The 72,089-nt window shown below is 47.9% G+C and overlaps 1 long non-coding RNA gene across 1 annotated transcript; it reads left to right on the top strand.

Moving 5' to 3' along the window:
* The first annotated feature begins 43,574 nt into the window (after positions 1-43,574).
* LOC141235441 (uncharacterized) lies at positions 43,575-53,854 on the top strand. Its single transcript, XR_012301232.1, has 3 exons — positions 43,575-43,829; positions 48,449-48,566; positions 53,269-53,854. It is a non-coding gene; the product is annotated as an uncharacterized lncRNA (long non-coding RNA).
* The last annotated feature ends 18,235 nt before the right edge of the window (positions 53,855-72,089 follow it).

The following is a 72,089-nucleotide window of genomic DNA, read 5'->3' on the forward strand; positions in this document are numbered from 1 at the left end:
GGATCCTCACCCTCACTGTCAGTGTCGGAGGCAAGAATAGCGTAAGCCTCCTCCGCTGAATAATGAGTTTGGGATGAGCAGGACATTGTTTGTTATGTATGTGGTGCGTGTGTGTCAATTCTTTGAGAGTGTGTGTGTGTCAGTACTTTATTTAGAGTGTGTGGAAAAAGGAAATACTGTATGTGGTGCAAACAGCGAGCACGAGTGTGGATTGGTGAACTATGCCACCGATCAATACTCGGCGGCTGCTGGATGTGCGCACAAATGTGTGGGGAGTGGGAAGAGGGGAATTGGGTTGGATGAGGGGAGATCAGATTACTTACCAAAGTCCTCTCTGTTCTTTCAGGACCGGGAGCCCGTAGCAGGAACCCGGCGCTGGTGACCGGGAGCCCGGCGCTGGTGACCGGGAGCCCGGAGCAGGAGACCGGGGGCCCGGAGCAGGAGACCGGGAGCCCGGAGCAGGAGACCGGGGGCCCGGAGCAGGAGACCGGGGGCCCGGAGCAGGAGACCGGGAGCCCGGAGCAGGAAGACGGGAGCCCGGAGCAGGAAGACGGGAGCCCGGAGCAGGAGACCGGGAGCAGGAGACCGGGGGCCCGGAGCAGGAGACCGGGGGCCCGGAGCAGGAGACCGGGGGCCCGGAGCAGGAGACCGGGAGCCCGGAGCAGGAAGACGGGAGCCCGGAGCAGGAGACCGGGAGCCCGGAGCAGGAAGACGGGAGCCCGGAGCAGGAGACCGGGAGCCCGGAGCAGGAAGACGGGAGCACGGAGCAGGAGACCAAGAGCACGGAGCAGGAGACTGGTACTGGAGCTGGAGATCAGAAGCAAAAGAATTAAAGAATTAACAGGGACACTGGGGTGAGGCGGATTGGGATGGGAAGGGGGTAAAAAGACAGGGGAGTGGGAAGAGGGGTAAAAAGACAGGAGAGTGGGAAGAGGGGGATTGGGGTGGATGAGGGGAGATCAGAGATGGACTTACCAAAGGGTCAGCAGGACTGGAACAGAAGACCCAGAGCAGGAGCCCGGGAGCCCGGAGCAGGAGACCAGGAACCCGGAGCAGGAGACCAGGAGCCCGGTGCAGGAGACCAGGAGCCCGGTGCAGGAGACCAGGAGCCCGGCGCTGTTGACCGGGAGCCCGAAGCTGGTGACCGGGAGCCCGGCGCAGGAGCCCGGGAGCAGTAGACCAGGAGCCCGGAGCAGGAGACCAGGAGCCCGGAGCAGGAGACCAGTACTGGAGCTGGAGATCAGAAGCAAAAGAATTAACAGGGACACTGGGGTGAGGCGGATTGGGGTGGGAAGGGAGGTAAAAAGACAGGGGAGTGGGAAGAGGGGTAAGAAAACAGGGGAGTGGGAAGAGGGGGATTGGGGTGGATGAGGGGAGATCAGAGATGGACTTACCAAAGGGTCAGCAGGACTGGAACAGAAGACCCAGAGCAGGAGACCAGGAGCCCGGTGCAGGAGACCAGGAGCCCGGTGCAGGAGACCAGGAGCCCGGTGCAGGAGACCGGTACTGGAGCTGGAGATCAGAAGCAAAAGAATTAACAGGGACACTGGGGTGAGGCGGATTGGGATGGGAAGGGGGGTAAAAAGACAGGGGAGTGGGAAGAGGGGTAAAAAGACAGGAGAGTGGGAAGAGGGGGATTGGGGTGGATGAGGGGAGATCAGAGATGGACTTACCAAAGGGTCAGCAGGACTGGAACAGAAGACCCAGAGCAGGAGACCAGGAGCCCGGTGCAGGAGACCAGGAGCCCGGTGCAGGAGACCAGGAGCCCGGTGCAGGAGACCGGTACTGGAGCTGGAGATCAGAAGCAAAAGAATTAACAGGGACACTGGGGTGGGAAGGGGGGTTAAAAGACAGGGGAGTGGGAAGAGGGGTAAAAAGACAGGGGAGTGGGAAGAGGGGGAAGAGGGGGATTGGGGTGGATGAGGGGAGATCAGAGATGGACTTACCAAAGGGTCAGCAGGACTGGAACAGAAGACCCAGAGCAGGAGACCGGGAGCCCGGCGCTGGTGACCAGGAGCCCGGCGCTGGTGACCAGGAGCCCGGCGCTGGTGACCGGGAGTGGAGCTGGAGACTCGGACCAGAGCTGGAGACCGCTGCAGGACACAGAAAAAAAAGGTAAGGGGGGGTAAAAAGAGGGGGGAGGGGGGATTGGGGTGGATGAGGGGAGAACAGACTTACCAAAGTCTTCTCTGCAGGATCAGCAGCAGGCTCTGGAGCAGGAACCACAGCAGGTCAGGAGCAGAAGATCCAGGAGCTGGAGCAGAAGATCCAGGACGCTGGAACAGAAGATCCAGGAGCAGCGGCAGCAGCAGCGACTGGAACAGTGAGAAGATGGTCTTGTGGTGTCACAGAATATTCTGTGGCACTACAAGGCCCAGCACAGACACATCAGATGTGATCGCTCTGTAGAAATCCTCACCAAATGTGAGGGTCTGCAGGGCGGTCACAGGGTGATGATGGGGTGGTGACAGGTGGAGGTAATCTGATTGGAGCAATCATTGATGACATTGATCGCTCCAATCAGAGTACCTGAATACAGGTGACCAGGCGGTCACAGGGAGGTGTCACCCCTCTGTGACCCCCTGTGGTGCATGTTGTGCCCCAGCCATTTGATTGGTGACACTGATTGCACCAATCAGACATGGCTGGAGCAGAGCACGCACCACAGGGGGTCACAGAGGGGTGACACCTCCCTGTGACCGCCTGGTCACCTGTATTCAGGTACTCTGATTGGAGCGATCGATGTCATCATCGATCGCTCCAATCACAGCAGTCTGGGGGATTGAATCACATTACAGGGGGTCATGGGGCGGTGACAGGCAGGTCACAAGCCGGTCACCGCCCCATGACCGCCCTGTCACCGCGCGGTCGCGCTACGATAGGTGCGATCGATGTGATCGGCGATCGCACCGATCATAGCAGTCCGGGGCCAGGGCTGGGGTGTCCTAGCAACAGTCTAGGATCGGTGCTCATAGGAGCACCGATCCTAGGCTGCAGATCACTGTTTCCGGCAATCACATTGCCGGAAACAGTGAGAAATGCTGTGATTGGCTGTTCAGATTTGAACAGCCAATCACAGCGATCGCTGGTGCGGGGGGGCGGCGACAGCCCCCGGGATGATGACGCCATCTACCAGGAGGTAAGATGGCACCGTAACTTTAATGCTGTCACCGCGACTTAACTCGCGGTGCCGCATTAAAGATATGACGTACTAATACGGGTCTGGCTCTTAAGTCCCAGGGCACAGACGCGTATTAGTACGTCAGATGTTATTAAGGGGTTAAAGTGGCCACTTGCAAGTTGTTCTCCTGTTTGAATCTCCTCTGAAGAGTGGCATAATGGGCTCCTCAAAACAACTGTCAAATGATCTGAAAACAAAGATTATTCAACATAGTTGTTCAGGGTAAGGATACAAAAAGCTGTCTCAGAGATTTAACCTGTCAGTTTCCACTGTGAGGAACATAGGAAGGAAATGGAAGAACACAGGGACAGTTCTTGTTAAGGCCAGAAGTGGCAGGCCAAGAAAAACATCAGAAAGGCAGAGAAGAAGAATGGTGAGATCAGTCAAGGACAATCCTCAGACCACCTCCAGAGAGCTGCAGCATCAACTTGCTGGAGAGGGTGTCACTGTGCATCGGTCAACTATACAACACACTTTGCACAAGGAGAAGCTGTATGGGAGAGTGATGCGAAAGAAGCCGTTTCTGCAAGCACGCCACAAACAGAGTCGGCTGAGGTATGCAAAAGCACATTTGGAGAAGCCAATTTCTTTTTGGAAGAAGGTCCTGTGGACTGATGAACCCAAGATTGAGTTGTTTGGTCATACAAAAAGGCGTTATGCATGGCGGCAAAAAACACAGCATTCCAAGAAAAACACTTGCTACCCACATTAAAGTTTGGTGGAGGCTCCATCATGCTTTGGAGCTGAGTGGCCAATGCCGGCACCGGGAATCTTGTTAAAGTTGAGGGACGCATGGATTCCACTCAGTATCAGCAGATTCTTGACAATAATGTTCAAGAATCAGTGATAAAGTTGAAGTTACGCAGGGGATGGATCTTTCAGCAAGACAATGATCCAAAACACCGCTTCAAATCTACTCAGGCATTCATGCAGAGGAACAATTACAATGTTCGGGAATGGCCATCCCAGTCCCCAGACCTGAATATCATTGAACATCTGTGGGATCATTTGAAGAGGGCTGTCCATGCTCGGCGACCATCAAACTTAACTGAACTGGAATTGTTTTGTAAAGAGGAATGGTCAAAAATACCTTCATCCAGGATCCAGGAACTCATTAAAAGCTACAGGAAGCGACTAGAGGCTGTTATTTTTGCAAAAGGAGGATCTACTAAATATTAATATCACTTTTCTGGTGAGGTGCCCATGCTTATGCACCTGTCAAATTTTGTTTGAATGCAGATTGCACATTTTCTGTTAGTACAATAAACCTCATTTCAAGGCAGAAACATTACTGTGTCCAACAGTTATAACATATATCAAACTGAAATAGCTGTTGCAAAAACACCAATTTTTCGAAAACATTAAGCTTAAGATTAATAGGGGTGCCCAAACTTTTTCATATAACTATGTACGAGCTCAAAAAAAAAAAACAATATGAGAACTCAACATAACAACGGCCCGAAACGGGCAACAGGGTGGGAGCTGTGTCCCCCAATTAGAGGCTAAGAGAAAGAGATTTTAGGGTGAGCACACAAAAATCTCCTTTACTCTGTCGCCTCATTGGGGGACACAGGACCATGGGACGTCCCAAAGCATTCCCTGGGTGGAAAGCAATGGACAAATATTGTGTAGACAGGCCCCTATAATTGGGGCACCGCCGCCTGCAGGATACACCTACCCAGGCTCGCATCTGCCGAGGATTGGGTATGAACCCTGTAGTGTTTGGTAAACGTGTGTAGGCTAGTCCAGGTGGCTGCCTTACACAATTGTTGTGCCAAAGCCTGGTGCCGAATGGCCCAGGAGGTCCAACCGCACGTGTAGAGTGTGCCGTAATACCTGCTGGAAGAGGAGAATTTGAGGCGGAAGGCCTCTTGTATGGTGGATTTGATCCACCTGGCAAGGGTAGCGTTGGAAGCTGGCAGACCCTTGCGACCGTCTTCCAGAAGAAGGAAAAAAGAATAAGATTTCAGTAAGGACGCAGTCCTAAACACATAGATACGCAATGCCCTGACAAGGTCAAGCGTATGCAGAGCATTCTCCACTCTATCAACCGGGACCGGACAGTGGGATGGCAGTGAAATTTCCTCATTGAGGTGGAGGTTGGACACAACCTTCGGAAGGAAGGATGGGACCGTATGGAGAACTACCTTGTCCTGGTAAAAAGCCAGGAAGGGCCATCTGCAGGTGAGTGCTGTTAGTTCAGACACCCTGCGTAGCGAGGTGATTGCCACCGGGAAAACCACTTTCTGGGATAGAAGCAGAGTGGGACTTCCCTAAGGGGTTCAAAGGGTTTTTCATGCAATGCTGTCAGCACCAGGTTGAGGTCCCACGCTTCTAGTGGTTGTCTGTAGGGGGGAACCAATCGTGAAACCCCCTGAAGAAATGTTCTTACTTGTGGCTTGTTAGCAATGCACCTTTGAAAAAGCACTGAGAGAGCTGATACCTGGCTCTTAAGGGAGGCCAGGGACAGTCTGGCCTCCAGACCCGATTGTAGAAACCCAAGTACCCTGGGGAGGGAATAAGGGAATGGGGTCTGGCCACGAGATTCACACCAGGTAAAGAAGGCTTTCCAGGTACGGTAATAAATCTTAGCAGAGGTTGGCTTCCGTGCCCTGATCATGGTTCCAATGACGTCCGGCGAGAACCCTGACTGGGTTAGAACCCAGGTCTCAATGGCCACGCCGTCAATTTGAGGGCCCCTAAGTTCTGGTGGTAGAACGGGCCTTATGACAGAAGATCCGGGCGGTCGGGGAGATGCCAGGGGACGTCTGCTGTGAGCTGTACGATGTCGGCATACCATGTACGTCTGGGCCAGTCCGGTGCGATTAGGATGGTTGGAACTCCCTCTTGCTTGATCTTCCTCACGACTCTGGATATCAGGGGGAGAGGTGGAAAAATGTACAGGAGCTGGAACTGGGTCCAGTCCTGAACCAGGGCATCCGCTCCTAGCGCCCACGGGTCGTGTGTTCTGGCCATGAAGTTGGAGACCTTGGCATTGAAGTGGGATGCCATTAGGTCCACGTCCGGAGTCCCCCAGCGATGGCAGATCTGTCGAAAAACTTCGGGATGGAGAGACCACTCTCCCGAGTCCATTCCTTGCCGGCTGAGGAAGTCTGCTTCCCAGTTGTTCACCCCCGGAATGTGGACCGCAGAGAGAATCGAACCTGTGTCTTCCGCCCAGTGGAGAATGTGTGTCACTTCTCGCATCGACTGGGCACTGCGGGTCCCCCTTTGGTGATTCACATATGCCACAGCCGTGGCATTGTCCGACTGTACTCTAATGTGAGAGGCTGCCAGTAAGAAATGGAAGGCTCTCAACGCCAGAAGGATGGCACGAATTTCCAAGATGTTGATGGGCATGGTCGCTTCCGCTGGGGACCACTTGCCCTGTGCTCTGTGGTGTAGGTGCACCGCACCCCAACCCGTCAGGCTCGCGTCGGTGGTCAGAACCTTCCATTGACCCGTGAGAAAGGATTTCCCCTTTGTTAGTGAGGTTGGCTTGAGCCACCAGTGCAGGGACCTCCTGGTTGACGACGTCAGCTGGAACTCCCTGTCGAGAGAAAAAGGGTTCCTGTCCCATGACTTGAGGATGGCTAGTTGGAGAGGCTGGGGAAATGGGACCGCTTCTATTGCCGCCACCATCCTGCCAAGGACTCTCATGGCAAACCGGAGAGATCGAGGGGGTTTGCTGAGGAGAGTGCGAACTTCTAGACGGAGAGGCAGTGCCTTGTCCTTGGGAAGGAGCACTAGACCCCTGAAGGTGTTGAGTAGCATTCCCAGGAAGGTCAGAGACTGACTCGGGGTTGGTGATGACTTTTGTAGGTTGACTAACCAGCCCAGGCGACTCAGAGTGTCGATTGTGATTGAGACGCTGAGCTCGCAGTCCTTGAAGGTGGGAGCCTTGATAAGGAGATCGTCCAGGTATGGAACGACTACTATGCCTCTGGAGTGTAGGACGTCCATGGTGGCTGCCATGACTTTGGTAAACACTCTGGGAGCCGTGGCGAGTCTGAACGGGAGAGCCACGAACTGGTAGTGGTCCTGGTCGATTGCGAACCTGAGAAATCTCTGATGGGGAGGTGCAATTGGTATATGCAGGTATGCGTCTTGTATGTCTATGGAGGCGAGAAATTCTCCCTTTTCCATGGACGCAATGATTGACCGAAGGGACTCCATGCGTTAGTGACGTACCCGTACATATTTGTTGAGCTGTTTTAGGTCCAGTATGGGCCGTATGCCTCCTCCTTTCTTGGGGACTACGAATAAATTGGAGTAGAACCCTCGGCCGCGGGGACCGGTAATATGACTCATGCTTGAAGAAGCGAGAAGACCGCTTGGCGGAAGGCACGAGCCTTGGCTGGCGGTTTTGGGGGAACAGAAAGAAAGAGTCTGTTTGGTGGGTTGGAAGTGAACTCTATTTTGCATCCCGAAGACACTAGTTCCCTGACCCACCTGTCTTCTGTAATAGGCAGCCAGACTTGATGAAAAAGCAAAAGTCGGTCACCTATAGGTGGGGTGTCTTCCGGAGTCCATGAGTCATGATGAGGAGGAAGTCTGAGATTTTCCTCCTTTGGACTTTGACTAGCCTGCTTTTGACTGCCAGGTCTTGTCCGACTTTTGAGTCGACCGTGAGTTGTCCCTGTGTGGGGAGTGGTTGCTATTTTGTGCTGGCCTCGAGACGGACCAGCACGAAGAGTTCCGAAAGGATCGGAATCGAGTTTGGTTACTCTTCTTGTAAGTGCGTTTGGGTTGCAGTTGGGGGAGAGAGGTACTCTTACCCCCGGTGGCGTTGGATATCATCGTGTCCAACTATTCACCAAAAAGTCGACCACTGAGGTACGGGAGGTGCGTGAGGGACCTCTTAGAGGCTGCATCTGCTTTCCATTCCCGCAGCCAGAGGATACACCGAATATTGATGGCGTTTGATGCTATCCCCGCTGCACCCCTTGCAGAATCCAGAGCTGCATGAAGCGTGCAATCTGCTACAACTGCTATTTGAACAGCTTGGTCCAACAGCTCAGGAGCAGATACTTGGAGGCCAGCTTGTAAAGGAGTGACTGTGCTGCTAGCCTAGAGACTGGGGGATCCACTTCGGGTGGATCTGTCCATTCCTTGGTGGCCTCCTGTGAGAAGGGGTACCGCGCCTCCAGATATTTGCGATTAGTAAACTTCTACTCAGGCTGTGAGAACTGCTTTTTAAGGATCGACTTAAACTCTGGGTGGTCAAAGAAGACCTTAGGCGGCTTCAGAACTCCTTCAAAAGGAAATCTTGTGTTGTGGTGCCTCCGGGGGCGGATCAGAAATGTCCAGCACCCGATGGATGGACGAGGTTACGTCCTCAACTAGCGCTGTATTGCTAGGGGGAATTGGGATCAGGGACCCTTCAGTTTCCTTGTCTGAGTCGGAATTACAGATGCCTTCCGAATCCTGTGTATCGCTAAGGCATCTCCTGATGGGTGAACCGGGGTGGAGGTCTGGTCGGGGATCGCTGTGGAAAACTGCATTGTCTGTCCCTGGTAGGGGACGGTCTAGATGACCTGGAACTATGGTGTCTCTCTCTAGAAGGGGATGACCGTGTGCTATAGGATGACGCAGATGAACGTGACCTGTGGGTCCGCTTGCGTCGTGACCTAGAGGTGGATGTGCCCGGGTCGTCATGTCCCTGAGTCGAGCCTTCCCTTTGCTGGGTAGCGTTCATAGCCGAGGCATGACTCTGCAGAGCCTGAAGCAATGTGGAGGTTAGGTTATCTATAGACTGCGTCATAGATTGCGACATCTGAGTGACCCATTCCGGCATGGAATTAGACACCGAAGCATTGACAGGGGCTTCTTGGGGCTCTGGCACAGTAGTCTGGATGCAGTCCTGGCAGCACGGGTACGTGCTGCCACTGGGGAGAGTATTGCTGCAGGCTGTACAGAGTGCATAATAGCAGTCCTGCCTGGTTCTCTTGGACCTTGAGCCAGGCATAGTGCACTGGGGTGGCTATGCAGAGGGCCCTACAGGGTTGGCTATGCAGAGGAGCCTATAAGGAATAATGGATTCACAGCCGAGGAAGAACTCAAGCTGTGATCTTATCCCACCAGTGTGTCCGTAGTTCCAGCGCCGAAGATCCACAGTCCTGTGCCCCCCGGAGACTGGCTGGTCTTCCCTTATCCTGCAGCAGATAATGGCCGCCGGAGTAAAGTTAAGAAAGAAGTGGGGTTGAGAGCTGAAAAGGGCGGCAGAACTGTGTGAAATCGCGCCCTTTCAGTCTCGATCTGCCCCCTCTATGACACTGTAGAGTGTCAAATTTGTCATCCGGGGGGGCGGGCCGGGGAGAGGAGGTGGTGGCTTCGGCTAGGCCGAAGCCGCGGCCTAAATTAGATGCCTGATGCCCAAAGGGACTCCAGACTGGCGCGGAAGTCCAGGAGGGGGACGGATCTGAACCGGACCCCCCCGGATTTAAAGGCAGGATAGCGGTGGGGTATGAGCGGAAGGGGGGGCCCTGTGAAGAGTCCCCCTGAGGCACCATAGAGCTGGTGCTGCCGCAGAAACAGGGCGCAGGGAGGCCTGTGCCTCTGTTGTGTCATGCCTGCCTGCACACCCCCTGGCCCCAACAGGAGCCCGCAGCAGGACTGGGGTCCCTGGATTGAGCTGTAGTGTGCTGGCTGCTGGGAGCTGCTGCCTGTACAGGCCCTACCTGAGGCGTTTCAACCTAATACCCCCAGGGTGGGGATTAGGGAGGTGCTGCTGTCACCGTCAGGGGGCTATATCCTCGCCTCGACCTCAACCCAGAAACCAAAAGGAATTGGGGAAGGAGGGGGGTCTCGACTTCGAACCAGCACCCGAGGGGCTGGGGAAGGAGCGACATGGGGAATAGCCATCTCGACTTCAACCGTGCACCTCGTAATAAGAGGCCGAGGAAGGAGCCATGCCGGGAGTCTCGCAGTAGACCCACTTTTCTTCATCTGTAATCCCGTCGGAGAAAACGGAGTAAAAGTTTTAGGTGTGCCTCCTATGCGACACTAAGCAAAAACTGGAGAAGGCTGATGCCGTCCAGGGGTGTATACTGCAGAGGAGGAGCCACGGTTAATCTTTTTCAGATTATGCATAGTGTTCCCTTAGTGGACAGCAGCATAACACCCAAGGTCCTGTGTCCCCCAAAGAGGCGACAGAGTAAAAGGCATGCGGATTTACATGCGCTTTTTTAAGTGTTTTTGTACATCAATGAATGCTTTTTGGAGCTAAATAAAGGTGGTGGGACATTACTTAAGCTCTTGGATTACCATAAGAACTTGGGTGTTTATACTGGTTCATTTAAATGATTAAAGAATGGGTCTGTTGTATTTCAGATAAAGTGTTTACACTGTGTCTATGCTTTTTTAAATTAAAGTTTGGTCATGAAAAGGTCTAATTGACACCTTGACATCACTAAACAAAAGAGCTGGGTGTCAGCTAGTCCCATTCAATCAATCTTCATTAGCATTTCTATTCATGTAATTTATGCGACTTGTGTGAGATGCTAATTTTAGCCTGGGAAGGTGCCATTAGGCAAACATGGTCCCTGGCCATTAAATAACATCTCACAGCTGGTTTGTTAGCCGCTACATTCCCCGATCAGCACCCAGCAGCGCTTTGGACACAACGTATTTATGTTGCATCCAAAACGTGATGTTCTAACGCCGCACTTTTGTTGTCGGTACATGTGAATCCACCACATATAATGACACTTCAGGTCGGTCAAAATCTGCAGCAGAGACTAGCGTGTGAGTTTGGGTTCGTGGCCACGATCAGGAGCCGCTGCAGGTTTGATGCGGCGTGTTTATACAGCGTCAAACCCGCAGCGTCCAGATGTTACAGCATAGTGGATGGGATCTCTAGAAATCCCACGTCCACTATGCGTGCATCAGAGGCTGCGAATCACCCGTGGACACTGACATGCGGTGCGTCTTTCAGGACCGCAGCATGTCAAGTTCTCTTGCGGAGTCGCTAGTCTCCGCAACAGAAAATTGACCACCAGAATGTATTGAATGCGGTAAATCAGCATGGTTCAGTGAACACATGTGGATTTACCTGTGTTCAATAGAATGCAGCATTTTGGACGCAGGAAAACTTTGCTTCCAAAGCGCTGCTACGTCTGAATTATGGGCACAGAGCCTAAGAAAAAAAAAATGGTGTGGGCTCCCGCATCATTTTTATAACCAGCAGAGGGAAAGCCGACCGCTGGGGGCTGATATTAATAATACAGAAAAAAGCCACACAATAGCTACAAAAAGGTGGGCGGATAGCCAGCCAAATGGCGAGCATCCGTCCAAAAGCACGCTGAAAACATCATATCAAAAAAAGGAGGAAAGCTCAGCATATCATTGCAAAAAAGTATCTTTATTTAAACATATATAGAAAAATAGGTATTTAGACCAGACAAATTGTAGGTAAAAGATGACTGAGTAGGAACATACTAATACTCAAATATATGCACTAATAAGACAATGGTTTTAGCCCTTTGATATAGATAGGATTGCACACTAGCCCAAGGCAAAACATGAATCATAAATAGTGGAAGCAATGAATGTGCTATATATAATAAAAGCATTCCACTTGTCACTTGTGTCGGGTAAAGGAGTATTCTTAATGTAACAGAGAAAAGCATTGCCATATGTCAAGGGGGCGCACCAACATCTACCTAATACCAGGGCAAAATATATAATGAGAAGTATGTTACTTGTAGAAAGCTCTCACAGTCAGAGAGGGGAGGAGGGGGAGAGAAGAGAGTGTGGTGGTAGCATGGAGCCTGACGCGCGTTTCGCGGTAAAACCGCTTTCTCAAGGGCGGGTGATAGATGTATGGCGCCCCCAAGGCATATATATATATGTCCATATCCCTTTGATACTAGCGAAAAATACATGCAGCTGTGATGCGGGGCGCGCACCCGGAAGTAGCCAGCTAAACCGGGGGCGTGTCCCGCAAATCACATGACATGAAGTAAAGCTGTAACGGCGCATGCGCGCGGGCGAGAGGGGCGCACCGCGCACGACCCGGCCGTCAAGCCGCTACTGCGCAAGCGCGAACCAAAAAGGTTCGCGCAGGCGCAGAGGGGCATGGAGACAGCCAGGCAAGCACGCGACGCAATCTCCCCCATCATACACGCACGCGCACATCACGTCAGTGAATGGCACTGCCAATTGTAGATATAAGAAAGGAGAAGAACGGGGACAACGACTAGGAGCAGCCACGAGAGAGTATAACAGTATAACAATACAGGGATGAAACAGTAATAATACAAATGCCACTACAGAGTAATAGAGATTAGCCATATTCAGCAGCATCATCCCGGCATAGGTGTGTATTCTAATTTGTAATGCTCTCATCAGGACATATATCCCATAATGGATGTGATCACAGAATTCGCCAAATCAAATTGGGTTAGGGAAGCAGCCAAATCTATACACTCCTGAAACCAAAAAGAAAACACAAATAGAAAGGCCACAGATAAAAACCAGAATGAAAAATAAAATGAAAAAATAAAATATAAATAATGAACAACCACCCAATATATGCATGTGTAAGGAGATTATATAGCTCCAAATAAGAAATGCATAGATTGTGGCTATAAGAATGGAGAGAAGCTCAGAGATTCGTTCAAGCCATAAGGTGTCACAGTGTTTAATCGTACAATCCATTGTGACTCTTTCTGAGCCAATAGCTTTTTGGCATTACCACCCCGTATCCCCATGTGTATTGCATCAATACCACGCACCATGAAAGAGCGGGGATTACAGTTATGTTTCAATTTAAAGTGCCGTGGTATTGTTTTTAGCTGAGCTAGATCGCTCGCCGAGGTAGCTGCTGCAATGTCACAAATATGCTCACGTGTGCGAACCCGTAGTTCCCTTGTGGTTAAACCAACATAGATCATGGGGCAGCTACACGTGGCATAGTAATGATGTTGGATGTACCGCAGGAAATATGGTGTCTGATATCGAATGTTCTGTGGCCATCAGCTGAACAAAAGCTGGTGTACCGCAAAACATTTGGACAGGCCACACAGTGTCCACATTTATAATTGCCTTTAATAGGGCCCCCAGAGCCAAAGGGTCGCGTTACCGGTGCAACGCAGTGACTCTTGGTCAATATGTCGCCAAGATTCCGACATCTCATTGGTGTCATTGATGGAAGAGACCCCGGGTGTCCCCTCAGGGAGGGCTCCACCATCAAGATACTCCAATGTTTTTGAAGGATGGCTCTCATGCTATCCCATTCGTGGTTATAGGTGGAGATGAAACGTATGGTTTCTTCCCTATCCGAAGATCGTATTTTCGGATGCAGGAGGACAGTACGAGGAGTCTTACATGCTCTATCATACCCCCTCCTAATACATCTCCGACTATAACCACGTTGCAGGAAGCGCTGTTTAAGGTCCTGTGCCTGACGCTGAAAGCTCTGTTCAGTAGAGCAGATGCGCCTCATCCTCAGGAACTGTCCGACCGGGACAGCTCCAATTGTGGCTGGACTGTGGGCAGATCCCGCATGAATCAAAGCATTGACCGAGGTGGGCTTTCTGAACACGTCCGTCTGCAGGCCCCCATGGATGTCGACACACAGGGATATGTCCAGAAAGTCCACCCTCTTAGTGTCATGTATATAGGTCAGCTTGATGTTATATTGATTCATGTTAAGACAGTCCATGAACTCTCCGAGCTGCTGTATAGAGCCCCGCCACAAAAATAAAATGTCATCAATATATCTCAGCCAGCACAGCACATGGTGGGCAGCAGGGATGGTATCCCCATCAAAGATTTCCCTTTACCACAGCCCTAGGAAGAGGTTGGCATATGAGGGGCCACAGGCCGCCCCCATGGCTGTGCCACGCTTCTGGGGATAAAATTGATCTTTGAAAACAAAAAAGTTATGAGTCAGGGCAAATTCCATCAGCTCAAGGATGAGTTCACACAAGGGACTATCCAGGTCGGAGGCTCCGAGAAAGAGACGCACCACGTTCAAACCATCAGTGTGGTTAATGCTGGTATACAGGCTTTCAACGTCGGCAGTGACCAAGAGAGTCCCCTCATCCACCGTGATACCGTCGACCCTAGTAAGGGCATCCGTTGTGTCTTTGATGTATGATGGTAAATTGGTCACTAAGGGTTTTAAATAGTGATCAATAAATCTACATATGGGTTCACATAGTCCCCCAATACCAGACACAATCGGACACCCTGGAGGGTCGACGGGATCTTTGTGGATTTTGGGTAGAAGGTAAAAGGTGGGGATCCTGGGGAAGGCCACTGTCAAGCCCTCATAAACCTTTTTGGAGATTATTGAGCACTCCAGAGCCTGGGTTAGGATGTCCTGCAGCCTAGCAGTGAAGTGGGTCAAAAGACAAGAGGGCAATCTAACATAGGTATTGGGGTCTCTCAATTGGCGGAAAGCCTCTCGCTCATACTTGTTGATAGGCCAAATAACAATGTTGCCCCCCTTATCTACACCCTTGATAACCACGTCACTGAGTTCCTGAAGCTGTTGTAAAGCTCGGCGATGGTTATATGTGAGACTATCAAATTTCCATTTTGTTGGTAATCTAAGGAAATCTTCAGTGACAAGTTTGGTGAAAATCTCTACTGCAGGGCATAGAGATAAGGGGGGAACCTTGTAGATTTCGGCATAATAGATTGAGGGAACCCACCTCGTGAAGGATTGCAGTGTTCCTCTGCCAGTTCTTCCAAACATCTCAATGCTTCTCTCTCAGTCACTGCTGCATCCATAACCTCCGGGCTCTTGTGATGCAACTTCTTCAATACCAATTTGCGAGAAAATAGGTGTAGATCTTTTATCCCTGTGAAGAAGTTGAAAGCATTAGTTGGAGAAAATGTAAGACCTCTCCCCAGGACCTCCACCTGTGGGGGCTGATATTAGTAGCCGCAGAAGGCTCCATTAGCCAACAATGTTCCCTGGCTATTAATATCAAACCACAGCTGTTTGTTTAGCCTTAACTGACTAGATTACAGGAGCAGCCCAGAAAAAAATTGACATGGGGTCCCCCTATAAAACCTAACCAGCAAAGGCTAAACTAGACAGCTGTGGGCTGATATTAATAGCCAGGGAAGGGGTCATGAATACTAGCCCCCTTCGCGGCTATTAATATCACCCCTCAGCAGTCCCAGAAATGGCGCATAAGATCCCCAATACTAACCGTGTAGTAAAGTGAACGGCGCTTTTTCAATAAAAACACGGCCAGAATAAAGTATTTTAATGTATACTGACAGGGGTGTAAAATCACCCCTAGTCAGAATACAGTGCTTCAGGGGGTCACTGTGGTTCATCAGCTGAAGATCAGCTGATGAGCCCCTGTGAGTTTACCACCATGGGAACATTCTTGCAAATGTTCTCAGGTTGAACATCAGCTGATCGGACATGAGACTGATCAGCTGATTACCGGCGTCAGCAATCAGCTAATGGTCACGTGGTCATCAGCTGATTGTTGCCAGCACTGATCAGCTGATGATCACGCGACCATCAGCTGACCGCTGACTTCACTGATCACCTGATGGTCGCGTGACCATCAGGTGAACGCTGACTTCACCGCAGGTCCTGGCAGCACACTGCGGTGCGCAGGTCCGCGCCCTGCAGTGTACCGCTAGCCACTGAGGACAGAGCATATATTATATATATATATATATATACACACACACACACATACAGTATACATATACAGTACAGACCAAAAGTTTGGACACACCTTCTCATTTAAAGATTTTTCTGTATTTTCATGACTATGAAAATTGTACATTCACACTGAAGGCATCAAAACTATGAATTAACACATGTGGAATTATATACTTAACAAAAAAGTGTGAAACAACTGAAAATATGTCTTATATTCTAGGTTCTTCAAAGTAGCCACCTTTTGCTTTAATGACTGCTTTGCACACTCTTGGCATACTCTTGATAAGCTTCAAGAGGTAGTCACTGGAAATAGTCTTCCAACAATCTTGAAGGAGTTCCCAGAGATGCTTAGCACTTGTTGGCCCTTTTGCCTTCACTCTGTGGTCCAGCTCACCCCAAACCATCTCGATTGGGTTCAGTTCTGGTGACTGTGGAGGCCAGGTCATCTGGCGTAGCACCCCATCACTCTCCTTCTTGGTCAAATAGCCCTTACAAAGCCTGGAGGTGTGTTTGGGGTCATTGTGTTGTTGAAAAATAAATGATGGTCCAACTGTGACGCGAGTCACTACAGAAATAACAGTCTCAGAAGAGGAGAGAAAAGACTAATATTACTGAAAGAAATATAATATTAGAGCTACTTACTAGATAAAAATAGGGAGGTCAAACAATCCAAAGTCAAGTCCAGGAAGATGGCGCAGTACAAAGGGAGCAGACAAAAGAGTAGTCAGATAACAAGCAAATGGTCAAAATCCAGGTAAGGGAAAATAGTCAGGCGGGGTCAGGCACAGAGCACAGAGAGATCAGTCCTACACAGGTAATACCAAATGTACAATTGACACTGGGTGAAGGAGCTAGCATGCTTAAGTAGAAGACTAATCAAGGGAAGTGAACACTAGAGATGAGCGTTGTTCTACTCGAACTGTTCGCCAATCTCAAATTCGAGCTGTTTTGGGCGGTGTTCGAGCCGGTCGGCGAACACGAACAATTTGAGAAAAATTCGGCTGTTCGAGGTTATGTTCGATAACTGTTCGTGCACCAAAATCATAACTGGATTTTTTCTCAGTAATGATGAAAATTAATGTTAATACGCAGTTTGAGTGTACAGCGGGGCGGGGGGAGGGGCAGGGGATGGATCTCTGCAGGAACAATGAAGATCTCCATTTTTTTTTCTCTTTCCCGCATTTGCAGTGGGGAGGTGCAATCTGTCAGCCTATCAGCAGCGCACACACGGAGCGAAGTGCTTTTTTTCACACAAGCAAGGGCATGTGTGATTGGCAGTGTATGTCACATGTCCTTGCCCTATAAGACCAAGCCATTTTCCCCGTCGCCACCATTTTCTCACTGCTGCAGCTGCGTGTTAGACGGCACCGCTGTTGCTGTGTGCGCTATACCTTGTTAATTTCAAGCCAATTTTCGCACAAATATACAGATAGCTTGGGAGTAGGGAATAGTTGTGATTGCAGTCCTTTTAAGGACTAGGTTACAGCATTTCGTACGACTTTTATCAGGCAGGTCTGTGCTCTTAAATAGATAGATTGTGGGAGTAAAGACTAATTGTAATTGGAGTCCTTTTCAGGACTAGGTTACATCAGTTCCTATCAGTTTTTGCCAGGCAGGTCTGTGCCAGTGCTGTGCAAGTTTTTTTCACAGCATTTGGCTGAATCTAGCAAAGCTAATCCTTTTTGGCCTATTGCAGAGTGTGTTAGTCAGTGGAGTAGCCTATCTGTGTTGCAAGATATACCACCTGTGTATAGAATACCAATTTTTTTACTGCACCTAGTGAAGTAAAATCTTTTGGGCATAGCATCATTCTATTAGTCCATCTATACTGACCTCCATCAGGTTGCAAACTGAATATAATTTTTTTCTGCATCTAGCTCTGAAAAAATATTTGGGCTTCTAGCAGTGTGTGGGACTTGGTCTATTAGTCCATCTATACTGACCTCCATCAGGTTGCAAATTAAAAATAATTTTTTTCTGCATCTAGCTCTGAAAAAATATTTGGGCTTCTAGCAGTGTGTGGGACTTGGTCTATTAGTCCATCTATACTGACCTCCATCAGGTTGCAAATTGAATAAAAAAATTTTCTGCATCTAGCTCTGAAAAAATATTTGGGCTTCTAGCGGTGTGTGGGACTTGGTCTATTAGTCCATCTATACTGACCTCCATCAGGTTGCAAATTAAAAATAATTTTTTTCTGCATCTAGCTCTGAAAAAATATTTGGGCTTCTAGCAGTGTGTGGGACTTGGTCTATTAGTCCATCTATACTGACCTCCATCAGGTTGCAAATTAAAAATAATTTTTTTCTTCATTTATCTCTGAAAAAATATTTGGGCTTCTAGCAGCGTGTGGGACTTGTTCTATTAGTCCATCTATACTGACCTCCATCAGGTTGCAAATTAAAAATAATTTTTTTCTGCATCTAGCTCTGAAAAAATATTTGGGCTTCTAGCAGTGTGTGGGACTTGGTCTATTAGTCCATCTATACTGACCTCCATCAGGTTGCAAATTAAAAATATTTTTTTTCTGCATCTAGCTCTGAAAAAATATTTGGGCTTCTAGCAGTGTGTGGGACTTGGTCTATTAGTCCATCTATACTGACCTCCATCAGGTTGCAAATTGAATAAAAAAATTTTCTGCATCTAGCTCTGAAAAAATATTTGGGCTTCTAGCGGTGTGTGGGACTTGGTCTATTAGTCCATCTATACTGACCTCCATCAGGTTGCAAATTAAAAATAATTTTTTTCTGCATCTAGCTCTGAAAAAATATTTGGGCTTCTAGCAGTGTGTGGGACTTGGTCTATTAGTCCATCTATACTGACCTCCATCAGGTTGCAAATTAAAAATAATTTTTTTCTTCATTTAGCTCTGAAAAAATATTTGGGCTTCTAGCAGTGTGTGGGACTTGGTCTATTAGTCCATCTATACTGACCTCCATCAGGTTGCAAATTAAAAATAATTTTTTTCTGCATCTAGCTCTGAAAAAATATTTGGGCTTCTAGCAGTGTGTGGGACTTGGTCTATTAGTCCATCTATACTGACCTCCATCAGGTTGCAAATTAAAAATAATTTTTTTCTTCATTTAGCTCTGAAAAAATATTTGGGCTTCTAGCAGTGTGTGGGACTTGTTCTATTAGTCCTTCTATACTGACCTCCAGCAGGTTGCAAATTGAATATAATTTTTTTCTGCATCTAGCTCTGAAAAAATATTTGGGCTTCTAGCGGTGTGTGGGACTTGGTCTATTAGTCCATCTATACTGACCTCCATCAGGTTGCAAATTAAAAATAATTTTTTTCTGCATCTAGCTCTGAAAAAATATTTGGGCTTCTAGCAGTGTGTGGGACTTGGTCTATTAGTCCATCTATACTGACCTCCATCAGGTTGCAAATTAAAAATAATTTTTTTCTGCATCTAGCTCTGAAAAAATATTTGGGCTTCTAGCAGTGTGTGGGACTTGGTCTATTAGTCCATCTATACTGACCTCCATCAGGTTGCAAATTAAAAATATTTTTTTTCTTCATTTAGCTCTGAAAAAATATTTGGGCTTCTAGCAGTGTGTGGGACTTGTTCTATTAGTCCTTCTATACTGACCTCCAGCAGGTTGCAAATTGAATATAATTTTTTTCTGCATCTAGCTCTGAAAAAATATTTGGGCTTCTAGCGGTGTGTGGGACTTGGTCTATTAGTCCATCTATACTGACCTCCATCAGGTTGCAAATTAAAAATAATTTTTTTCTGCATCTAGCTCTGAAAAAATATTTGGGCTTCTAGCGGTGTGTGGGACTTGGTCTATTAGTCCATCTATACTGACCTCCATCAGGTTGCAAATTAAAAATAATTTTTTTCTGCATCTAGCTCTGAAAAAATATTTGGGCTTCTAGCAGTGTGTGGGACTTGGTCTATTAGTCCATCTATACTGACCTCCATCAGGTTGCAAATTGAATAAAAAAAATTTCTGCATCTAGCTCTGAAAAAATATTTGGGCTTCTAGCGGTGTGTGGGACTTGGTCTATTAGTCCATCTATACTGACCTCCATCAGGTTGCAAATTAAAAATAATTTTTTTCTGCATCTAGCTCTGAAAAAATATTTGGGCTTCTAGCAGTGTGTGGGACTTGGTCTATTAGTCCATCTATACTGACCTCCATCAGGTTGCAAATTGAATAAAAAAATTTTCTGCATCTAGCTCTGAAAAAATATTTGGGCTTCTAGCGGTGTGTGGGACTTGGTCTATTAGTCCATCTATACTGACCTCCATCAGGTTGCAAATTAAAAATATTTTTTTTCTGCATCTAACCCAGCCAATAGTTTTGGCCTAATACCACAGTTTGGCCACTCAGCTCTGCTCGGTTACCATCCATTGTTTTTTTGTGCAAACAACTCCAGAGTTGTGAATTAGTTAACCACCAAAATGAGTGGAAAAAGGCCTGCTGCTGGTGGAAAGGGGAATAGGCGTGTTGGGAAGGGGAAAAAAGGTTGTGTCCGTGGGGTAGGTGCAGAAGAAAGACCATCTTCCAGCCAAACTAAAATGTATACTTCTTTTAGCGGACAATGTGATAAGATCCCTTTCTTACGGCCACGCCAATCGCTACAAATTCCAGATGAGGCACAAAAACAGCAGGTGCTTCAACGGATATCAAGTGCTCCTTTAAGTGGGCTCTCCTCCACATCAACTTCAACATCACAAATACTCCAGTCCTCAAAGGTGTCACCCAAATCGCACTTGCTTCCTCACAGCTCCCAAATCTCCAGCTGCCCGTCTGAGTATGAGGTAGAACAGATGGTTGAGTCTGCAGAGCTGTTTACTCATACTATAGCCTGGGAATCAGAGGTCGACTCCAGCGCTTCTGTGAATCCAGACGAGGAAATGATCTGCACTGATGCCCAGAATCTTTATGAGTCGGATCCAGGACCAGACGCTGAAGGTTCTGACCATAATGTAGACCCTCATTCCCAAACTGTAACTCCTGTTGGTGGAGACAATGAGGAAGACGATGATAAGACTCAAATACCTGATTGGAGCGACAACTTTAGTTTTTTGTCAGGGCAGGAACAGGTTGGCTCTGAGGACGACGGGTGTGATAACGCACAGGGTGATGATGATGAGGTCGGAGATCCCACTTACTGTCAACCCACAGTCAGCCAAGAGATGAGGTCAGCAGAGGAGGTGGAGGAAGATGCTAGTGACGACGAGGTCAGGTTGCGCCTTCCTGGACAGAGACGTAGTACTGGAAGCACGTCAACAACTGCATCCTCAAACACAACTCTGCCTCTCACCACAAGTCGTGGTGGCTCTTCAGGTCGCATGGGTGCTAAGCCTTGCATAGCCTGGGCATTTTTTCAGATCGATAAAGATGACCCAACTCGTGTTATCTGTAACATTTGTCAGCAAAAGCTAAGTAGAGGCCAAAAAATACATAGTTTGAGTACTTCATGCATGAACCGGCACATGGACATGAAGCATAAGTTGCAGTGGGAAGCTCAGTGTGCTACAATGCGGTCTAGCCGGCCGGGCCAACCACCGTCTGCCATATCTTGTGCATCCGCGGCCTCTTCATCCTCTGTGACTGGGGGGACAGCAGTCACACCTGTTTTGGGGCGCAGACCTGCCACCTCTTTACCCGCAACAGCCAGCGTGATTGGCAGGTCATCATTTTCTTTGGAGGTGGTAACACCAGCTGGTCTTGAGCGCTGTCCGACATCGATAGCACCACCTTTGGATCAAGGCAACCTAACATGTCCGCCTGCATCTTCCTCACAGACCGGCAGTTTGCCGGGGACACCCTTATCAACCCCGTCTAAGCACAATAGCCAGCCCTCGGTCCCTCAGATGTGGACAAGTAAAAGACCATTTCCTCCTAGCCATGAGAAAGCTAAGAGGTTGAATTTCACCATCTGCAAGCTCTTGGCTACAGAAATGCTGCCTTTCCGCCTGGTGGACACAGAGGATTTTCGAGACCTTATGTCCGTCGCAGTGCCCCAATACCAGATGCCCAGTCGGCACTACTTCTCAAAGAAAGGTGTGCCTGCGCTCCACCAGCATGTCGCACACAACATCACCGCTTCTTTGAGAAACTCTGTGTGTGACAGGGTGCATTTCACCACAGACACTTGGACGAGTAGGCATGGACAGGGGCGTTACATGTCGCTGACTGGGCACTGGGTAACTATGGTGACAGCAGGACAAGGGGCTGCTGTCCAAGTCTTGCCGTCCCCACGAGTTGTGCGTCAATCCTCTTTATGTCAAAGTTCCTCCACTGCTTCTGCCTCCTCAACCTCCTCTCGGTCTTCCACCTGCACCCAAAGGCTGTCTGGTCATGCCACAAGCTTTCTAACTGCGCAGAAGGGATCCTGCACACCTCCTTACTATGCTGGCAGTAGGGCTCAACGTCATCAGGCGGTTTTTACATTGAAATGTCTGGGAAATGTGAGTCACACAGCTGAGGAGTTGTGGTCAGCTCTGGAGAACCAATTTCATGAATGGTTGTCTCCACTGGACCTGAAACCAGGGAAGGCCGTGTGCGACAATGCTGCAAACCTGGGTGCGGCCCTTCGCCGGGGCAATGTCACACACGTGCCTTGTATGGCTCACGTGTTGAACCTGGTTGTCCAGCAATTTTTAGCCCACTATCCCAGACTAGATGGCCTTCTGCAGAGGGCACGGTCGCTGTGTGCTCACTTCCGCCGTTCGCATCCCGCAGCTCAGCGACTTACATCTCTACAGAAGTCGTTGGGCCTGCCACTTCACCGGCTAAAATGCGATGTGCCTACCCGGTGGAATTCAACTCTGCACATGTTGAAGCGACTGTGGCAGCACCGACAAGCCCTGGTGCAATACGTTCTGACGTATAGCCTGGGCCAACGAGATTCAGAGGTGGGGCAAATCACGCTGGAGGAGTGGTCTCAAATCAGGGACCTATGCACCCTTCTGCACAGTTTTGAAAAGGCGACGAAGATGTTTAGTGCTGACGATGCCATTATCAGCATGACTATTCCGGTGATTTACATGCTGGAGCACATGTTAAACAGAATTCGGAGTCAGGTGGTGGCACAAGAGGAGGTGGAGGAAGTAGAGGAGGAGGAGTTGTATGCGGAAGGGCTAACATCTGCAAGGTCCAGACGGTCGGCAGCACCAAGGCGGCAGGCATGTGAGGGTGGGGGAGATGATTTTACCAGGGCGCATGGTAGCAGCCAAACTAGTGAGGAAGGTGCAGGAGCCCAGGAAGAAGTGGAGGACGAACTGATGGAAGACTCATCAGATGAGGGAGACCTTGATCACATTTCTGTTGTGCGAGGTTGGGGGGAGAGGACAGAGGAAGGAAGCATGATTGCTACCTCGCCACCAACACAACAGGGACTTGGTGCTCATGGATGCGCAACACACATGAGTGCCTTCTTGCTGCACTACCTGCAACATGACCCTCGAATTGTGAGAATTAGAAATAATCCTGACTACTGGGTTGCCACACTGTTAGATCCCCGGTACAAAAGTAAATTTGCAGAAATTATTCCTGCCATAGAAAGGGATGCACGCATGCAGGAGTATCAGCAGAGACTGTTGCAGAATCTTACATGTGCTTTTCCACAAAATACCAGTGGTGCACGTAGTGAATCTCACAGTTCCAACTTGCCAACCGTGGGACCGTCAAGTGTTCAGCACTCAAACCGTAACAGAACCACAGTATCTGCTGGTAACATCAATTTTGCGGAATCATTTCACCACTTTTTTAGCCCATCCTTTGCAAGGCCACAGGAGACAAGAAGTCTGACACATAGTCAACGCCTAGAGACGATGGTACAGGAGTATCTCCAAGTAAACATTGAAGCCACGACTGTGTCACTGGACCCTTGCTCTTTTTGGGCTTCCAATCTGGATAAATGGCCGGAGCTAGCCACTTACGCCTTGGAGATCTTGTCATGCCCCGCAGCCAGCGTTCTGTCTGAACGTGTGTTCAGCGCTGCTGGTGGTGTGCTGACAGATAAGCGCACGCGGCTCTCCACTGATAATGTAGACAGACTCACGTTCATAAAGATGAACAAATCATGGATCCGAAACGACTTTTCTACCCCTGTGTCATCCTGGGGAGAGTAAAAGCTTGATGATTGGTTAAAATCACCCTACCAAACGTTTTAAGCTTTCAAATTACTAATCATGTTTATCTGTATCTTGACTGGAAAATAATTTGGGCTTTGCAGCAGTGTGCAGCACTGATCCTATTAGGCCATCTATAATAAGCTCCACCAGATTTAAAATTAAAAATAATTTTTAGCTGCATCTAGCCCGGAAAATAATTTTGGGGCTCCGAGATGCGCAAGACACATAAGTGCCTTCTTGCTGCACTACCTGCAGCATGACCCTCATATTGTCAGAATTCGAAGTAATCATGACTACTGGGTTGCCACACTCTTAGATCCCCCAAACTTTTCGATCAACCTTTTCATTTTAATAAAGACCAAAAAAATGGTCATTTTTGAAATTATAAGCATTAGCAGGTTGTTAGAAACTGAAATCAAACAGTTTTCAACTCAAAACTTTATTCTAGGTGATGTTACATTTTCACATAGGACCCCTTGTTCGAAAGGAGCTTCTGAACTCTCTCGTCCATTGAATTTGTCAGGTTTTGGATGGTTTCTGCTTCAATTGTTTTGCATGAGGACAGAATACCCTCCCAGAGCTGTTGCTTAGATGTGAACTGCCTCCCGCCATCATAGACACTCCTTTTAATGATGCTCCAAAGGTTCTGAATGGGGTAGAGGTCAGGGGAGCATGGGGGTCACACCATAAGTTTGTCCCCTTTTATGCCCATATCAGCCAGAGATGCAGATGTTTTATGTGCAGCATGAGATGGTGCATTATCATGCAGAAAAATGATCTTGCTGTGAAATACACGGTTCTTCTTCTTGAACCATGGCAGGAAGTGCTGTTTGAGAAAATCCACATACATTATGGAGTTCATCTTTAGCGCCTTCAGGGATCCTAAAGGGGCCGACAATCTCTCTCCCCATGATTCCAGCCCAAAACATTACTCCACCTCCTCCTTGTTGGCGCTGTAGCCGTGTTTGCGTGGGGTGTCCATCAACCAGCCATCCTCCACTCCATCCATCTGGACCATCAAGCGCTGCACGGCACTCATCCGTGAACAAAACAGTTTTGAAATCAGTCTTCATGTAATGTTTGGCCCACTGGAGCCGTTTCTGCTTGTGTGAAGTGGATAGAGGAGGTCGACAGGATGGCGTATGCACAGCTGCAAACCTCTGAAGGACCCTGCATCTTGTTGTTCGGGGGACGTTGGAGGCACAAGCAGCTTCAAAAACTTGTCTGCTGCTATGACAAGGCTTTTTTGCCGCTGCTCTTTCAACCTGACGTAATTGCCTGTAGGAAAGAGTCCTCAATTTGCCCTTATCAGCACGCACACGTGTGTACTGTGAATCAGCTACATACTTCTTGATTGCCAAGACACTTCATCCTGATCATCGCACAATGTTGATTGTAGTCATGCCTTGACCTAAACACTCCACAATTTGTTGCTTCTCAGCAGCCGACACATCCTTTTGCTTTCCCATTTTGGCAGAAAATGTAGGCTGCTTAATAATGTGAGAGAGCCTTCTTAAGTAGTCTTGCCTTTCATTGGACACACCTGCCAAACTAATTAGCACAGGTGTCTGCAATTGCTTACAGTGATATAAAGAGCCCTGACACACATCACCATCAATGAGTTTAACTGACAAACAAACAAATTCTTCCCTTATCACTCCTAAACACTTTTTGCATAATAATTTGGAACGCGGTGTACATGTGCTTTTCCACAAAACACCAGTGGTTCACGTAGTGAATCTTACAGTTCTAACTTGCCAACCGTGGTCTGTATGGAATTGTTCAATAAAGGGCCCAAAATTAAGATAACATAGATGGGAGAGGTCTCTATGAATAGGAATTCCTAAGTATTTGATACCCTGTGAGGGCCAGGCAAAGGGAAAGTTGGACTGGATGGAATCCTATATGGATTTAGGGAGGGAGACATCGAGGGCCTCAGACTTCGCTGCATTGATTTTAAAATTTTACCATGTAACAAAGTGATCTATTTCAGCCATAACAGCAGGGATGGATATATGTGATTGAGTGATATATACTAGGACATCATCAGCAAATAGAGAGCACTTGTACTCGGTGCCTCCCACCTCAATCCACCTAATATTGGGGTTATGGCGAATTGATGAGAGCAGGTGCTCCGTCACTAGGATGTATAAGAGAGGGGACAGAGGACATCCCTGCCTTGTCCCATTGGTGATTGTGAAAGGTGATGAAAATGTTCTGACGCACCCCCTGGGCCTTGGGACACCCGGAGCCGGACCCTTTTTGGTGGATGCTGGTGGTTGTAGTCTTCGTGGCGGCGATCCGGTTCCGTGGCTCAGGGCGGTCAAACCAGTGGCGGAACTATTTATGTGGTTTTGATGTTTAAATGTCCGACTACGCCACCCGTGGATTGCGGTCAGAGTGAACCGCCGCTACAGGGCAGACCGCTAAGGCTGGTGTTGTGGGTGCAGCAGAGCGTAGCATAACTCCCCACGGGAGGAGTATAGCCTCAGGGCAGTGTATGCGGAGGATGGGGGTGATGGTGCAGGGCAGCAGCAGTAACGACACGGAGTCAGTGATGCAGTTCAGGGCCTTTACTCACAGTTCTTATTATCCAGACCACGTCTGCAGGTAACGGCTGCCCACGTCGTACTGTGCTCACCAGGTGAGGGGCTCAGACAACTCCCAGATAACTTTGGAGCGCTTCACAGGACCCCCTTTGTGTGTCCTTTGTCTGGCCTTTCTTACCAACACTTCTGTCCGGCTGCCTCGGGCCTCCTCTTGGTAAACTTGGCGCCAGTTTCCCTGACCCTATGTGGTGCCTTCCTAGCGGGTGGAGCAAGGGGCTGCGCCACATAAAATGTCAGAGCCTCCGGTTTCTAGCTGAGGGTCGTTTCCTGCCTCCACTAGTTCGGGGACCGGTCTCCCCCTTTGGCCTGACCCCTCCACGCAGGTGGATTCGGGCGTGCGGTGGCGACTCGCCCGTCCGCACCCCTGGGATCCCTTCATTCCTCGTTCCTGGAGCCTTCTCCGCTCCTCTTCCTTCCTTCTCCCTCTTGCAGGCCTGGGCCTCTGTTACTAGGCCCGCCTCCGGAGCAGAGCTCATGCAGAGCCCCTGCTCCCTGCCACTTCTGCTCAGACTTCTCTGCACTGAACTAAGATGGTGCCCACCTTTTATACTCCCTTCTCAATGCACCCAGGAACTGCTTCCTCCCTGCTCCTGCACTGCAGGGTTCCCCTTTCTCAGTGTTTTCTCCCCCCACTCCAGCCAGGGACAGGGACTGTCGTGCCCATCTCAGGGGCATATTGGTCGCCCTGCCCCACGGCAATGTGGTGTAATGCATGCAGGTGTCGGGTCCTGATCCACACTCCATCCTTATCTGAGAGTGAGATATCACACCTCTGGGTGAGGTGCAATACGTCTGTAGCAACCGAGCCCTCGGTGCTACAGTTCCATTTATCTTCAGCCTAGGTGACGTATTGTGATACAGGGCCGTGATTTTGGCTATAAAAGGGTCCCCTAGACCCCTACCCCAAGCTTTTTAAGAGAATCATATATGGCGTGCCAGGAGACTCTATGGAATGCTTTCTCAGCATCCAACGAGAGTATCTACTTACAAATTTTTAACTGCATCTAGCCCAGGAAATACTTTGTGCCTAGTAGCAGTGTCTGCTAGTCAGCGGATTATCCCGGCTGTTAAGCAAGCTACACCACCTGTAGTTTGGACACTTAATTTTTTCAAAGGAAATGCTTCGGGACCACGGGATACTTAGTGAAGAGCATCAGGAGGCACCCCAAGGCATAGGGGCTGGGACTGGCACTAGGATGCCTTGCGGTGGACAGCCGAGCTCGATCCTTATAAAAGCTTTTTAACTGCAGCAGCTTTAGTGGACGCTACTGGAGCTGGAATTACGCGGCTGCTGGCATGAGACTTGCCCTCCAATAGATCCTTGTAAATGGATTTAAAGTGTATTCATTCAAATTAGAGGGACAATTTAAATTAAAAAGCTTAGAGCTGCCTCCACCACAGGGGGGCTCTCTCGACCCACCAGCGGACAGGCACCAGTATTGGGAGAGGGGGGCTGGCCGTCAGGGTTCACCGCGGCTCTGGCACAAACCCGGCGACACGGAGGTGGCACGGGCAGGAGCGGACTGAATGTGTCGGCTTCTCACTTTTTGGATTTTAGAAGGGCATGACATGCCTATATCTGTGTCTCCCCCTCCTTTTACTCCTCCACCTCTTTTCTTTTCGCATGACTATATGTACTTGTCACTTTTCCATGTGTTAGTTGTGTCTTCTGAGCAGTTTGTCAGCTTTTGGACACCTTTGAAGGTGTTTTCTATGTGTTTCTATGTGTTTTTGTTTGCCTGCCATTGGTTTTAACGGTGTTCGAAGGTGTTCGACGAACAGTTCGACGAACAGTTCGGCGAACACACGGGTGTTCGACGAACCGAACCGAACTCGAACACTACGGGGGTGGCTCAACACTAGTGAGCACAGATGATTGCAGAAACAACCCAGCAAACCCAAAACAGACTGACAGCCTCCACACAATAGTAACCTAGCAGACAAGGAAAGTGTGGAGACCGTGATACCAACTAAACGCAAACCGGATGGAATACCATGCCGCTGCAAGATGCTGTGGTAGCCGTGCTGGTTCAGTATGCCTTCAATTTTGAATAAATCCCCAACAGTGTCACCAGCAAAGCTCCCCCACACCATCACACCTCCTCCTCCATGCTTCACGGTGGGAACCAGGCATGTAGAGTCCATCCGTTCACCTTTTCTGCGTTGCACAAAGACACGATGGTTTGAACCAAAGATCTCAAATTTGGACTCCTCAGACCAAAGCACAGATTTCCACTGGTCTAATGTCCATTCCTTGTGTTCTTTAGCCCAAACAAGTCTCTTCTGCTTGTTGCCTGTCCTTAGCAGTGGTTTCCTAGCAGCTATTTTACCATGAAGGCCTGCTGCACAAAGTCTCCTCTTAACAGTTGTTGAAGAGATGTGTCTGCTGCTAGAACTCTGTGTGGCATTGACCTGGTCTCTAATCTGAGCTGCAGTTAACCTGTGATTTCTGAGGCTGGTGACTCGGATAAACTTATCCTCAGAAGCAGTAGTGACTCTTGGTCTTCCTTTCCTGGGGGGTCCTCATGTGAGCCAGTTTCTTTGTAGCGCTTGATGGTTTTTGCAACTGCACTTGGGGACACTTTCAAAGTTTGCCCAATTTTTCAGACTGACTGACCTTCGTTTCTTAAAGTAATGATGGTCACTCATTTTTCTTTGCTTAGAATTTGTATTATGGCAAGAAAAAAGCAGCTAACAGTCTATTCAGTAGGATTATCAGCTGTGTAGCCACCTGACTTCTGCACAACACAACTGATGGTCCCAACCCCATTTATAAGGCAAGAAATCCCACTTATTAAACCTGACAGGGCACACCTGTGAAGTGAAAACCATTTCCGGTGACTACCTCTTGAAGCTCATCAAGAGAATGCCAAGAGTGTGCAAAGCAGTCATCAAAGCAAAAGGTGGTTACTTTGAAGAACCTAGAATATAAGACATATTTTCAGTTGTTTCACACTTTTTTGTTAAGTATATAATTCCACATGTGTTGTGTGGCGCCCCTGAGGGTTCGACCGCCACAGGGATGCTGCACTTCTTTAATGGAGTGTAGTGTTCCTCCTCTGAGGTAAGAACAGTGTGATAGTCGTGACCCAATCTTTGCATCCAACACCACACTTCTCCACCAGAGGGGGCTAGTATGTTACAGGGAGACCGGGGAACCAAGAATGAGGGGAACCAGTTAGTGGGTGTGGGTGGAGGACCTACAAGTTAGTTACACTTTAAATTTCATATTTAATAAAAAGCCATCTTTGGTTTTGGTCTTTGTGCTGTTAAATACTGTGTGTTACTGTGCTCTCCCACTCTGATAGTGGACCCTGTGTGGGCCTGCAGAGGTCGGAGACACGGCCCTCGTACCCTGGTCTTGGGACGAGAGGCAAGTTGCAGACGGGGAATGTCTCAACCCGGCCAATGACCATGACCAAGAAGGCCTGGAGCTTAAGAGTGTGACTCCACAGCAAATGGATCCCAGGCAGGATGCAGACGGAGCGGTGTACGCCACCTGTCCTCGCCAACCTGATATATTCAGAGGGAGTCCGGCTGCAAGAGGGGTACCTACCCCCGACACCCGACCTTGCTACTCCATGTCCTGGTCGGGGAAGCCCGGTAGGCCCTGAGGATCCCACCGGGTACCGGACGGAGCGGAGCTGCCACCCGAGCCCTTGTTCTGAGAGGAGCTCAGAGGGAGACCCGGCCTATTTGCACACACACTGACAGGAAAGGATTAGGCCCGTAGTTCAGGAACACTCTGGTGTAGTGTCCCGACTGAATGCTGGACTTACTCGGAGGTTGTCGGACCCCCGTCTCTGGTGACCGAAGGACTCCGCGGGGAGCAGGGAGTCACCTTCCTCATGCCATCTATGTGAGTAAAGCCTTGGAAGTTCACCCCTACGGCCTCCGGACTGTTCATTCTGCGCCACACCACGAGACGCGGAGCCCGCATTCCTTCACTACTACCCCCTCCATCCTGCCCCTCTGCCCTGAGGCCACGCTCCGCCTGTGGGGAGTAGTAATAACTTTGACCGCCATAACACCATGCCTCAGCGGACTGAAGCGGCGCTGGTGGCCCTTCACCAGGTACCACCGGTGGCGTAGTCGTTAATCAGCCAATCAACCCGGACAAGCATACACCATCTCTTTTTTTACTGTGACGGCCCTGAGCACGGGTCGGGTCCGGGCCACGGCTACACCCCATCTCTCCATCACAGGACCTGACTCCGAGTCCCCCATCTCCCAGGGTAAAGAAAAGGGCTTTTTCGAGTAAGAGGCGTCACAGCTGATTCATAGTTTTGATGCCTTCAGTGTGAATGTACAATTTTCAAAGTAATGAAAATACAGAAAAATCTTTAAATGAGAAGGTGTTTCCAAACTTTTGGTCTGTACTGTATATATACACACATATACAGTATACATATATATACACACACATATACAATATATATATATACCCAAATATTTTGATTATGTGTATATATATATATATATATATATATATATATATATATATATATATATATATTCACTTTCTTACACTTTTTTTTACTTTTACACTTTGTCCCACTATGGGACTTTCATTTTTTGCAGGCCGATCGCTTGTACAGCATAGAGATGCAGCAGCAGCATCTCTATGCATGCAGCCTGTCAGCGCTGCACACGCACAAGTTATTTTGATTGTGCACTGCGCATGATCAAAGTAACTTTCTGGTGACCCGGATGTTGTCATGACGACATCGGGTCATCATAGCAACGATCGGGACCCCGTGCTCACACTGCAGTTTTTGATTCAAGGTAAGAGAGTCGCGCTTACCTCCCCCCTGCTCCCGGAATGCTGCGATCGACTTAGTTCGCAACATTTCGAGGGAGCGGTGCGGCCCCACTTCTGGCACAAAGCATCGGGTGTTGGCTGTGAGAATCAGCTGACACCCGGCAGCGATCGCGCCAGCACAGCCTCTGTATGGGTGCGATCGCCAAGGCATAATAATACGCACCTGGTCCAATAGGCCCAGGTCGCAGGTACATATTATTACGCCTGACATCAGTAAGGAGTTAATATCAGATTTGTGGGGGTCCGGCACGTGGCACCTCCACTACTCAGTTGTTTGAAACTCCGGCAGAGGTCAGATGTAAACATTGTTGAGGAGCTGAACATCACAGCTCTGGTCACTGTGTAGTGGCTGCTACCTGGTGCTGCAGATCAGCTCCTATTATATGAATATTAGCTGACTTGCAGGACCCACAGTACAGTGAATGGAGCAGTGATGTTCAGATCTTCAAACTATTTACATCTGAGCGTTGCAAACAACTGATGGGTAGAGCCAGTGCCACGTGTGGGAGCCCACCTATCTGATATTGATAACCCATCCCCAGGATGGCATCTCAGTAGATACCATACCAGGATGGGGGACATTATGCCAGAATGGGTACATTATACCAGAATTAGGTCATTATGCCAGAATGTGAGACACTGTAACAGAATGGAGTGCATTGTACCAGGATGGGGGGCATTAAACCAGTATGATGGTCATTAAACCAGGATGGGGGGTCATTATACCAGGATGGGGGGTCATTATACCAGGATGGGGACATTATATCAGAATGAGGACATTATATCAGAATTGGGGACATTATACCAGAATTGGGGACATTATACCAGAATAAGGGACACTATACCAGAATGGGGTACACCATACCTGGATGGGTGACACTATATCAGAATGGGGACATTACATCACAATGATGATATTATACCAGTATGGGGGATATTATAGCAGCATGGGGGACATTATGCCAGAACTGGAGATACCATACCAGGATGTGGGGCATTATACCAGCTTTGGGGACATTATAGCAGAATTGGGAGCATTACACCAGCATGGGGGATATTATACCAGGTTAGAGACATTATACCAAAATGGGGACATTATATCAGAATGGGGACACTATACCAGGATGGGGACATTAAACCAGAATGAAGTAAATGATGCCAGAATGGGGACATTACCAGACAGGGGCACAGGTGGGGGAAAATGTCATAGCATAAGGCCCAGCATGTTATGTTCTGCTACCAGAGCTAAGGTAAGAGAGGAGATCTGTCCCTACGATAGAACTCAGCTTAATCCCTACGATGTAACAGGGGACACCTCCTAACAGAAATAGTAGCAGACAGACGAACAAACAAAATATATGGAACATAGAGGTCAGTAGACCAAGCAAACTAACAGAGCAAGACACAGAGCACAGGCTAGCTAGAAAGTAGATATACAATGAAGTCCAGCAAAGCCAGAAGGGCGGAGCAGGCTTAAATAGGCCAACAAGGTCATGTGACCAGCAAAGGAAAAAAAACCTAAGAGCAAGGTTCTAACAGTACCCCCCCTTCTAAGAGGATCCTCCGGATCCCCTAGGACCAGGCTTATCAGGAAATCTCCTGTGAAACGCTCTGATAAGTCTGGACGCGGAAACATCATCCGACCTCACCCAAGAGTTATCCTCGGGTCCGAAACCTTTCCAGGCCACAAGATACTGCAAACTACCTCTATACAGTCTAGAGTTAAGGATGCGAGAAATTTCATATTCCCCGTCCTCCACCGGAGGAACAGAGGCAGAGGCGTCACAATCCGATACAACAGCTTTTTTCAACAGAGAGACATGAAATACCGGATTAATTCTCCAGGAGGTAGGAACCTCCAACCTAACAGCAGATTGGTTGACAACCTGAAGCACCTTAAAGGGCCCTACAAACTTGGGACCCAATTTCTTAGAAGGAATCCTCAACCGCAGATTCCTAGAGGACAACCAAACCATGTCACCAACAGCGAACAAAACCTCCTGTCGTTTCCTATCAAAGTAGTCCTTAGATTTTCTGTTGGCCTCCTGAAGATTACCACGCACATCCGTCCAAACTCTCTCCAAATCACCGGAAAAATTCTCCTCCTCAGGCACGGCAGATCCCAACTTGGAGAACGACCCAAACGACGGATGTCTCCCAGAACAACAAAAAAAAGGCGAACAACCAGCAGAAGAAGATGTATGATTGTTCAGAGCAAATTCAGCAAGTGGCAGAAACTCAGACCACCCCTCTTGATTGTGACGCGCCCCCTGGGCCATGTTGTTAGGGATACCCGGAGCCGGATCAGATGGGGGTTGTAGTCTCCGAGTGGCTGTGACCCGGTCCGTGCCCAGGGTGTCAAACTCAGTGTGCGGCAGTCCTTGCAGATGTTCTTAGTGTCGACTACGCCACCCGTTGATTTGCAGTCAAAAGGCCGCCGCTGCAGAAGGGTCCGCTGAGGCTGGTGGTGTGTGTGCAGCTGTGGTAGTATAACCCCCAACGGGAGGGGTATAGCCTCAGGGGGTCAGACGTGGAGGATGGTGGTTGTGAAGGTGCAGCAAGGAGACTCAGAGGCATGAAATGCAGTTTCAGGGTTTTTACTCACTGGTGTTGCTCGGGTCACTCTGTACAGCAGTGACCACCCAAGCCGTGCTGCGTCCACCAGGTGCGGGACTCGGTCAACTCCCGGGCAATTCCTGAGTATGGTCCTGAGCTCCCTTCTTCTCTCTCTCTGGCCGTTCCCACCAGGGATCCACCTGTGTCCGGCTCCCTCGGGTCTCTTGGTGGTTGAACCTTCTCTGGCTTCCCTGACCCTATGCTCGGTGTGCCATTCTGGTGGATTTGGTGAGGGTCGTGGCAAATCTTGCCCACGACCTCCGGTTCCTGGCTAAGGTTTGCTTTGGCCTCCGCCAGCTTGGGATCCGGTACCCTTTTGCCGACCCTTCACCCTTATCAGTTCTCATACGGGCTCTTGGGGTCCCCTCTCGTTCTGCGCCTCTGGGTCCCTCTTCCTTCTCCTCTCCTGGAGTTACTGCTGACTCACTGACTGACTGACTGACCCTGTCCTAAGATGGTGCCCACCTTATATACTCCCTCTATGTGTGAGCTCAGGTGACCAGCACCCAATGAGCTCCTACATTTACCCAGACTACTCCCCCTATCTGCCCCTACACTACTGGGATGTTCCACCCCCCTCCCACTCCAGCCAGGGACAGACGCTGTCGTACCTGCACATATACTGGTGGGAGTACCGTAGTTCTGTCCCCCGGAAATGGGATGTATGTAGTGCATGCAGCCTACTAGCTCAGTTCCACACTCCATCCTTACCCGGGAGTGGAATACCACACCTCTGGTTTGAGGTGCAATACCCCTGTAGCAGCCGAGTCCTCAGGGTGCTACAATTGTCTGCCACAAAACAACGCAAGAACTGCTCAACATCCTGGTTTTTCCTTTCTGTCTGGCCATTAGATTCAGGATGATATCCGGACGAGAACGATAAATGAACTCCCAACCTGTCACAAAAGGCACGCCAAAAACGAGCCACGAACTGAGGACCCCTATCAGAAACAATGTCAGTAGGAACGCCATGAAGTCTGACAATTTCCTTGACAAAGGCCTTAGCGAGAGTTTTAGCGCAGGGCAGTTTGACAAAGGGAACCAAGTGACACATCTTGCTAAAACGGTCCACGACCACCCAGATGACAGTAAAACCCTCAGAGGGGGGAAGGTCAGTTATAAAGTCCATAGCCAAATGTGTCCAAGGAGCACTGGGAACCTCCAAAGGACAAAGCAACCCCGCAGCAGGAGTATGAGAGGACTTAGATCTAGCACATATAGTACATTGACGCACCCACTTAATGACTTCCTTCTGCCATCCAGGCCACCAAAAACTGCGACCCACCAGTCTCTTGGTCTCAGAGATTCCGGGATGACCTGCCAACCGAGATTCATGACACTCAACAAATAAATCTCTCCTAAAGGTCCCAGGCACAAACAACCTCCCATGGGGAGTGTTAGATGGGGCATTCTCCTGTGCTTTAAGAATCTCATCTTCCAAAACGGAGTCCAAAGCAGCTATCACAACACCTTCTTGTAAAATGTTCTCCTCTTTCTCAGCACCGACTATGGGAGAAAAACTGCGAGACAAGGCATCCGCCTTAACATTCTTAGTACCAGGGATGTAAGTAACGGAGAAATTAAACCGCGAGAAAAACAGTGCCCACCTAGCCTGACGGGCATTCAGGCGCTTGGCAGCATCAAGATATATCAGATTTTTATGATCCGTAAGAACCTGAACGGGAAATTCCGCACCTTCCAAGAAGTGGCGCCAGTGTTCAAATGCGAGTTTAATAGCCAATAATTCCCGATTACCAATATCGTAATTCAGTTCAGTCTCCGAAAAATTTTTTGAAAAAAAGGCACAGGGATGTAATCCATCCCCGTTATCCTGAGACAATACTGCGCCAACCCCCACAGAGGAAGCATCAACCTCAACCAAAAACGGCCTAGTAACATCAGGCTGCATAAGGATGGGAGCAGAGGTGAACCTCTCCTTGAGATACACAAAAGCTTCAATGGCCTCAGAAGACCACTGAACCGCATCAGCACCTTTCCTGGTGAGATCAGTCAGAGGTTTGACAATACTAGAAAAATTTTTTATGAATTTTCTGTAGTAATTGGCGAAACCCAAAAACCTCTGTATCGATTTCAAACCAATAGGCCTAGGCCATTCCTGCACAGCCTGAACCTTAACCGGATCCATCTCAAAACCTTTGCTGGAGATAATGTAGCCCAAAAAACTAATTCTCTGTACAGCGAACTCACATTTCTCCAGCTTAGCAAAAAGCGAATTGTCCATTAATAACTGTAATACCTCACGCACGCTCCGCCAATGAGACTCCAGATCCGGCGAATAAATCAAAATGTCATCCAAATACACAACCACATTTTTGCCAATCAAAGGTCTAAGGATGTCATTAATCAGATTCTGAAAAAATGCAGGAGCATTAGTAAGACCAAAAGGCATAACCAGATTCTCAAAATGACCCACAGGAGTGTTAAAAGCAGTCTTCCATTCGTCACCCTCCTTCATGCGCAACAGATTGTATGCCCCCTTAAGGTCAATTTTAGAGAACCACTTGGCCCCCATTAACTGGTTAAACAGATCAGGAATCAATGGCAGTGGGTAAGGATTGCGTACAGTAATTTTGTTAATCTCACGAAAATCCAGACAAGGACGTAAACCGCCGTCCTTTTTTTTTACAAAAAAAAATCCAACCGCCACAGGAGACTTAGAGGGCCTAATGTGACCGGCGGCCAAACTTGTCTGTATGTATTCCTCCAAAGCCTTCCTCTCAGGAATAGTAAGGTTAAATAAACGACTTTTAGGAAGAGTCGCTCCAGGGACAAATTCAATAGAACAATCATAGTCTCTATGGGGAGGCAAAACCTGCGATTCCTTCTCAGAAAAAACTCTCCAAAACTCCTGAATAGGAACAGGCAATTCTCCCCTATCCAAAGCTGCAATACGCCCGTTACAACACTTGTCATAACATTTATGGCTCCAGGATTTAATTTCACTGGTAGACCAATCCAGTACAGGATTGTGAAATTTTAACCAGGGCAATCCCAATATTACTGGAGAAGGCAAGTTATTCAACACTACCAAATCCAATTTCTCATGGTGAACACCATTAATAGTGAGAGGAAATTCACAGACCTTGAGAGTAATATTCTTCAAAGGGGAACCATCCACAGAAACCACAGCAATGGGGGATGATAAAGGTTCAGGTTTTAAATTGAGTCTTTCCACGAATCCCCCATCAATTACATTCAGAGTAGACCCGCAATCAACAAACACCCGAAATTCCATTAATTTTTTCTGAGCAATCGTGGAAGCAGCTAAAAATATACCCTTGGAATTTAAACAGGCAATACGGGCGTGACTGACCATTTTTTTTTCTTTCTTCATACGAAGCTCACAGCCTTTAATCAAATGACCAGATTTTCCGCAATAGAAACACAAGCCTTCAGAAAATCGACGGTCTTTTTCTTGAGAGCGAGGTGCCACCGATCCAATCTCCATCGGTTCACCACTGTTAGTACACACATTCTCATAACCAGAAACTGACATAGCAGAGGATTTGCTCTCATTAACCCTTGCACGCAGTCTTCTATCCACCCGTATAGCTAATTGCATAGCCTGTTGCAAATCTTCAGGTGTAGGATAAGCAATTAGCAGGTCTTTAACCCTTTCACTGAGCCCAGCAAGAAATAGACTTTTCAGAGCAGAATCGTTCCACCCTGTTTGAGTAGACCAACGACGGAAATGAGTACAATATTTTTCCATATTACCTGATCCCTGTTTTAAACGTCTCAACTCAGTCTCAGCTGATGCGACACGGTCAGGATCATCATATAATAGTCCCAAAGCAGAAAAAAAACTATCCACTGATCTGAAGCATGTATCACTAGGTTGCAAAGAAAAGGCCCACTCCTGAGGCTCTTTGCGCAAAAGTGACATTATGAACCCTACGCGCTGGGATTCATCCCCAGAGGACTTAGGTCTCAAACGAAAATACAATAAGCAAGCATTTTTAAATGTAAAAAAATTCTCGGTGTTCACCAAAAAATAAATCCGGCAAACATACCTTAGGCTCCAAGAAATGTGCTCCAGGACAGTTACTCACGTGCTGACGGAACTCGGCCACCTCCAGAGAGAGTCCCTGCAGGCGATGAACCAAATCCTGAACCGACACCATGATGGAACAGAAAAATCTTTCCTTAGAGAATTTGCTGGCTGGACTTACTGTTATGTTCTGCTACCAGAGCTAAGGAAAGAGAGGAGATCTGTCCCTACGATAGAACTCAGCTTAATCCCTACGATGTAACAGGGGACACCTCCTAACAGAAATAGTAGCAGACAGACGAACAAACAAAATATATGGAACATAGAGGTCAGTAGACCAAGCAAACTAACAGAGCAAGACACAGAGCACAGGCTAGCTAGAAAGTAGATATACAATGAAGTCCAGCAAAGCCAGAAGGGCGGAGCAGGCTTAAATAGGCCAACAAGGTCATGTGACCAGCAAAGGATAAAAAAACCTAAGAGCAAGGTTCTAACACAGCATGTGGGAGATTATTACAAGAAGGAGCCAGGATGGGGGACATTACTACATAGGGAGAGAACACATATTTCTTTATAGGATCCAGAACGCTACAAGGGCCCATACATCTGACCAACATGCCGGTGGGGGCCTATCAGACTCTAGTTACTCCACTAGGTGGGACCAGATCATTTCCAGGACTTTACATTGAAGATAATTCTTAATGACATTGGCTGTATGTTTGGGGTTGTTGTTCTGCTGAAGAAAACATTTGGATCCAATCGGACACCTCCCTGATGATATTGCAGGATGGATAAGTATCTGCCTCTATATCTCAGCATTGAGGGAACCAATAATTCTGACCCAATTTCCACCTCCATTTGCTGAAATGCAGCCCCAAACTTACTGGACCCTCCACCGTGCTTATGCATCACTATTGCCCACAGACGCTCATTATTGTACTGCTCTCCAGCCCTTCAGTGAACAAAATCTCTTCTGTAATAACATTTTTCATATTTTGACTCAACCGTCCAGAGCACATCCTGCCAATTTTCTACACCCTGGTTCCTCTGTTTTAATGCATAGTTGAGTCACTTGGCCTTGTTTTGATGTGGAAGATATGGCTTTTTCACCACAATTTTGCTATGAAGACCACTTCTGGCCAGTCTTCTCTGAACAGTAGATGAGTGAAGCTGAGTCCCACTGGTTGCTGCCAGTTCTGAGCTGATGGCACTGCTGGACATCTTCTGCTTTTGAAGGAAAGTAACCATAATGTGTCATACATCTGCTGCACTAAGTTTCCTTGGCCGACCACTGCATCTACTGACCTCGACGTTGCACATTTTCTTGTGCATCTTCACAAGTGCTTGAATGACACATCTTGAACCCTCAATCTGCTTTGAAATTTGTGCCTTAGAGACCTTGCTGATGTAGTATAACTTCCTTGTGTATTCTTGCTCAGTCTTGCCATGGTGTATGACCAGACACCTGACTGTATTATTACAAAATCCCTGACTTTGCGCAGGTGTACCTAGAAGAATTGACGCTGTTTTAAAGTGAAAAGTTGGTCACACTAAATATTGATTGGATCTAGATTTTTTGTTTGTTCATTCACTTGTATTTTGTTAATTGATTAAATAGATCATTAACATTTCTATTTTTGAAGCATTCTTACTTTACAGCATTTTTTCTACACCTTTCTAAAGATTCTTTTTATGTGATTGTGTCTTTTATTTGCTCATTAATAATCTGATATACCTTTTGGTATTTTGTTTATAGTTGTTTTTTTGCTGTTGGGGTAAATTGTAGGATATTGATTTCAGAGGGGTTTCCTGATCCTTTGATTGTAGGAATGAGTGGTATATATGTGCTAATAAATTAGGACAAAACGTAGGAAATTTAGGAAAAAACTGAACATCTCAGCAGTAATAACATGCTGATTGTGATGTCATGAAGATGACTTGAATTTCCACCAATCAGAGATCAGCATGTATCAGGTCACCCAGATAGAACAGTCCATGAAACATGAGTCACGGCCACTGTGAGGTCATAATGCTGATTAGAATTTCCACCAGTCAGAAAACAGAACCGCCCAGAAGAACCACCCAGGAGGTATGAGTCATCGCCACTGTGAGGTCATAATGCTGACCAATCACAGAGCAGCCACACCCAGATTTTCCACCAATCAGAGAGCAGCCACACCCAGATCTTCCACCAATCAGAGATCAGCAGTGGGTATAAATAGCCGCTACCACCTGCCCGGCTTAGCCTTGCACTGGTTGGGTCTCTCTTTTTTTTCCTCTCTCTTGGTCTCTCTCTCTCTCTTCTCTCTCTCTTCTCTCTCTCTTCTCTCTCTCTTCTCTCTCTCTCTCTCTCTCTTCTCTCTCTCTCTCTCTCTCTCTTCTCTCTCTCTTCTCTCTCTCTTCTCTCTCTCTTCTCTCTCTCTCGCTCAGGACATGCCGGGTCCCTGAGCTGCAATGCATGCCGCCAGCCAATCAAAGGCCAGTAGCTGATGTCGGCGTGCCAGTCACGAGCGACGCATGGAAGTGACGTCATGCGCTGCCCTTGCCGGCACACTGAAATCAGCTACAGAAGAAGACGCCGCATGTCGTGGGAGCGCAGGAAGGTAAGAAGAATCATTTATTTTTGTTTATTTAATGTATTAGAAAAGAACGACAGAACATTATACCAGGAAAGGGCCAAGGATGGGGAGCATTAGACAAGGAAGGGGCTCAGGGTGGGGAGAATTAGACAAGGAAGGGGCCCAGGATGGGGAGCATTATATAAAGAAGGGGCCCAGGATGGGGAACATTATACAAGGAAAGGGCCCAGGATAGGGAGCATTATACCAGAATGGGGGTCATTATACCATGACATGGGCCAGGATGAAGGACATTACACCAGGAAGGGCACAAGGATGGAGGTCATTATACCAGAATGGGGCCTAGGATGGGGGACAGGATACCAGGATGGAGGACATTGTTATAGGATGGGGGACATTGTACCAGGATTGGGGACATTGTTACAGGAAGGGGCCAGGATGGGGGACATTATTACAGTAAGAGGCCCAGGACCAAGGACATTATACCAGGAAGGAGCCCAGGATTGGGACGTTATTGCTGAAAGGGGCTCAGGATGGGGGGTATTATACACAGAAGGTGGATATTATAACAGGAAGAGGCCCAGGATCGGGGATATTATAACAGGAAGGGGCGCAGGATGGGGAACATTATACCAGGAAGGGGCCTAGAATGAGAGACATTATTATAGGATGGGGCTACAATGGGAAACATCCAAGGCAGGGACGAACACGCGCATCATTATCGGATCTAGAATGCTACAAGGGCCCATACATCTGACCAACATGCTGGTGGGGGCCCAGGTCCAAATTTTGCACATCTGCAGGAACATGGCATATGGCTTAACAGTATGTCATATGTTGGGAAGGGGTTAAGCTACAGCACATTACATAGCCTCTTGCAGCTATATCAATGGAAAAATTAAAAAATGTATGGCTTTTTGAAGAAGGGAAGGAAAAAATGCAAAACAAAAAATTATCCGGTCCTGAAGGGATTAAGGAGTTCCCACCCACAGTAAATGTTGTCACTCAGCTTAAAATCTTCACTTGCTTATTAGCAGAAGCTAAGGTTTCATTAGGATCTCCGAGGCTAAAGTTACATGCGGCTCCAGCTTACATGTAAAGGGGATGGTATCAAGGAGTCTCACCAAACTTTCCCTACAAATGTCCAACAATTCAGAATTCATATCCATTGATAATTTATCTTCTAAAATGATAGCATTTTTTTTCTATCCTTTTCATTTTATGTGTAATTAACTTTTTGCTCTCCTCCTTTAAGCAATGGGAGGAACGACTGATAAGGATCCAGGAAACCATTGATGAATGGCTGAAGGTGCCGACCCAGTGGCTTTAATCTTCTCTTCTGAGGACATCATGCAGCAAATGCCTGAAGAAGGACGCTTATTCCAGACTGTGGACAGAAACTGGAGAGAGATCATGAAACATTGCGTTAAAGACCCGAAGGTAAATGGATGCTTCATGGTGGACTGATACAAGAAAGCACGGTCATCTTGCATCCAGGATTGATGTTTTCCAAGAGTCCGTGTCCTGATGCTTCCATCACAAGGATCCCGGGTTATGGGGCTCCGCACTGCCTGGACTCCAGCCTCCCGCATCTTCTATTTTCTATCCAAATAGGTTCTAATTTTTCTTTTAATATAAACTATTGGCACAATAGTCAATGAATGTGACCTTTTTTCAGTCTCTATAACTATATAATGGAATCTTACTTATGGGCTATCTACTTTGTTTTAGGTTTTAAGCGCCACTTCTCTGACCGGACTTCTGGAGAAACTTCAGGACAGCAATGTGCTTCTGGATAAAATCATGAAAGGGCTGAATGCCTATCTGGAGAAGAAGAGGCTTTTTTTCCCACGGTATAGTCCTTTCACTTGTTGCAATGATTGTATATATTCCTTAAATATTTTTTTTTCTTATTTAAACGCATTGAAATCATTTTTGTAATTGGATTTCATTAATAATTTTGCACTGTTTGCCTTCTATTGGCTCTGTGTTGCGCTGGCTATTGGACTTATTTTTAATCTGTCTTTTTTCAGCTCCTCTTAGCCGATTTATGACCACAGATCACATCAAAGCTGAATGTGCAGGAAACAAAAAGCCTAACGGTGCAACATTTTTAATGAAACTGAATTGTCGCAAATACTCGCAATTAAATGGGTATTCCCATCTCCAAGATCCTATCCCAATATGTAGTAGGCGTAGTAATAATAATAATATTAGCAAATACCTCCAATTAGAAGTGTAGTATAGTTCTTCTGATTCACTATGTCGCTTTCCCCATGTGCAAGGCATTGCAGTAGCTTCGGTATCCATGGTTACGACCACTCATATAGTGACAGTTATTTGCTAGTGGTCGTAACCTAAGCTACTGCAATGCCCTGCACATGGGGTAAGCGACAAAACAAATCAGAAGAACTATACTAAACTTCTAATTGGAGGTATTTGCTAATATTATTATTATTACGCATACTACATATTGGGGTAGAATCCTGGAGATGGGAATACACATTTCAGTTAAATAAAAAAAAGTTCCCAAAGCTGGATAGCCCCTTTAAGCTAACCATACGCATGACATATGAGATACCCGTGGTCTGAATGGTTATTTGGCTATTTCTCCTGACTCCCACCTATTCTGCTGAACAGTCATGTGGTTTTAATGGGGAGAGAGGAGAAAGTCGGTACTGGACACCTCCGGCAGCGGGTTATCTCCCCTGAGAACCAAAAGACCGGGTATTGAAATCCCATCTGCCCGATCCTTCTGGCCCTGACATCCTCTATCGGGGGAGAGTCAGGAGACCCCCATACACATCAGTGGGTAGGCCGGTCCTGCTGCAATCGTCAGGTTTAAACTATTTTAATCCAATGTGTATGGGGACTGAATCTTTACTTTAAAGCTTTGCTTTTCTATTTTCTCACATAGACACTAATACAAATGGCGCCTGACCCAATACTTTAATGACATCTTTATCATATTGTGCATTTTCGCTTTAGCTTTTTCTTCCTGTCCAACGATGAAATGCTAGAAATTCTCTCTGAGACTAAAGATCCTCTGCGGGTCCAACCACATCTAAAGAAGGGCTTTGAAGGCATCGCAAAGCTGGAGCTCCTTCCTAACCTGGACATCAAAGCCATGTACAGCACCGAGGGGGAACGCGTAGAGCTCATCCAGACCATCTCCACCTCCGAGGCTCGGGGGGCCGTGGAGAAGTGGCTCATCCAAGGGGAAGATGTCATGTTAAGGAGCGTGCATGATGTTATTGCTCGGTCACGAATGGTACGGATCTACCTACAGACCAAAAGCATTAATTGGAACTAATCTAGTCTATATATATAATCGTCTTATCCCGTCTGTCTGTCTGTGTGTCTGTCTGTCCAGGAAATCCCGCGTCGCTCATTGGTCCGGCAGCGGCCAATCAGCGCCGGGGGATTTCTAAAAAAAGATGGCGGCCGTTAGCGGCTCATCTGCGGGACGGAGCTGAGCGGCGATGCAGCCGGGAGATGACCGGCGCAAGGCGCTCATCTCCCGGCCGGCAACAGCAGAAGGAACCCGACCGACGGACCCATCTGCGGGATGGAGATGCAGCCGGAAGATGAGCGCCGCGAGGCGCTCATCTCCCGGCCGGTAGCAGCGGAAGGACCGCCGGCGTCGCTGACCTCCATGCGGAAGGGAGGACCGGGGAGCGGCGCTGCGGGTCGGGATACTTCTGCTGTGAGCGCCCGCTATGTCCCGGGTTCTCGCAGCGGAAGTAGCCGCACAGGCAGCGCCGCTCCCCGGTCCTCACCAAGACGATTCGATGATTGATCGCGGTCTTCGGACCCGACCAATCACTGATCTTAGCGCAAAACTTAAACACCGCTGTGCTGATTGGTCGCCGACGCTGCCCGCGACCAATCACCGATCTTGGCTCCACATTTAAACACCGCTGTGGTGATTGGTCGCGGACGATATTTAAATTTGGCGCCAAAATCGGTGATTGGTCGCGGCTGATATTTCAATTTGGCGCCCAAATCGGTGATTGGTCGCGGTCAGCGTCCGCGACCAATCAGCACAATAGTGTTTAACTTTGGCGCCAAGATCAGTCATTGGTCGCGGGCCAAGACAGCGACCAATCACCGATTTGTGCGGCACTTTTAAATAGCGTCCGTGACCAATTGGATGTCAGCGCCACTCCCCGGTCCTCCCTTCACACCCTAGCCGCATGGATGTCAGCGCCGCTCCCCGGTCCTCCCTTCACACCCTAGCCGCATGGATGTCAGCGGCGCTGCCTGTGCGGATACTTCCGCTCCGAGAACCCGGGACATGAGCGGGCGCTCGCAGCAGAAGTATCTGGACTCGCAGCGCCGCTCCCCGGTCCTCCCTTCACACCCTAGCCGCTGATGTCCCCACTGTATCCGCATGGTCTTACAAAGGTCCGGACATTTGTGTTAAAAATCGCTGATTGGTCGCTGGCGCTGCCCGCGACCAATCACCGATTTGGGCGCCAAATTTAAATATCAGCCGCGACCAATCAGCACAGCGGTGTTTAAATGTGGAGCCAAGATCGGTGATTGGTCGCGGCCGATATTTAAATTTGGCGCCCAAATCGGTGATTGGTCGCGGGCAGCGCCAGCGACCAATCAGCGATTTTTAACACAAATGTCCGGACCTTTGTAACACCATGCGGATACTGTGGGGATATCAGCGGCTAGGGTGTGAAGGGAGGACCGGGGAGCGGCGCTGCGGGTCGGGATACTTCTGCTCCGAGCGCCCGCTCATGTCCCGGGTTCTCGGAGCGGAAGTATCCGCACAGGCAGCGCCGCTGACATCCATGCGGCTAGGGTGTGAAGGGAGGAACGGGGAGCGGCGCTGACATCCAATTGGTCGCGGACGCTATTTAAAAGTGCCGCACAAATCGGTGATTGGTCGCGGTCTTGGCCCACAACCAATCACGGATCTTGCCGCAAAAGTTAAACACTACGGTGCTGATTGGTCACGGACGCTGACAGCGACCAATCACCGATTTTGGCGCCACATTCAAATATCGGCCGCGACCAATCACCGATCTTGGCTCCACATTTAAACACCGCTGTGCGGATTGGTCGCGGACGCTATTTAAATGTGGCACCAAAATCGGTGATTGGTCGCACCCAGCGTCGGCGACCAATCAGCACAGCGGTGTTTAAATGTGGAGCCAAGATCGGTGATTGGTCGCGGCCGATATTTGAATGTGGCGCCCAAATCGGTGATTGGTCGCTGTCAGCGTCCGCGACCAATTAGCACCGTAGTGTTTAACTTTGGCTGCAAGATCAGTGATTGGTTGCGGGCCAAGTCGGCGACCAATCACCGATTTGTGCGGCACATTTAAATAGCGGCCGCGACCAATTGGATGTCAGCGCCGCTCCCCGGTGCTCCCTTCACACCCTAGCCGCATGGATGTCAGCGCCGCTGCCTGTGCGGATACTTCCGCTCCGAGAACCCGGGACATGAGCGGGCGCTCGCAGCAGAAGTATCCCGACCCGCAGCGCCGCTCCCCGGTCCTCCCTTCACACCCTAGCCGCTGATGTCCCCACAGTATCCGCATGGTGTTACAAAGGTCCGGACATTTGTGTTAAAAATCGCTGATTGGTCGCTGACGCTGCCGCCGACCAATCACCGATTTAGGCGCCAAATTTAAATATCGGCCGCGACCAATCACCGATCTTGGCTCAACATTTAAACACCGCTGTACTGATTGGTCGCGGACGCTATTTAAATGTGCCGCCAAAATTGGTGATTGGTCGCGCACAGCGTCGGCGACCAATCAGCACAGCGGTGTTTGAATTTGCCGCCAAGATCGGTGATTGGTCGCGGCCAGCGCCAGCGACCAATCAGCGATTTTTAACACAGATGTCCTGACCTTTGTAACACCATGCGGATACTGTGGGGACATCAGTGGCTAGGGTGTGAAGGGAGAACCGGGGAGCGGCGCTGCGAGTCCGGATACTTCTGCTGCGAGCGCCCGCTCATGTCCCGGGTTCTTGCAGCGGAACTATCCGCACAGGCAGCGGCGCTGACATCCATGCGGCTAGGGTGTGAAGGGAGGACCGGGGAGCGGCGCTGACATCCAATTGGTCGCGGCCGCTATTTAAATTTAAATGTGGCGCCAAAATCGGTGATTGGTCGCGCCCAGCGTCGGCGACCAATCAGCACAGCGGTGTTTAAATGTGGAGCCAAGATCGGTGATTGGTCGCGGCCGATATTTAAAATTGGCGCCCAAATCGGTGATTGGTCGCGGGCAGCGCCAGCGACCAATCAGCGATTTTGAACACAAATGTCCGGACCTTTGTAACACCCTGCGGATACTGTGGGGACATCAGCGGCTAGGGTGTGAAGGGAGGACCGGGGAGCGGCGCTGCGGGTCGGGATACTTCTGCTCCGAGCGCCCGCTCATGTCCCGGGTTCTCGCAGCGGAAGTAGCCGCACAGGCAGCGGCGCTCCCCTGTCCTCTCTAATACGATTCCGCTCCCCGCTCCTCACCAATACGATTCGCTGATTGGTCGCGCTCTCCACACCCGACCAATCAGTGATCTTGGCGCTAAAGTTAAACACCGCTCTGCTGATTGGTCGCGTCCGCTGCCCGCAACCAATCACCGATTTGGGCGCCACATTTAAATAGCGGCCGCGACCATTCACCGATCTTGCCGCCACATTTAAACACTGCTGTGCTGATTGGACGCGGACGCCGGACGCGTCCAATCAACGAGATTGGCGCCAAATTTAAGCAACGCTCTGCTGATTGATCGCGGTCGCTGGCCGAGATCAATCAGCAGTATTGGCGCAAAATTTAAACAACGCTCTGCTGATTGGTCGCGGTTGTCGGCCGTGACCAGTCAGCAGTATTGGCGCCAAATTTAAACCTCACTCTGCTGATTGGTCGCAACCACCGGCCGCGACCAATCTGCGTTTTTGGTGCCAAATTTAAACAACGCTCTGCTGATTGGTCACGGTCGCCGGCCGAGACCAATCAGCAGCATTGGGGCCAAATGTAAACCCCGCTGTGCTGATTGGTCGCGGTCGCCGGCAAAGACCCATCAGCATTATTGGTGCCAAATTTAAACCCTGCTCTGCTGATTGGTCGCAGCCGCCAGCCGCGACTAATCAGCGATTTTGGTGCCAAATTTAAACACCGCACTGCTGATTGGTCGCGGCCGCCATCCGCGACCAATCAGCGAGATTGGCGCCAAATTTAAACAACGCTCTGCTGATTGTTCGCTGTCGCCGGCCTCGACCAATCAGCGATTTTGGCGCCAAATTTAAAGAATGCTCTGCTGTTTGGTCACGGCCGGCGACCAATCTGTGATTTTGGCGCCGAATTTAAACCCCGCTCTGCATCGCTCTGCTGATTGGTCGCGGTCGGCGGCCATGACCAGTCAGCAGTATTGGCGCCAACTTTAAACACCGCTCGGCTGATTGGTCGCGACTAATCAGCGATTTTGGTGCCAAATTTAAACACGCTCTCCAGTCCTCACTAACACGGTTCGCTGATTGGTCGCGGCCGCCGCCCGCGACCAATCATCGATATTGCCGCCAAATTTAAACACCGCTTTGCTGATTGGTCGCGGTTGCCGAACGCGACCAATCAGCGATTTTGGCGCCAAATTTAAACACAGCTCTGCTGATTGCACCCGGTCGGCCGCATACCTATTCTAGAATACCCGATGCATTAGAATCGGGCCACCATCTAGTTCTTTTATATTTGTATAAGATTATTTGGCGGCAGTGAATGATTTGTGGATGATGTATCTCTTGCAATAGAGCCAGGTAGCAGATCTTCTACCTGCAATCGGTAGAAATGAATTTGCTAGATAATACTAGTAAGGTTGTCCCTCTCTTAAATGCTTCTGTCAACGTAATTTAACTTTCTTTTTTAAAAGGCATACCCTGCGACTGCAAGAAAAGACTGGGTGAGGGAATGGCCGGGACAGGTCGTGCTCTGTGTGTCTCATGTTCTGGACAAGTGAAGTGCATGAAGCTATCGGCAGTGGCCCGGAGGTACGGCATAAGCTCCTTTACTGATCAAGGTTGCTTCACTATAAACAGTCATGGCCGGAAGTGTTGGCACCCTTGAAGTTGTTCCAGAAAATGAAGTATTTTTCCATAAAAATTGCATGTGTATTTTCTGTTATACACATGTTTATTTCCTTTGTATGTATTGGAACAACACAAAAAAAGGCAAATTGGATATAATTTCACACAAAACCCCATAAATGGGTCGGACAAAATTGTTGGCATCTTTCCAAAATTGTGGGTAAACAATTTTGTTTCAAGCATGTGATGCTCGTTCAAACTCACCTGTGGCAAGTAAAAGGTGCGGGCAATATGAAAATCACACCTGAAACCTGATACAAAGGGGAAAAGTTGACTCAGTCTTTGCGTTGTTACGTGCCACACTAAGCAGGGAGAACAGAAAGAGGAGAAGAGAACTGTCTGAGGACTTGAGAACCAAAATTGTTGACTAATATCTTCTTTTTGTGTTGTTCCAATATACACAAATGAAATAAACATGTGAACAACAAAACGTGTAATTGTAATAATTTTCTGGGAGAAATACATATATATACATTCATAGACAGACTTCATGAGTTCTCCTGCTAATAGACTGTCATACCCAGAGACGCAGCTTATAGGAGTTTCCAGGGGGGGATATACCATTGGTGCAACAGAGGTAAGGGGACCCACATTCACATCCAAAGATGCAAGCAGCTTATTTCACAGTACGTTATTAGACTGCAAAGAGCCCATGTAGTGTTCTTGCCCAGGGGTCTTCTCCTGGGGGTTGCAGTTGTACAGCGGCTCAATATCTTGAAGGTACCCAAAAGGCTCCATAGTATTGTTGGGATTTTGCATTGATTCATGCATCTTGTCTAGAGATGCGCAACTAAATTTGCAGGACCTTGGTCTAAGAGAGCAGGTTAGTAGTCTGTGGCTGTTGGATGGGAGCCTTGCTTAACCGCCTCTTACATGCCGGCATCCCTGGCTCCTCTTTTGATTAGCCGGCCAGGCATGATGTCATTTGTGCCTCACACCACAACTATGACATCGACATCAAAAGAGGAGCCGGAGATGCTGGTTCACGGGGCTCCGGTCCTGCGGCCGTGGAATACTGACCGGACTGTTGGACCAGAGTCCTGCAAATCCATTCGCTCATCTCTACTCTCGTCATATCTACCAATAAGGGAAGACATTGTATGGGATTTCCCATAATACCAGCATAAAATTAATCCATCTGCATTGAGTTTTCCATGCTGTTTGTAGCAGGGTTTTATAGAAGTACATCTGGGTATTTGGAGCAATTTGCGAGGAGGCAAATTGTCCCAGCAGACTCGCAGCACATTGGGGGCTCTCGTCACCATAGAGGGGCACGCTCGTGACGTGGTCAGGGAAATGATCGAAACAGGTTTGTGCAAACATCATGGCTGGCAGCAAACTTTCCAATACCATGTTCTATTTATTATACACTACATGGAGAAAGGTATTGTGCCCCCTCCACATTACACCTACAGGGGCTTTTATGGCCTCCTATTCTAATCCATATCCAGGATGTTAATATGGAGTCCGTCCCTCTACAGATATCACAGCTCAGTATGCCGAGCACCTTCATACGTTTCACCATATTCCTATGTTCTTTCCATATCTATGTTATGTTCCCCCCTCTTTTCTTTGAGTTTTCATAGGACACAATTGATCTTGTCACAGTAAAGCAATCTTGGGGTGTACTTACAATGACGTCTATGGGGCAGTAGTCATTTCTGCATATTGAGATGGTGGTCCCTATATAGGAATGTTTTGGCATCTGTAGGTGTCGGCATCCCCTGTATATGACTCATTGCCACAATTGATCTTCTTTATAGTCAGTGGTTTGGATGGCCTAGGTGCGGTTTGTAATATTTTCTATCAATGGTGTGTGTGCCCTCCTCTGTGCAGTGTCGTTCTATAACCATGGATGGACTAATAAAGGGGTTTTATGTCAATTCCTTTAATGACCTTTTGTTCGGTTTCTTTGTAGGTATTATGTCATTCTCCGAGTGGTCAGCCATTCTAAGCCTGAGCAGACATATGGCAATGTAATTGATGTGTGCCTGACATTGTTCTTCCCTATGTGGCGGTGACATATTTATGCTGCCATTCTCCAGTATTTGTTCTAATTAATCATCCTAAAGGTGTTTAGTGGGGTTGAGGTTGAGAACGTGTGGGAAACAGTTCTGCTCTTCTATTCCCTTAGGGTTGGAAGCTACAATTGTTTAAAATGTCTTGTGCTGAAGCATTAAGATATCTTTTCACTGGAACTAAGGGGCCTAGACCACCCCCTAAAAACAAGGCCATACCTCCACCACCAAACTGCCCAGCGGGCACAATGCAGTTAATAGGGTAACGTTCTCCTGGGATTCACCAAATCCAGACTCGTCCATCAGATGCCAGATAGAGAAGTGTGATCCGTCACTGCACAGAACAGGTCTCCTCCAGAGTCCTGTGGTGGCGGCTTCACACCACTCCATCCGACGCTCGGCATCGTGCTTGGTGATGTAAGGCTGCATGCAGCTGCTCGGCCATAAAGCTCCAGGCGGGGGCGCAGTGTTTGTGGTGATGTTGTTACCAAAGTAGATCTGGACTCTGCAGTTATGGAGTCAGGAGAGCGTTCTGCCCTCTGCTCCTCAGCACTCAGTGACCCCGCTCTGTAATGTTCTGGGGTCTCCTGAGTTGCTGCAGTTCCTTCCACTCCTTAATAATATCACTCACATGTGATGGGGGAAGATTTAGGAGGGAAGAAATGTAATATCCAGACTTGTTACCCCGGTGGCTCCTATTACAGGACCGCGCTGGTATCAGAGAGCTCTGCACCACCAGCCATTCTGTCATATGTTAGTAACAGCACACCGCATGGGAGGGCGGATGTTATACACCGGGGGGCGTGGGGATTGATGTTATACACTGGTGGGGGGCGAGAGTCTTAATGTTATACAAGGCCGAGGGGCCAGATGTTATACCCTAGGGGTACGAGGGGCTAGATGTTATACTGTCCGAGGGCTGGATGTTATACACTGAGGAGCAAGGGGACGGATATTATATACCGGGGTGAGGGGACGGATATTATACACCGGGGGGCGTGGGGACGGATATTATACACCAGGTGCGAGGGGACGGATATTATACACCAGGTGCGAGGGGACGGATATTATTCACCAGGGGTGAGGGGACGGATATTATACACCAGGGGCGGGGGGACGGATATTATACACCGGGGCGAGGGGACGGATATTATACACCAGGTGCGAGGGGACGGATATTATACACCAGGTGCGAGGGGACGGATATTATACACCAGGTGCGAGGGGACGGATATTATACACCAGGTGCGAGGGGACGGATATTATTCACCAGGTGCGAGGGGACGGATATTATACACCAGGTGCGAGGGGACGGATATTATACACCAGGTGCGAGGGGACGGATATTATACACCAGGTGCGAGGGGACGGATATTATACACCAGGTGCGAGGGGACGGATATTATACACCAGGTGCGAGGGGACGGATATTATTCACCAGGGGTGAGGGGACAGATATTATACACCAGGGGCGGGGGGACGGATATTATACACCGGGGCGAGGGGACGGATATTATACACCAGGGGCGAGGGGACGGAAATTATACACCAGGGGCGAGGGGACGGATATTATACACCAGGGGCGGGGGGACGGATATTATACACCGGGGCGAGGGGACGGATATTATACACCGGGGGGCGTGGGGACGGATATTATACACCAGGGGCGAGGGGACGGATATTATACACCAGGTGCGAGGGGACGGATATTATACACCAGGGGTGAGGGGACGGATATTATACACCAGGGGCGAGGGGACGGATATTATACACCAGGGGTGAGGGGACAGATATTATACACCAGGTGCGAGAGGACGGATATTATTCACCAGGGGCGAGGGGACGGATATTATACACCAGGGGCGAGGGGACGGATATTATACACCAGGGGCGGGGGGACGGATATTATACACCGGGGCGAGGGGACGGATATTATACACCGGGGGGGCGAGAGGCCAGATGTTATACACAAGGGGGAGGGAGCGAGGGGACAGATGTTATACACCGGGGCTGGGGGCCGGATGTTATACCCTGGGGGCCGGATATTATGCAAAGAAGGGCTTGGGGTTGGATGTTATACAGTGGGGTTGAGGGGATGGATTTTATACACTGGCGGGGGGGGCGAGGCGATGGATATTATACACCGGGGGGGCGAGAGGCCGGATGTTATACACCAGGGGGAGGGAGCGAGGGGACAGATGTTATACACCGGGGCTGGGGGCCGGATGTTATACCCTGGGGGCCAGATGTTATGCAATGGAGCGCTTGGGGTTGGATGTTATACAGTGGGGTTGAGGGGATGGATTTTATACACTGGCGGGGGGGGGCGAGGGGAGAGATGTTATACTAAACTAGGGGCGAGGGGTGGATGTTATACACCGGGGGAGGCGAGAGGCCGGATTTTATAAACTGGGGGCTGAGAGTCCGGATGTTATACACCGTGGGCAATGGGACTAAATGAAAAAAGCAGAATTCGGTGACTAGGAGTTTTGTCCTATAATGTATGGGCATTTGCCTTCCCTTTAGAAACTCTCCCTTGTGATTCTGCAGTGTCTTAGAGGTTGACTATCTTTTCCTACATTCCTCAGGAGTTTCTCATGAACAGACTTCCGGTGGCTTGCCCAACTCCGCTATTACTGGGAGAATGAGAATGCGAGAGTGCGAATCATCAACTGCAATGTGAAGTCCGCCTATGAGTACCTGGGCAGCTCCCCACGCCTGGTCATCACTCCGCTCACTGACCGATGCTAGCGGACTCTGCTATGATGTGATGGGTTATGCTCAGAAATGTTTTTGACTTTTGTATGATGCATGAAACTTATTAGCAATTATTATTGATATTTCATACCAGTTCTTTCATGTTTCATTGGTAGATCGGTGCTTTTTATCTAAATCTTGGTGGAGCTCCAGAAGGTCCGGCCGGCACAGGAAAAACTGAGACCACCAAAGATTTGGCCAAGGCGCTGGCCGTGCAGTGTGTGGTCTTTAACTGCTCTGATGGTTTGGACTACATAGCAATGTCAAAGGTACATACAATGTTAAGCTGCTCCATTGCAGATAATAAACTGACTCCATCCGATGTTCTGCTGACATCTTTTGATTATATAGTACAGACCAAAAGTTTGGACACACATTCTCATTTAAAGATTTTTCTGTATTTTCATGACTATGAAAATTGTACATTCACACTGAAAGCATCAAAACTATGAATTAACACATGTGGAATTATATACTTAACAAAAACGTGTGAAACAACTGAAAATATGTCTTATATTCTAGGTTCTTCAAAGTAGCCACCTTTTGCTTTGATGACTGCTTTGCACACTCTTGGCATTCTCTTGATGAGCTTCAAGAGGTAGTCACCGGAAATGGTTTTCACTTCACAGGTGTGCCCTGTCAGGTTTAATAAGTGGGATTTCTTGCCTTATAAATGGGGTTGGGACCATCAGTTGTGTTGTGCAGAAGTCAGGTGAATACACAGCTGATAGTCCTACTGAATAGACTGTTAGAATTTGTATTATGGCAAGAAAAAAGCAGCTAAGTAAAGAAAAACGAGTGGCCATCATTACTTTAAGAAATGAAGGTCAGTCAGTCCGAAAAATTGGGAAAACTTTGAAAGTGTCCCCAAGTACAGTTGCAAAAACCATGAAGCGCTACAAAGTAACTGGGTCACATGAGGACCGCCCCAGTAAAGGAAGACCAAGAGTCACCTCTGCTTCTGAGGATAAGTTTATCCGAGTCACCAGCCTCAGAAATCGCAGGTTAACAGCAGCTCAGATTAGAGACCAGGTCAATGCCACACAGAGTTCTAGCAGCAGACACATCTCTACAACAACAGTTAAGAGGAGACTTTGTGCAGCAGGCCTTCATGGTAAAATAGCTGCTAGGAAACCACTGCTAAGGACAGGCAACAAGAAGAAGAGACTTGTTTGGGCTAAAGAACACAAGGAATGGACACTAGACCAGTGGAAATCTGTGCTTTGGTCTGATGAGTCCAAATTTTAGATCTTTGGTTCCAACCACCGTGTCTTTGTGCGACGCAGAAAAGGTGAACGGATGGACTCTACATGCCTGGTTCCCACCGTGAAGCATGGAGGAGGAGGTGTGATGGTGTGGGGGTGCTTTGCTGCTGACACTGTTGTGGATTTATTCAAAATGGAAGGCATACTGAACCAGCATGGCTACCACAGCATCTTGCAGTGGCATGCTATTCCATCTGGTTTGCGTTTAGTTGGACCATCATTTATTTTTCAACAGGACAATGACCCCAAACACACCTCCAGGCTTTGTAAGGGCTATTTGACCAAGAAAGAGAGTGATGGGGTGCTACACCAGTTGACCTGGCCTCCACAGTCACCAGACCTGAACTCAATCGAGATGGTTTGGCGTGAGCTGGACCACAGAGTGAAGGCAAAAGGGCCAACAAGTGCTAAGCATCTCTGGGAACTCCTTCAAGATTGTTGGAAGACCATTTCCGGTGACTACCTCTTGAAGCTCATCAAGAGAATGCCAAGAGTGTGCAAAGCAGTCATCAAACCAAAAGATGGCTACTCTGAAGAACCTAGAATATAAGACATATTTTCAGTTGTTTCACACTTTTTTGTTAAGTATATAATTCCACATGTGTTAATTCATAGTTTTGATGCTTTCAGTGTGAATGTACAATTTTCAAAGTCATGAAAATCCAGAAAAATCTTTAAATGAGAAGGTGTGTCCAAACTTTTTTCTGTACTGTATATACACACACATATATATACTGTATATATACACACATATATATATATATATATATATATACACACACACACATATATATATATATATATATATATATTGTATATATACACAACACATATATATATTGTGTATATATACACACACACACATATATATATATACTGTATATAGACACACACACATATATACTCTATATAGACACACACATATATATATACTGTATATACACACACACATATACAGTATATACTGTATATAGACACACACATATATATATTGTATATAGACACACACATATATATATATATATATACTGTATATACACACACATATATATATATACTGTATATATACACACACACAAATATATAGCTGCGTCCTCTGTGTCTCTGTACAGATATAAGTGTAACACGTACTGGATCCAGCACAGGTGACAGTCTGCCATAGAGCTGACGTGCAGTACATACACTGTGTTATGGGGGCGCTCACCTGTGCGGACCCCGCTCTCCGGCCGCTACTTCTTTGCTCATATAAGGTCTCATTCTGCCATTAAACAATTCGGTTGTCATGGCAGCGGGGGTGGGGCGTTGGTAGGGGGCGTGTCTGGTATAGGGCAGATTGGGGCGGGGCTGTCATGCAGTGCTTGTCTCATCCCTGTAATTTCCTGCTGATGCCACCTGGTGGACAGCATTGGTCAGTACACGCTGAGAATGCTACATTTGCATTGTACTGTGGGAGCTGCTGGTACTACTGGTGCTTCCTGACTGCTGTCCCTATGAGGTATGCAGTATGTCACATGGTGGGGGAGGAACATTTTATATATGTATATGCACTGCTCAAAAAATAAAGGGAACTGTGCGGCCCTCCAAACAAATGCCACCCCACACCATTACTGACCCACTACCAAACCGGTCATGCTGAGGGATGTTGCAGGCAGCAGATCGCTCTCCACGGCGTCTCCAGACTCTGTCACGTCTGTTACATGTGCTCAGTGTGAACCTGCTTTCATCTGTGAAGAGCACAGGGCGCCAGTGGCGACTTTGCCAATCCTGGTGTTCTGTGGCATTTCTTTGGATGGCCGCACAGCCCTCCTTGTGCTCGGCAGAGGTAGCCTGACTGCCATTAGGTACCGAGATGAGATCCTCAGACCCCTTGTGAGACCATATGCTGGTGCAGTGGGCCCTGGGTTCCTCCTAATGCAGGACAATGCCAGACCTCATGTGGCTGGAGTGTGTCAGCAGTTCCTGCAAGATGAAGGCATTGAAGCTATGGACTGGCCCGCCCGTTCCCCAGACCTGAATCCGGGACACATCTGGGACATCATGTCTCGCTCCATCCATAAAACGGACAAACAACACAAATATTGGTTCTATCTTTTACACATTTGGGGTAGCCCTTAAGAGGGCCATTGGGTCAAAGAGAGAGAGAGAAGAGAGAGGGGAGGGAGAGAAGAGAGAGGGAAGGGAGAGATACCGGGAGATACCAAGAGAGGGAAAAAAGAGAGACCCAACCAGTGCAAGGCTAAGCCGGGCAGGCGGCAGCGGCTATTTATACCCACTGCTGATCTCTGATTGGTGGAAAATCTGGGTATGGCTGCTCTGATTGGTGGAAAAACTGGGTGTGGCTGCTCTGTGATTGGTCAGCATTATGACCTCACAGTGGCGATGACTCATACCTCCTGGGTGGTTGTTTTTAATGTATTTTTTGTTGTAACATTTTGTATGGCTGTTTGGTGCAGGGGGTGGGGTCGGGAGTATTTTAACCCCTGCACACCCCCATGACCATATGCCTCGACCCGTAGAAGCGTGATAGACACGCGAAACGGCCGTCGTCCGCAAAAGGCGCCGCTTCCCTGTATTTTTAATGGAAATGGAATAAAAGAAGATTTTATTAAATCGGTGTGCCACCTCGCTTTCTTCATGTATGAGTAGTATAATAATGATGATTTATCCTGGGGATGGGTTATCAATATCAGATCGGTGGGGCTCCGACACGCGGCACCGGCTCTACCCATCAGCTGATTGCAGCGCTCAAGTGTAAATAGTGTGAAGATTGAACATCACAGCTCCATTCACTGTACTGTGGGTCCTGCAGATCAGCTAATATTCATGTAATAGGAGCTGATCTGCAGCACCAGGGAGCGGCCACTACAGAGTGAACAGATCAGTGATTTTTCAGCTCCTCAACACTGTTTACATCTGACCTCGGCCGAAGCTGCAAACAGCTGATTAGTGGAGGTGCCGTGTGCCGGACCACCACAAATCTGATATTAATGAGCTAACCAGGGGATAAGCCATCAAAATGTTTGTCCTGGAAAATCCCTTTAAGGCCCACCTGCACATAATAAATATATATATATATATATATATATATATATATATATATAGCAAAGAGTGGGAAGGGGTTAATCAAAGGCTCATAAAACGGACAAACAACACAAATATTGGTTCTATCTTTTACACATTTGGGGTAGCCCTTAAGAGTGCCATTGGGTCAAAGAGAGAGAGAGGGGAAGGAGAGATACCGGGAGATACCAAGAGAGAGAAAAAGAGAGAGACCCAACCAGTGCAAGGCTAAGCCGGGCAGGCGGCAGCAGCTATTTATACCCACTGCTGATCTCTGATTGGTGGAAAATCTGGGTGTGGCTGCTATTTATACCCACTGCTTATCTCTGATTGGTGGAAAATCTGGGGGTGCCTGCTCTGTGATTGGTGGAAAATCTGGGCATGGCTGCTCTGTGATTGGTCAGCATTATGACCTCACAGTGGCGATGACTCATACCTCCTGGGTGGTTCTTCTGGGCAATTCTGTTTTCTGATTGGTGGAAATTCTAATCAGCATTATGACCTCACAGTGGCCGTGACTCATGTTTCATGGACTGTTCTATCTGGGTGACCTGAAACATGCTGATCTCTGATTGGTTGAAATTCAAGTCATCTTCATGACATCACAATCGAGAAGAATGAATATCCAATTTACTTAATATAAATGACCAGCAATGCTGTTCTCTTAATGGTGGAAATTCAAGTCATCTTCATGACATCACAATCAGCATGTTATTACTGCCGATATGTCCAATTTTTTTCCTAAATTTCCTACGTTTGTCCTAATTTATTAGCACATATATACCACTCATTCCTACAATCAAAGGATCAGGAAACCCCTCTGAAATCAATATCCTACAATTTACCCCAACAGCAAAAAAACAACTATACACAAAATACCAAAAGATATATCAGATTATTAATGAACAAATAAAAGACACAATCACATAAAAATAATTTTTAGAAAGGTGTAGAAAAAATGCTGTAAAGTAAGAATGCTTCAAAAATAGAAATGTTAATGATCTATTTAATCAATTAACAAAATACAAGTGAATGAACAAACGAAAAATCTAGATCCAATCAATATTTGGTGTGACCAACTTTTCACTTTAAAACAGCGTCAATTCTTCTAGGTACACCTGCGCAAAGTCAGGGATTTTGTAATAATACAGTCAGGTGTCTGGTCATACACCATGGCAAGACTGAGCAAGAATACACAAGGAAGTTATACTACATCAGTAAGGTCTCTAAGGCACAAATTTCAAAGCAGATTGAGGGTTCAAGATGTGTCATTCAAGCACTAGTGAAGAAGCACAAGAAAATGTGCAAGGTTGAGGTCAATAGATGCAGTGGTCGGCCAAGGAAACTTAGTGCAGCAGATGTATGACACATTATGGTTACTTTCCTTCAAAAGCGGAAGATGTCCAGCAGTGCCATCAGCTCAGAACTGGCAGCAACCAGTGGGACTCAGCTTCACTCATCTACTGTTCAGAGAAGACTGGCCAGAAGTGGTCTTCATAGCAGAATTATGGTGAAAAAGCCATATCTTCCACATCAAAACAAGGCCAAGTGACGCTGAGTCACTGCATTAAAACAGAGAAAACGGGGAAGGAGGGGGGGGATTGGCAAGATGTGCGCAGTTGAGCCAAAATATGAAAAATGTGGTTGTTACTGTAGGGAGTTTGTTCACTGAAGGGCTGGAGAGCAGAACAATAATGAGTGTCTGTGGTCAATAGTGATGCATAACCACGGTGAAGGGTCCTGTAAGTTTGGGGCTGCATTTCAGCAAATGGAGTTGGGAATTGGGTCAGACCTCATGCTATAACATTTTCCCCCATCATGGGCCCCTCTCTGGCATATTGTCCCCATTCTGGCATAATTTCCCTCATTCTGGTTTAAGACATCGCTGTTTGCTCCGCTGCACCTTCTGCATTCTTCAATATCCAGATCCATATTCCAGTTTGTCTTCTCTTCTGCACTACGTGAGTCCACAATCAACTGAGGAATACCTACGTCTGCTTACTATCCTTATTTCTGTTTGCATACTACTGTACCTAAGTAAACTTGGACTATCGTTAACGTTTACATACCCTAATAGTAATGAAGGCCGTGCCTTACAGATTAGGTTCTAAGAAGTGTTGTTTGGAATGAACTTACCTTCATAAACTGTTTGCTGTGATCTTTTGCACTTGAGTTTAAAATAGACTTTCACACTACTCTTGTCTCAGTCTCTGCTTTTGGCCCACGCCATTGGACTTCAGGGTATCTACTAACATCGTAACAGGCAGTTCCTTTGAGCTCATGATTCTCATTTGGTCTGACATGCACTGTGAGCTGTGAGGTCTTATATAGACAGGTGTGTGCCTTTCCAAATCAAGTCCTATCAGTTTAATTAAACACAGCTGGACTCCAATGAAAGAGTAGAACCATCTCAAGGAGGATCACAAGGAAATGGACAGCATGTGACTTAAATATGAGCAAAGGGTCTGAATACTTATGACTAGAGATGAGCGTTGTTCTACTCGAACTGTTCGCCAATCTCAAATTCGAGCTGTTTTGGGCGGTGTTCGAGCCGTTCGGCGAACACGAACAATTTGAGAAAAATTCGGCTGTTCGAGGTTATGTTCGATAACTGTTCGTGCACCAAAATCATAACTGGATTTTTTCTCAGTAATGATGAAAATTAATGTTAATACGCAGTTTGAGTGTACAGCGGGGCGGGGGGAGGGGCAGGGGATGGATCTCTGCAGGAACAATGAAGATCTCCATTTTTTTTTCTCTTTCCCGCATTTGCAGTGGGGAGGTGCAATCTGTCAGCCTATCAGCAGCGCACACACGGAGCGAAGTGCTTTTTTTCACACAAGCAAGGGCATGTGTCATTGGCAGTGTATGTCACATGTCCTTGCCCTATAAGACCAAGCCATTTTCCCCGTCGCCACCATTTTCTCACTGCTGCAGCTGCGTGTTAGACGGCACCGCTGTTGCTGTGTGCGCTATACCTTGTTAATTTCAAGCCAATTTTCGCACAAATATACAGATAGCTTGGGAGTAGGGAATAGTTGTGATTGCAGTCCTTTTAAGGACTAGGTTACATCAGTTCCTATCAGTTTTTGCCAGGCAGGTCTGTGCCAGTGCTGTGCAAGTTTTTTTCACAGCATTTGGCTGAATCTAGCAAAGCTAATCCTTTTTGGCCTATTGCAGAGTGTGTTAGTCAGTGGAGTAGCCTATCTGTGTTGCAAGATATAACACCTGTGTATAGAATACCAATTTTTTTACTGCACCTAGTGAAGTAAAATCTTTTGGGCATAGCATCATTCTATTAGTCCATCTATACTGACCTCCATCAGGTTGCAAATTAAAACTAATTTTTATCTGCATCTACAGTACCTCTGAAAAAATATTTGGGCTTCTAGCAGTGTGTGGGACTTGTTCTATTAGTCCATCTATACTGACCTCCATCAGGTTGCAAACTGAATATATTTTTTTCTGCATCTACCTCTGAAAAAATATTGGGCTTCTAGCAGTGTGTGGGACTTGTTCTATTAATCCATCTATACTGACCTCCATCAGGTTGCAAACTGAATATATTTTTTTCTGCATCTACCTCTGAAAAAATATTTGGCCTTCTAGTAGTGTGTCGGACTTTCTCTATTAGTCCATCGATACTGACCTCCATCAGGTTGCAAATTAAAACTAATTTTTATCTGCATCTACAGTACCTCTGAAAAAATATTTGGGCTTCTAGCTGTGTGTGGGACTTGTTGTATTAGTCCATCTATACTGACCTCCATCAGGTTGCAAACTGAATATATTTTTTTCTGCATCTACCTCTGAAAAAATATTTGGCCTTCTAGTAGTGTGTCGGACTTTCTCTATTAGTCCATCTATACTGACCTCCATCAGGTTGCAAATTAAAAATAATTTTTATCTGCATCTACAGTACCTCTGAAAAAATATTTGGGCTTCTAGCTGTGTGCGGGACTTGTTGTATTAGTCCATCTATACTGACCTCCATCAGGTTGCAAACTGAATATAATTTTTTTCTGCATCTAGCTCTGAAAAAAATATTTGGCCTTCTAGTAGTGTGTCGGACTTTCTCTATTAGTCCATCTATACTGACCTCCATCAGGTTGCAAATTAAAACTAATTTTTATCTGCATCTACAGTACCTCTGAAAAAATATTTGGGCTTCTAGCTGTGTGTGGGACTTGTTGTATTAGTCCATCTATACTGACCTCCATCAGGTTGCAAATTCAAAATAATTTTTTTCTGCATCTAACCCAGCCAATAGTTTTGGCCTAATACCACAGTTTGGCCACTCAGCTCTGCTCGGTTACCATCCATTGTTTTTTTGTGCAAACAACTCCAGAGTTGTGAATTAGTTAACCACCAAAATGAGTGGAAAAAGGCCTGCTGCTGGTGGAAAGGGGAATAGGCGTGTTGGGAAGGGGAAAAAAGGTTGTGTCCGTGGGGTAGGTGTTAAAGCAACAGTAACATCTGCAGAAGAAAGACCATCTTCCAGCCAAACTAAAATGTCTACTTCTTTTAGCGGACAATGTGATAAGATCCCTTTCTTACGGCCACGCCAATCGCTACAAATTCCAGATGAGGCACAAAAACAGCAGGTGCTTCAACGGATATCAAGTGCTCCTTTAAGTGGGCTCTCCTCCACATCAACTTCAACATCACAAATACTCCAGTCCTCAAAGGTGTCACCCAAATCGCACTTGCTTCCTCACAGCTCCCAAATCTCCAGCTGCCCGTCTGAGTATGAGGTAGAACAGATGGTTGAGTCTGCAGAGCTGTTTACTCATACTATAGCCTGGGAATCAGAGGTCGACTCCAGCGCTTCTGTGAATCCAGACGAGGAAATGATCTGCACTGATGCCCAGAATCTTTATGAGTCGGATCCAGGACCAGACGCAGAAGGTTCTGACCATAATGTAGACCCTCATTCCCAAACTGTAACTCCTGTTGGTGGAGACAATGAGGAAGACGATGATAAGACTCAAATACCTGATTGGAGCGACAACTTTAGTTTTTTGTCAGGGCAGGAACAGGTTGGCTCTGAGGACGACGGGTGTGATAACGCACAGGGTGATGATGATGAGGTCGGAGATCCCACTTACTGTCAACCCACAGTCAGCCAAGAGATGAGGTCAGCAGAGGAGGTGGAGGAAGATGCTAGTGACGACGAGGTCAGGTTGCGCCTTCCTGGACAGAGACGTAGTACTGGAAGCACGTCAACAACTGCATCCTCAAACACAACTCTGCCTCTCACCACAAGTCGTGGTGGCTCTTCAGGTCGCATGGGTGCTAAGCCTTGCATAGCCTGGGCATTTTTTCAGATCGATAAAGATGACCCAACTCGTGTTATCTGTAACATTTGTCAGCAAAAGCTAAGTAGAGGCCAAAAAATACATAGTTTGAGTACTTCATGCATGAACCGGCACATGGACATGAAGCATAAGTTGCAGTGGGAAGCTCAGTGTGCTACAATGCGGCCTAGCCGGCCGGGCCAACCACCGTCTGCCATATCTTGTGCATCCGCGGCCTCTTCATCCTCTGTGACTGGGGGGACAGCAGTCACACCTGTTTTGGGGCGCAGACCTGCCACCTCTTTACCCGCAACAGCCAGCGTGATTGGCAGGTCATCATTTTCTTTGGAGGTGGTAACACCAGCTGGTGTTGAGCGCTGTCCGACATCGATAGCACCACCTTTGGATGAAGGCAACCTAACATGTCCGCCTGCATCTTCCTCACAGACCGGCAGTTTGCCGGGGACACCCTTATCAACCCCGTCTAAGCACAATAGCCAGCCCTCGGTCCCTCAGATGTGGACAAGTAAAAGACCATTTCCTCCTAGCCATGAGAAAGCTAAGAGGTTGAATTTCACCATCTGCAAGCTCTTGGCTACAGAAATGCTGCCTTTCCGCCTGGTGGACACAGAGGATTTTCGAGACCTTATGTCCGTCGCAGTGCCCCAGTACCAGATGCCCAGTCGGCACTACTTCTCAAAGAAAGGTGTGCCTGCGCTCCACCAGCATGTCGCACACAACATCACCGCTTCTTTGAGAAACTCTGTGTGTGACAGGGTGCATTTCACCACAGACACTTGGACGAGTAGGCATGGACAGGGGCGTTACATGTCGCTGACTGGGCACTGGGTAACTATGGTGACAGCAGGACAAGGGGCTGCTGTCCAAGTCTTGCCGTCCCCACGAGTTGTGCGTCAATCCTCTTTATGTCAAAGTTCCTCCACTGCTTCTGCCTCCTCAACCTCCTCTCGGTCTTCCACCTGCACCCAAAGCCTGTCTGGTCATGCCACAAGCTTTCTAACTGCGCAGAAGGGATCCTGCACACCTCCTTACTATGCTGGCAGTAGGGCTCAACGTCATCAGGCGGTTTTTACATTGAAATGTCTGGGAAATGTGAGTCACACAGCTGAGGAGTTGTGGTCAGCTCTGGAGAACCAATTTCATGAATGGTTGTCTCCACTGGACCTGAAACCAGGGAAGGCCGTGTGCGACAATGCTGCAAACCTGGGTGCGGCCCTTCGCCGGGGCAATGTCACACACGTGCCTTGTATGGCTCACGTGTTGAACCTGGTTGTCCAGCAATTTTTAGCCCACTATCCCAGACTAGATGGCCTTCTGCAGAGGGCACGGTCGCTGTGTGCTCACTTCCGCCGTTCGCATCCCGCAGCTCAGCGACTTACATCTCTACAGAAGTCGTTGGGCCTGCCACTTCACTGGCTAAAATGCGATGTGCCTACCCGGTGGAATTCAACTCTGCACATGTTGCAGCGACTGTGGCAGCACCGACAAGCCCTGGTGCAATACGTTCTGACGTATAGCCTGGGCGAACGAGATTCAGAGGTGGGGCAAATCACGCTGGAGGAGTGGTCTCAGATCAGGGACCTATGCACCCTTCTGCACAGTTTTGAAATGGCGACGAAGATGTTTAGTGCTGACGATGCCATTATCAGCATGACTATTCCGGTGATTTACATGCTGGAGCACATGTTAAACAGAATTCGGAGTCAGGTGGTGGCACAAGAGGAGGTGGAGGAAGTAGAGGAGGAGGAGTTGTATGCGGAAGGGCTAACATCTGCAAGGTCCAGAAGGTCGGCAGCACCAAGGCGGCAGGCATGTGAGGGTGGGGGAGATGATTTTACCAGGGCGCATGGTAGCAGCCAAACTAGTGAGGAAGGTGCAGGAGCCCAGGAAGAAGTGGAGGACGAACTGATGGAAGACTCATCAGATGAGGGAGACCTTGATCACATTTCTGTTGTGCGAGGTTGGGGGGAGAGGACAGAGGAAGGAAGCATGATTGCTACCTCGCCACCAACACAACAGGGACTTGGTGCTCCTGGATGCGCAACACACATGAGTGCCTTCTTGCTGCACTACCTGCAACATGACCCTCGAATTGTGAGAATTAGAAATAATCCTGACTACTGGGTTGCCACACTGTTAGATCCCCGGTACAAAAGTAAATTTGCAGAAATTATTCCTGCAGGAGTATCAGCAGAGACTGTTGCAGAATCTTACATGTGCTTTTCCACAAAATACCAGTGGTGCACGTAGTGAATCTCACAGTTCCAACTTGCCAACCGTGGGACCGTCAAGTGTTCAGCACTCAAACCGTAACAGAACCACAGTATCTGCTGGTAACATCAATTTTGCGGAATCATTTCACCACTTTTTTAGCCCATCCTTTGCAAGGCCACAGGAGACAAGAAGTCTGACACATAGTCAACGCCTAGAGACGATGGTACAGGAGTATCTCCAAGTAAACATTGAAGCCACGACTGTGTCACTGGACCCTTGCTCTTTTTGGGCTTCCAATCTGGATAAATGGCCGGAGCTAGCCACTTACGCCTTGGAGATCTTGTCATGCCCCGCAGCCAGCGTTCTGTCTGAACGTGTGTTCAGCGCTGCTGGTGGTGTGCTGACAGATAAGCGCACGCGGCTCTCCACTGATAATGTAGACAGACTCACGTTCATAAAGATGAACAAATCATGGATCCGAAACGACTTTTCTACCCCTGTGTCATCCTGGGGAGAGTAAAAGCTTGATGATTGGTTAAAATCACCCTACCAAACGTTTTAAGCTTTCAAATTACTAATCATGTTTATCTGTATCTTGACTGGAAAATAATTTGGGCTTTGTAGCAGTGTGCAGCACTGATCCTATTAGGCCATCTATAATAAGCTCCACCAGATTTAAAATTAAAAATAATTTTTAGCTGCATCTAGCCCGGAAAATAATTTTGGGGCTCCGAGATGCGCAAGACACATAAGTGCCTTCTTGCTGCACTACCTGCAGCATGACCCTCATATTGTCAGAATTCGAAGTAATCATGACTACTGGGTTGCCACACTCTTAGATCCCCCAAACTTTTCGATCAACCTTTTCATTTTAATAAAGACCAAAAAAATGGTCATTTTTGAAATTATAAGCATTAGCAGGTTGTTAGAAACTGAAATCAAACAGTTTTCAACTCAAAACTTTATTCTAGGTGATGTTACATTTTCACATAGGACCCCTTGTTCGAAAGGAGCTTCTGAACTCTCTCGTCCATTGAATTTGTCAGGTTTTGGATGGTTTCTGCTTCAATTGTTTTGCATGAGGACAGAATACCCTCCCAGAGCTGTTGCTTAGATGTGAACTGCCTCCCGCCATCATAGACACTCCTTTTAATGATGCTCCAAAGGTTCTGAATGGGGTAGAGGTCAGGGGAGCATGGGGGTCACACCATAAGTTTGTCCCCTTTTATGCCCATATCAGCCAGAGATGCAGATGTTTTATGTGCAGCATGAGATGGTGCATTATCATGCAGAAAAATGATCTTGCTGTGAAATACACGGTTCTTCTTCTTGAACCATGGCAGGAAGTGCTGTTTGAGAAAATCCACATACATTATGGAGTTCATCTTTAGCGCCTTCAGGGATCCTAAAGGGGCCGACAATCTCTCTCCCCATGATTCCAGCCCAAAACATTACTCCACCTCCTCCTTGTTGGCGCTGTAGCCGTGTTTGCGTGGGGTGTCCATCAACCAGCCATCCTCCACTCCATCCATCTGGACCATCAAGCGCTGCACGGCACTCATCCGTGAACAAAACAGTTTTGAAATCAGTCTTCATGTAATGTTTGGCCCACTGGAGCCGTTTCTGCTTGTGTGAAGTGGATAGAGGAGGTCGACAGGATGGCGTATGCACAGCTGCAAACCTCTGAAGGACCCTGCATCTTGTTGTTCGGGGGACGTTGGAGGCACAAGCAGCTTCAAAAACTTGTCTGCTGCTATGACAAGGCTTTTTTGCCGCTGCTCTTTCAACCTGACGTAATTGCCTGTAGGAAAGAGTCCTCAATTTGCCCTTATCAGCACGCACACGTGTGTACTGTGAATCAGCTACATACTTCTTGATTGCCAAGACACTTCATCCTGATCATCGCACAATGTTGATTGTAGTCATGCCTTGACCTAAACACTCCACAATTTGTTGCTTCTCAGCAGCCGACACATCCTTTTGCTTTCCCATTTTGGCAGAAAATGTAGGCTGCTTAATAATGTGAGAGAGCCTTCTTAAGTAGTCTTGCCTTTCATTGGACACACCTGCCAAACTAATTAGCACAGGTGTCTGCAATTGCTTACAGTGATATAAAGAGCCCTGACACACATCACCATCAATGAGTTTAACTGACAAACAAACAAATTCTTCCCTTATCACTCCTAAACACTTTTTGCATAATAATTTGGAACGCGGTGTACATGTGCTTTTCCACAAAACACCAGTGGTTCACGTAGTGAATCTTACAGTTCTAACTTGCCAACCGTGGTCTGTATGGAATTGTTCAATAAAGGGCCCAAAATTAAGATAACATAGATGGGAGAGGTCTCTATGAATAGGAATTCCTAAGTATTTGATACCCTGTGAGGGCCAGGCAAAGGGAAAGTTGGACTGGATGGAATCCTATATGGATTTAGGGAGGGAGACATCGAGGGCCTCAGACTTCGCTGCATTGATTTTAAAATTTTACCATGTAACAAAGTGATCTATTTCAGCCATAACAGCAGGGATGGATATATGTGATTGAGTGATATATACTAGGACATCATCAGCAAATAGAGAGCACTTGTACTCGGTGCCTCCCACCTCAATCCACCTAATATTGGGGTTATGGCGAATTGATGAGAGCAGGTGCTCCGTCACTAGGATGTATAAGAGAGGGGACAGAGGACATCCCTGCCTTGTCCCATTGGTGATTGTGAAAGGTGATGAAAATGTTCTGACGCACCCTCTGGGCCTTGGGACACCCGGAGCCGGACCCTTTTTGGTGGATGCTGGTGGTTGTAGTCTTCGTGGCGGCGATCCGGTTCCGTGGCTCAGGGCGGTCAAACCAGTGGCGGAACTATTTATGTGGTTTTGATGTTTAAATGTCCGACTACGCCACCCGTGGATTGCGGTCAGAGTGAACCGCCGCTACAGGGCAGACCGCTAAGGCTGGTGTTGTGGGTGCAGCAGAGCGTAGCATAACTCCCCACGGGAGGAGTATAGCCTCAGGGCAGTGTATGCGGAGGATGGGGGTGATGGTGCAGGGCAGCAGCAGTAACGACACGGAGTCAGTGATGCAGTTCAGGGCCTTTACTCACAGTTCTTATTATCCAGACCACGTCTGCAGGTAACGGCTGCCCACGTCGTACTGTGCTCACCAGGTGAGGGGCTCAGACAACTCCCAGATAACTTTGGAGCGCTTCACAGGACCCCCTTTGTGTGTCCTTTGTCTGGCCTTTCTTACCAACACTTCTGTCCGGCTGCCTCGGGCCTCCTCTTGGTAAACTTGGCGCCAGTTTCCCTGACCCTATGTGGTGCCTTCCTAGCGGGTGGAGCAAGGGGCTGCACCACATAAAATGTCAGAGCCTCCGGTTTCTAGCTGAGGGTCGTTTCCTGCCTCCACTAGTTCGGGGACCGGTCTCCCCCTTTGGCCTGACCCCTCCACGCAGGTGGATTCGGGCGTGCGGTGGCGACTCGCCCGTCCGCACCCCTGGGATCCCTTCATTCCTCGTTCCTGGAGCCTTCTCCGCTCCTCTTCCTTCCTTCTCCCTCTTGCAGGCCTGGGCCTCTGTTACTAGGCCCGCCTCCGGAGCAGAGCTCATGCAGAGCCCCTGCTCCCTGCCACTTCTGCTCAGACTTCTCTGCACTGAACTAAGATGGTGCCCACCTTTTATACTCCCTTCTCAATGCACCCAGGAACTGCTTCCTCCCTGCTCCTGCACTGCAGGGTTCCCCTTTCTCAGTGTTTTCTCCCCCCACTCCAGCCAGGGACAGGGACTGTCGTGCCCATCTCAGGGGCATATTGGTCGCCCTGCCCCACGGCAATGTGGTGTAATGCATGCAGGTGTCGGGTCCTGATCCACACTCCATCCTTATCTGAGAGTGAGATATCACACCTCTGGGTGAGGTGCAATACGTCTGTAGCAACCGAGCCCTCGGTGCTACAGTTCCATTTATCTTCAGCCTAGGTGACGTATTGTGATACAGGGCCGTGATTTTGGCTATAAAAGGGTCCCCTAGACCCCTACCCCAAGCTTTTTAAGAGAATCATATATGGCGTGCCAGGAGACTCTATGGAATGCTTTCTCAGCATCCAACGAGAGTATCTACTTACAAATTTTTAACTGCATCTAGCCCAGGAAATACTTTGTGCCTAGTAGCAGTGTCTGCTAGTCAGCGGATTATCCCGGCTGTTAAGCAAGCTACACCACCTGTAGTTTGGACACTTAATTTTTTCAAAGGAAATGCTTCGGGACCACGGGATACTTAGTGAAGAGCATCAGGAGGCACCCCAAGGCATAGGGGCTGGGACTGGCACTAGGATGCCTTGCGGTGGACAGCCGAGCTCGATCCTTATAAAAGCTTTTTAACTGCAGCAGCTTTAGTGGACGCTACTGGAGCTGGAATTACGCGGCTGCTGGCATGAGACTTGCCCTCCAATAGATCCTTGTAAATGGATTTAAAGTGTATTCATTCAAATTAGAGGGACAATTTAAATTAAAAAGCTTAGAGCTGCCTCCACCACAGGGGGGCTCTCTCGACCCACCAGCGGACAGGCACCAGTATTGGGAGAGGGGGGCTGGCCGTCAGGGTTCACCGCGGCTCTGGCACAAACCCGGCGACACGGAGGTGGCACGGGCAGGAGCGGACTGGCCGTCTCGGCTTCTCACTTTTTGGATTTTAGAAGGGCATGACATGCCTATATCTGTGTCTCCCCCTCCTTTTACTCCTCCACCTCTTTTCTTTTCGCATGACTATATGTACTTGTCACTTTTCCATGTGTTAGTTGTGTCTTCTGAGCAGTTTGTCAGCTTTTGGACACCTTTGAAGGTGTTTTCTATGTGTTTCTATGTGTTTTTGTTTGCCTGCCATTGGTTTTAACGGTGTTCGAAGGTGTTCGACGAACAGTTCGACGAACAGTTCGGCGAACACACGGGTGTTCGACGAACCGAACCGAACTCGAACACTACGGGGGTGGCTCAACACTAGTCTTTATCCAACGACACTCCCTCTGGGCCAATCTATTCATAAGATGTCCACCATGTATACCCATATGGACAACATCAATACCACAGACTTGCCTTTCTATAATTCCCAGTGGATGATGACTACGATAATGGGCAGGTAATGTCTTCAGTTTCATAGTGTCCTCCTTATAGGTGCCATCCTGATCCAAAAGCCTTGCAGATTTAATTTCCCTTATGTGTTCCTGTATCCGAACACGTAATTGCCTTGAAGTGAATCCAATATAAACTAGGCCACAAGGACATGTGAGATGGTAAATGACAGCTGTAGTTTTACAATTAATGGAATGGACAATCTTATACGTCCGGGTGCCAGCAGAGTTGGAAAATCCATCAGTTTTTACCATAAAGCAACAAATATTGCAATCACCACATGATTGAGAACCTCATCTAGGTCCCTTAGACCCAAAAATAAATTTGGATCCTGGAGCTACATAGTGGCTGTGTGTTATAGTTTCACCAATCGTTCTGCTCCTTCTCGCAGTAATAAGGGGTCTATCCTCAATCAATTTTGAAAGCACAGGATCCTGTTTTAAAATGGGCCAAAAATGATTGATTATAGCCGTCATATCCCTCCACCTACTATGGTAGTTAGTTATGATCCTTAGTCTAGAATCCTCTTTGCGTAGGGTTTTTTTATGGATAAGAACATTTCGATCCATATCCCTAGCCTGTTGGTACCCATTATCAATAACACCTATATCATAATCCCGACGCAAAAATCTAGACGTCAGAGTCCTAGCTTGAGCTTCAAATTCACTATTAGAACCACAAATATGGCGAGCTCTAATAAACTGTCCCTTAGTGATAGCTCTAATGGTGTGCAAAGGATGTGCTGAGTTAGCATGCAATATTGAGTTAGTACTAGTGTCCTTATGATGAATGCTACTGTGGATAGTTCCAAACTGATCAATAGTAATCAATAGGTCCAGAAAATTAATCCTATCCCGAGTGACGTTAAAACTCAGCTTAACATTCCAATCGTTGGTGTTTAAATGTTTCAAAATCCGATCCAATTCAATCCTATCCCCTTGCCAGATGAAAAGGACGTCGTCTATAAATCGCATCCAACTGATTACAGACGGACCAGATACACTAGAAAGGTAAGGCAACATGTGGTTCCGTTCCCACAAACCCATAAAGAGGTTGGCATATGAGGGGGAACAAGTCACCTCCATCGCCATCCCTCGACGTTGTAGATAGTAACGATCCTTGAATGTAAAATAATTATGAGTCGATACAAATTCCAATAATTCCAGAATTAGTTTCTGGAGTCTAGCATCCGTGGTAAGCTACATATATACCAATCAGCTCAACAAAGGGCATGCCACACCCTTAAATTGCACAGAATGCAAACAAGTCAAAAAACCAGACAATGTGAACTGAGGTCTAAGATGGCAGACATACAAGAAACAGAGGCATGTTCACACTAGCAAAAAGGAAGCAAGACAAAAATATATCTCATACCCTACCATAATTATATATAAATGTAAAGCAAAATTGCATAATAAATATAGGGTACTTAGTGAACTATTTTTGATCAAAAAAAGTATACAAGCCGTCCCACCAGCGGCAAGGTGACCCTAAATTGGGACGGTACCTATACTGCCTATATTACTGCTTTGTTGAGCTGATTGGTATATATGTAGCTTACCACGGGCCTAGGTGGTCTGGAGTTGGGACCCGGTCCTATTTGTCTACCCTTTTATATGCATTACTTCAACTTTGATATACAGTAAGGTTTTTAATATAGGCAGTATAGGTA

Source organism: Phyllobates terribilis, unplaced genomic scaffold, assembly GCF_046119375.1.
Source record: "Phyllobates terribilis strain yellow unplaced genomic scaffold, ASM4611937v1 Scaffold_666__1_contigs__length_856752, whole genome shotgun sequence".
Lineage (NCBI taxonomy): Eukaryota > Metazoa > Chordata > Amphibia > Anura > Dendrobatidae > Phyllobates > Phyllobates terribilis.